The 60,948-nt window shown below is 37.9% G+C and overlaps 1 protein-coding gene and 1 non-coding gene across 2 annotated transcripts; both read right to left on the bottom strand.

Moving 5' to 3' along the window:
• Positions 1-8,143: 8,143 nt before the first annotated feature.
• Positions 8,144-59,054, bottom strand: IPT9 (isopentenyltransferase 9). The gene is made up of 12 exons (XM_089983690.1): positions 59,046-59,054; positions 57,592-57,930; positions 57,213-57,266; positions 55,061-55,103; positions 47,953-48,061; positions 39,573-39,771; positions 39,282-39,474; positions 37,549-37,643; positions 33,186-33,280; positions 26,855-26,930; positions 8,506-8,642; positions 8,144-8,433 (listed from the first exon to the last, which is right to left on the bottom strand). Exons 2-12 carry the CDS (start codon positions 57,922-57,924, stop codon positions 8,367-8,369), a joined length of 1,401 nt encoding a protein of 466 aa, XP_089839816.1. The 5' UTR covers positions 57,925-57,930; positions 59,046-59,054; the 3' UTR covers positions 8,144-8,366.
• Positions 13,917-14,001, bottom strand: LOC149820028 (small nucleolar RNA SNORD36). Its single transcript, XR_016426888.1, has one exon. It is a non-coding gene; the product is annotated as a small nucleolar RNA SNORD36 (small nucleolar RNA).
• Positions 59,055-60,948: the final 1,894 nt, after the last annotated feature.

Here is a 60,948-nt window from a genome sequence, read left to right on the forward strand (position 1 = left end):
AGTATATTGCACTACAAAAATCTGACTAATGCCCTTTATTTGTGAAAATTATACTAATTCACAAAAATCTTTGTTTTACAAAAATCTTATTGTTTTGCGTAACAGCTTTAACAACTAAAATCGCAAATATCCAACTCATTTGCATATAACTCAAAATTTTGCATAAACATATTTACGAAAATCCTACTAATTCGCAAAAACCAATTGTTTTGCATAACTGCTTTAACAACTAAAATAAAAAATATCCAACTCATTGGCATATAATTCATGAATTCGCATAAACATATTTATGAAAATCCAACTGATTCGCAAAATGACGACGGCTTTGCATAACCATTGAAACCACTAAAATCACATATATCATATTTTTTCACATATAAATCATAAATTTGCATAAAATATTTGCAAAAATCCTACTGATTCGCAAAAATTTGATTATTTCGCATATACGCTCCAAAATCGCATAAACATATTTTGTGAACCTCCATATCGCAACATTGCAAATATACTTATTTTTCTAAATCTAAACGCAATAGAGAAATTGTCCAAACCAAAAAACATCCTTAATTTTACAGCAACATTATCCGTATGACACTTCTCTAACCGATGTCTCTGGCTTTTCATTGTCCTTCGCACCTTTGGAAATCATGTCTTTCAAATCATTGTAGAACTTGATTATATGATTCTTTATATTTATGACATCTTGCTGAAAATATCTCTGTATTAGCAAACAATTAAATACAGTGAAGATCTCAAAGAAGTGAACAACTAACATATAAACACATACATGTGTGAAGTTTAAACCCCTATTTTTACCTAACGTGTGAAATTTAAACCCTCATTTCTACCTAAGTACTGCATATACTGTATGACAAATATACCACAGTCATACTTGTAAAACAAGAATATACGAAGTAAAAAATATGTACATATACGAGATTAGTTAACAAACAAATGTAAAGTAATTATTCGTTCTCTTGTTGAAGAATGTCTTCCATGGTCTACATCATCTAATATGTTTAACAGCCAAATATAAATTGCGCTAAAAAAATAAACCTGCAACACATATGCACGAAAAAGAGATAACAAATATACATAACAAAAATAAATATATATATTTTTATGAAAAACCGTAAACATAGTAAACTCTAAACAGTAAATCTGGGAAAGTCAAAGACAACACAAGAAAACATACAAAAAACATCCATAACAACAACCAAAGAGAAATACGAATAGGGATATTAAATGAGCGTGAGTTGAATCCATTTGCAACCCTTGTTGTAAGCTGCCATATTAAATAGAAATATGCATGGGGATACACATATATATTGTATGGAACTCACCTTTCAAACCTATGGATGAAAAGGTCAATCATAAGGATGATAACACAACCTTTTCAGAATACATAGCCAAATTACGAGAGAATTGCTGCAAAGGTTCTATAGAAAAGTTTTTTTTCAGACACAAATGAAAAGAAGAAACCCTCAAATAGAAAATGAGTATATACATGATTCGAGAGCTCTGCAAATATTAAAAAAAAGCATATATAATAATAAATTTATAAATATTTAAGTAGGACATTTGTGATTTTGTTGTTTTCCTTTAAGTGGAGTTTCACACACATATATATGTGAATTCGTGAAGTATATGAGAAAAAATGAGATATTTGCTATTAGAGTTTCACAAATATATTTATGCAAAAATGTAGGATACTTGTGATTTTTTTGCTTTAAGTTTCACTGAAAATTTTTAAATAAATTTATGCAAGTTCGTGAGTTTCGCATAAAAAAATGTATGATTCTAGATTTAAGTGTGTGTTTGCACTAACTGACGAGCGCTACAATTCTATTGCAATAAGGCATCAATTTGCAGTTGTGAAGGGTAAAAAGGTCCTAACGATATTGGATATTTGCAAGTTTGATTTTTAGGAAATCATGTCTAATTATCCATACAGTAAGGTCATTTTTTGTAGAATCAATGCTGACCCAAGTTCAACCTGAACAACTAAAATCATATTTGTTTTGGGGATAATGTTTGATATCCTCGTGGGTAAAGAACATCCTAGTGAACAACAGTAAGTTTTTTCATTATATTATATTTTTATACATTTGACTCTTCAGATTGGATATGGGATCTGCATATTTGGTTTATTAGAAACAGGCCCTTGAATAATGTTTTTAAAATGTGTTAGATTTTCCAAAAGTTGAAAAATCAACAAAGGCTTACAACATATGGAATTTTTGACACTAAAAAATATATTTTTTCATTAAAAATACAATTCAAAGATTGATTTCTGCTATTCTGATAATACTGAACACATCTGCAGGGTCAGATTTGGTCAAAACAACCTGCTCCATGAGTTCCAACTAGGGTTTCCTTACGAAAGTAACAATTGGAATGGATCTGGACCCCATAGGTAGACCCATGTGTTGTGACAGCCGATAACATAGTTGGCTTGGGATTCATGGGTCCAAGTAGGACCGGAAGTTGAGGAGGTTCGTCACCATCTGAATTGAATAGAACCTGTCTAAACAAGGTAATATTGGACAACCTGGGATAAGTGTCTCAAGGTATATTCCTGGTCTAGACCCGACGGAATTTGGCTAATTGACAATCATACCCTACGTCATTTAGGGCAGGTTCTCTACGAGAGAGAGAGAGACTGTTTCTTAGAAAACCAATTACAAAGAATTGCAGCCCATAAGGGGTCAGATCATCTTGTAGGGAGGAATTGTGAATGCCACTAAGTTGATGGGACATTGCAAGTTCAAAATCCACAGGTGGTGTCCCATTCCGCAAGGTCAAAGTTCTGATGGGCGGCCGGTGATGAGAAGTTCCCCCCCCCCCCCCCCTTGGACTATCCCAAAAATAAAAATTTACGAGTCGCTGAGATGTAGTAGCTGCAGAGCTCACAATATCTTTACTTTCATGTCAATCACATGAGGGGTAGACAAACATTTGCCTATCTATTATTAGTGAGATAATGACCTGGTGATATTATGTATGTATAAAGATTGTTTAATTGAAATTTCTGTAATTGTTTGTTGAGTGGTAGCTTCAGCTTAAATCGTTTTGGTGATTCTTGTTGCAATATCGACTCCTGATGTGAGGCCTTTCTTTCTTTTGATAGACAAGCTTGAATGGCTCTTTTGACTCATTAACTTAACGAGCCTTCCCAAACTAAGTTGAGAGGAGTCTCTTTTCAGAAATCTAGTTTTTTTGTTCTTTTATTGGCAAAATGGGGTTAGGCAGACTTCTACCATTTTTTTTTGGATAATCCACGGGAAAACCCCCATCACCGACAACACCTTGGCTGCCCTCCGGTTGGTAAAACCCTTAAGGTCTCCCCTGCCCGCTGGGGGGAGTACACCCAACCTCAACCTTGCGGCAAGGGATGCCACCCATGGGTTTTGAACTTGTGATGTCCCGTCAACTTGGTGACATTCACAAGCCGCCCCTACCAGATGAGTGGAGCCCTTGTGGGCATATCTCTACCAGTTATACATAGCATGAAACATTACAATTGTTTAGGATCAGAGAACTACTCTGGTGGTTTCTCCTTCCAGACTCTTGTCATGATCTGTAATACATAATCTCATTAGACTACAAGCTGTATATTTGTTATCTTTCTCCACCCAACAGCATTGGGATCTAGAAAATCTAAAAATAATTTCTAGAGAACTCCAACTCACATCACTCAGCATCAGACGACCTTCTATCAACCTATTCATCCAACCCACTGCATATTTTCTAGAAGATTCAACCACAACATGGTTATTAGAACACTACGGCATTTCAACTCAGGCCATCCATTCTCTTCATTTGAATTTTTTTTTGGAACAATCCGACCAATAAATAGGTTCTTTCACCTCTTTCAAAATACTATAAAAATTAACTTTTATCCAATTTGAACAAGGTGTCATCCATCTCCCAGCAAACACCCATCTGTAATGAATTTGATCCATATTCCCCTGACATATACGCAGTACATGGCTTCTAATATCATTCATCACTGCTGGGATGTCGATGTAGAATAACCAAGGTCAAAGCTCAGAAAGATTATTAAGCAAGCATAAGTGTGAACATGCATGTGTGTGTGCTCTTTTCATCCAAGGATCACAATCCCATTTCAAGAAAAGAACTGGATTCCAATGGGGTAGTGAAAAAATGGCATGTCCCATGATAATGTACCTGAAAAGCCAGTTGAAATGTTTTCTCTCGATGTTACAACAGTCAAACCTAGATAAGAGTCTCGAATTTTACAGACCTTAAGTAGTTCACCTGCAGGCGAGAATGTAAATGTGGTCTGTGAAATAAATTACATGTGAATTGAATTCATCTTTGAAGAAAAACCTATTGTAGAGTTCAGGCAGATATAGTTTAGATATCGAATAATGGAAGATTCAGCCCATAGGATATGAAGAAATTGAGAGAAAGCAGGATAAATGCAACGAACAGCTATGAACAAATGATTAAGAAAGATATAGCGAGTTTAAGATGTTCTTACCCAGTTTAATTTTAGAACGAGAGAGAGAGAGGCTTCTACATTTTAGAATTTAAATACCTTGACTTGCAATCAGAAGCAAATTGGTGTATTAAAAGGTTAACGAGTACAACAACAACAACAACAACAACAACAACTACGCCTTCATCCCAAAACAATTGGGGTCAGCGATATGAACCAAAAAAGAAATTCATTTTGGGTCTTCCACATGAATCCTTTTCCTCCAATCATTTCTATCCAACGCCATGTCCTCGGTGAGGTTCAAAGCATTCATATCCTTTCCTATCATCTCCATCCAAGTCTTCCTAGGCCTACCCCGACCTCTTTTAACTAATATATTTTCCCATTTCTCCAACCTTCTAACTGGAGCATCATTAGGCCTTCGCCGAATATGTCCAAACCACCGTAAACGATTCTCTCGCATCTTATTTTCAATGGGTGCAACACCTACCTTCTTACGTATCTCTTCGTTCCGAATCTTATCTTTTATTGTATTTCCACACATCCATCTAAGCATCCGCATCTCAGCTACACTCATTTTTTGAATATGATGTCTCTTGGCAGCCCAACATTCCGTACCATATAGTAAAGCGGGTCTAATAGTCGTCCTATAAAACTTTCCCTTCAACCGCAATGGCATTCTACGATCGCACAACACTCCAGTAGCACTTTTCCATTTCATCCACCCAACCTTTATAGTATGATTTACATCTCCATCAATTTCTCCATACTTTTGAATGATGGATCCCAAATATTTGAAATAATCATTCACCGGTATTTCTTGCTCACCAAGCTTCACTACACTCCCATCACTACTTCGTTGCTTACTAAACCGACATTCCATATATTCAGTCTTACTCTTACTCAACTTAAAACCTCTAGCTTCCAATGTCTGTCTCCATAATTCTAACTTAGCATTAACCCCAGCTCTAGACTCATTAATCAAAACAATATCATCAGCAAACAACATACACCACGGTACATTTTCTTGAATTGATCTCGTAAGTTCATCCATCACTATCGCAAATAGAAAAGGGCTTAAAGCAGATCCTTGATGTAACACAACCGTTATCGGAAAATTGGTTGTCACCCCTCCACAAGTGCGGACATTGGTTACTACTCCTTCATACATATCTTTAATTATACTAATGTACTTGAGAGAAACACATTTCTTCATCATTGTCCACCAGAGAACGTCCCTAGGTACTCTATCGTATGCCTTCTCTAAATCAATAAAAACAATATGCAAATCTATGTTCCTCTCTCTATATCTTTCAATAAGTTGTCTAAGAAGATGTATAGCTTCCATAGTTGATCTTCCACGCATAAAACCAAATTGATTCTCCGATATCATGACAACCTTCCTCAACCTAGACTCAATCACCCTCTCCCAAAGTTTCATAGTATGACTCATGAGTTTTATACCACGATAGTTTGTGCAATCTTGTATATCACCCTTATTCTTATATAAAGGCACCAAAGTACTCTTCCTCCACTCATTAGGCATCTTATTTGTTCGCCAAATCAAGTTAAAAAGAACTGTCAACCATTCTAAACCTTTCTCTCCCAAGCATTTCCAAGCCTCGATAGGTATATCATCTGGGCCAACTGCCCTTCTTGATTTCATTTTCTTCAAAGCCTCTGCAATTTCTTTCTTTTGAATCTTGCGCATGGAGTCACGATTTATCTCATGAAAAGGAATAGAGAAGTCTCCAAGATCTTGAGCATGACCATCATTAAAAAGCTTATCAAAATAATCTTTCCATCTCTCCTTAATCTCATCATCTTTGACTAAAACCCTTTGCGTTTCATCTTTGATACATCTAACCATACCCAAATCTCTCGATTTCCTATCTCTCATCTTTGCAAGCCTATAAATATCCTTCTCGCCTTCTTTGGTATCCAACTTGTCATAAACCTCCTTATATACCTTAGCCCTCGCGTTTCGAACTACTTTTTTAGCTTCCTTCTTTGCTATCATATACTTCTCCAAATTCTCATTATCACGACTCTTACTTAGATTTCTATAACACTCTCTTTTAACCTTAATAGCTAATTTGACATCCTCATTCCACCATGATGTATCCTTACCTAGTGGTGCACCGCCTTTAGACTCACCCAATACCTCCTTAGCCACTTTTCTCATGCCACCCGCTATCTTATTCCACATTGATTCTGAATCCTCCTCGAGACACCAATCAACTTCCTTAACTACCTGCTCTACAAACATTCCTTGTTTAGCTCCTTTCAGTGCCCACCACTTAATTCTAAGATCTATCCTATGTCTATCCCTTGTGCGGCATTGTCTAATTCTAAGAATTCTAAGATCTAAAATTAAGACTCTATGTTGTGTAGCTACACTTTCTCCCGGTATAACCTTACAATCGATGCAACAACCCCTATCTCTCTTTCTAAGTAGGAAAAAATCTATCTGACTTGTATTAACCCCACTTTTAAATGTTACTAGGTGAGACTCCCTCTTCCTAAACCAAGTGTTTGCTAAGATCATATCATAGGACAAACAAAAATCTAAAATCCTTTCTCCAATACCATAGCCTCCATGGATACTCTCAAATCCATCTCTACTAATGCCTACATGACCATTAAGGTCACCGCCGATGAAAAGCTTTTCTCCATAAGATATCCCTTGTACTACTCCATCTAAATCTTCCCAAAATTGATGCTTAATGGAATCATCTAAACCTACTTGAGGTGCATAAACACTAATAATATTAATAATATCCGTACCTAATACTAATTTAATAAGTAAAATTCTATCACCCTTCCTACGGACCTCAACTACATTATCTATAAACTGACGACTCATAACAATCCCTACTCCATTCTTATTCCTATTTATTCCTGTATACCAAATCTTATATCCCCAAGGTTCTATCACTTTTGCTTTCTCACCTACCCATTTGGTCTCTTGTAGACATAAAATATCAATCTTTCTCCTACACATAACATCTACTAACTCTACCAACTTACCAGTTAAAGACCCTATGTTCCAAGTGGCTATGGTCTTGGACTAACTTCTTTACCCCCACCCGTCCAACAAAGTGAGGGAACCCTTGCCTATTTGACACCACACCCGGGCGCCGGTGTGACGCGTCGCTTCTGGGCGACGACCTAGCAACCCTTGCCCATTTATCACTGCCTCCGGGCCTAGAGAGTACAGCGCGTCGCTCAGTAGGGAACGCCCCAACGAAATTCTAAAAGGTTAATGAGTGAAAAAATAAAAAAATGATTTGAAATATATTTTATATATATATATATTGCAAATCCTTTATTTTTAGCTCATTAACCTTTTAACAATCATTGGGACCTTGGGAAAAATAAAGTTACAGTTTTTTGCATAATCTGAACCTGTAGTGTTTATCATAGCTTACTTAGTAGATAACATGCATTGGATTAGGTATTTTTCATGCTCAAATATGTTTCCTAAAAAGAGAAAAAAATTAATGGTTCATATTGCACTAAAACTTGATAAAATATTTAAGTTTTTATTAAATTAATTCAAACCAAAGCATATTTTTTTCTTTTTGATAGGCAAGTTGGGTTTAGGAAGATCTCAATCAACCAAAGCATGTATTTTAGTAAATAAGCAATGATAAACACATCTACAGGTTCAGAGAATGCAAAGAGCACCTGCAATTATAATTTGTTGCAGGAGTTTAATGGGAGTTCTAACAAAAATGAACATTAAAGATCACATACTTGGCCAAAATTGCATTCTCTTGCACCAACATTACTATATTTTTCAAAATAGACCAAAAAAAAAGATATCATTAGGAAACATTGATATTTGGGGACCTGATTAAGAAACTTCATGACAACAATATAACACAACGCAGCCACGTTATTGTCTCTGTGTCCTCATTATCCAATCCAAAATACCAGAACAATCATCACGCCTGCTGAAATACCTACATGCAAGAATTTGTTGTGTTTAGCTGAGAGAGAGAGAGAGAGGAGAAAGAGAGAGAGATTCCCCATACCTTCTCCTTGTCCGATAAGACTTAAGTTCATAAACTTCTCTGGAATTACAGATATCTTTCCCCATTCTGAGTTGCTCTGGCACCATCCTTCCATTTTTATCGAAGTAAGCATCAACAATGAAGTCAAGCACTCTTTCCTGCATAGTTGGTTGTTCATTAAGACTTGAGCATGCTGGTATTGTAAGAATCAGTAAATCATACATATATATGAAAAGTTTATCACTAAGGACCTGGTAGAAGATAGGCAATCAAGAAAACCGATATACAGACTGTGGATATTAAGGAAAATCCATACAATTGAGATATTTAAGAGAATACATAATTGAACCAACTGAATTTCAATATGGTTACGATACAACAACAACAACGCCTTCATCTCAAACAATTGGGGTCGGCGATCTGTAAAAAAAATCAGTTTTGGTTACGATCTGTAAAAAAATTCAGTTCTTGCCTTGTGTAAACTGTATCAGGCATCTGCAATCACTACTATTCACATTGAACGTGTGAGTTCAAATTTGTATTCTCAGATGAAGAGCAAGTTTTGGTAACAAATCCAGATAAAGTATCAGATTCTAGAAGATTACTTTTTCCCAGAATGTTCTGTCACATATTGCTCATACTATCATCCGGTCTTTCAACTTAAAACTATTTTCAAGTGACACTTTTTGGCCATAAAGTACAAGTGTCGGACAGAGCTGGCTTGCCTTTTTGCAAGAGGTATCTCAGCCTTGATCATAGCTAGTTTGTGTTGGACACAATGTTGGGTTTGGCATAGTTAGTTTGTGTTGGATACGTTGTTGGATTTGAACACTTTCTTTCACATCCCAACATTCTGAACTCACCGAATGCTTCACAAGTGTGGCAATGCAGGGTTAGTATAGGCATGGTTTTCTTTTGTTTTTTCCTTTTTCCCCCATTTTCTGGCTTAAACAGTACTTACATATCCTATATCCAGCTGAAGGGTGCTCTCAATAGTCAACACCTCCTGTCAGATACAGATAAGATTTATGCTGGATCTTTAATGAAGCTTCTTCAAATTTGGCTCAATTCCTGCTGGAGCTTGAAACATGCTGCCACAAGCTTAGGCTCCATCCACGCGCTTGCTTTTTTCTTAATATTTTACTGTATAAAATAATGATGCTGACCAACCATGCTATACGGTACTAGTTGACATTTCTGCAGCGCATAGCACACAACCTATATATCTAAAGTGAAAGAACCTAGTTGAACCAGGTAATCCTTGTCTGGGTCTTGCCCAACATTATTGGCAACCTCAAAAGAAAAACAAACCAAGGCCAGATGGGTTCACACCCAACCTGGTCGTGACTGATGAGAAGCAAGTTTTCCTTTGGCCTAGTCAAAAAGAAAAAGAAAAACACAGCATCCTCAGCTTTTCAAGCCCATTTGACTCACTTGAATAAGCCTATAAACAAAATATTACTATTCTAAGTGAAGATGCCAAAACATTGGCATGTTTCGCTACGTATGACAAGACACAAAAGATGACACCAGGTACGACACAACACTCTTAGGATATGGTCAAAGTCATGTTTGATGTAGTCAACTGACAAAATCTGGCCTCAGGGAAACGTGCCCTGCAATAGTTTCAAGGAGAGCAGGGAAAACAATAGATGGGAGAAAATAATAGTGGATCGTGCCCTGCACTAGTTTAAAATCTATCAATGTACTTTCTAATCTTTTTCGCTGCCCGTTTTCCATTGTATGGAAAATGTTTATTCATTGAAAATTTTCAGTCATTATTATGTGCATTGAATATGCATTAACTGCATGTTGGATATCTATGTTACATAGGTTTAGCTGCGGGTGCACCGATGCGGCACTTTAAAAAAACTTGGGTGTAGGGCTGAGGGAGGGTATATATATATATATATATATATATATATATATATATATATATATATATATATAGTTAACAGTAACACTAACGAAATAAAAAGCAATTATCATATTATCAATTCATCATGCATGCAATAAATCAAATTAACAATCTACAATCAATAAAAAATAACACCACAATTAAATTAACCTAAATATATTATGACTACGCTAAGTGAATTAAAAAAACAGAAAACAATCAAACAAGTCAAGCATAAAAAAAGTAAATTATACTAATAAAACAAGCAAATAATACATAATTACATACCAAAAGTATATCCTACACAATGTATATAATGATGAGGTAATGATCCTAATAATTTTTTGCTTCATCATCAAATTCATCATAATTACACACAGGTGTTCAGCTCTGCAGAACCCAACACAACATTGTTGGGTTCAGAAGAACCAAACCCAGAAGGGTTGGGTTCGACAGAGTTGATGTAATATTGTGCTTTTTCATACTTAGCCAAATTATGATTTTTTCGAAAATTAGGCCAAGTCTGAGAGAAAAATCGATTGGACCTTGTTATTTAGACCGATGTTTTTTAGTGTGAGCCTGGCTCAGGTCTCATTTACAAGGTCGAGACGAGCCAATCGAAGCGTAAGAAAGAGTTTTAAATTTGACCTTTAAATTCAAGCAAAAATCAAGTTATTTTCAGGTAAAGTTCGGAATTCGATAGTAGTGTAATATGTCGTTGGATTCGTCTCGAAATGTCGAGCGCAACGGTATGTTACTTTGCTGAATTCGAGTTTCGGTTGACCCGAAAATCGCATTTTTACAAAAAGAAAGCAGTTTGTTAAACTGGATCTGGGTTTGACCTAAATTAATATGGATCTGGACTCTATCCAAGACCCATATTAATCTGTATTTGGTCCAATCCAAAATCTATTGGGATTTGTGGAGTTAGATTTGAATCTTGGATCCGAATCCAAATTCGAATCCATGCCCAATATTTTTACAGCTTTAAATTCAGTTAGGAGCTTTAAATTGGAGTTAATTAAGTACAAAAAGTCTTCCTAGTAAATTTGACTGTTTTTGGAAGCTTTTAAATAATTAATAAATACTTAATAATTAATTATTTATTTATTTAATTTTTATTATTTCCGAGTTGGTAATTAGGGATGATTAGGGTTTCCAAAATTGGGTCCTTATTCTTACCAAATAGAGATTTAGGAAAAATTTTAAAAATGTCAAACTTGGAAAAAAAAGTCAACAAGAGTTTTTAAAAATTTGGAAACAAGGGAGAGAGAGTTCCAAAATTTTGGAAACTCTCATTCTCCAACCCTTTCAGAAAGGGCTGGAGAAGGGGGCGCTTGGCTTACTTAAACAAAGAAAAGAAGAAATAAAGAAAGAGGGAAAAAGGAAGAGAGAAAAGGAAAGAAAGAGGGAGAGAGAGGGAGGAGGAAGAAGGAGGACCTTCTTCTCCAACCAGTCCCCTTTTCCACCATTGTTCTTCATCATTTTTTTCGATTTTTACAAAGGCATGGGTCTCCTCTTTTGGATTCAAGTAGAAAATCAAATGCCGGTTTGATTTCTATGTAATAACTTGGATAAAAAACCATGGGAAAACGTTTATGTGATGATTTTCTCAAAAAATTCAAGGATCTTTTCTCTCATGGCTGTATTTCTTATTGTTTTCATCCTTTTTATGAAATAGAATTTTGTACATGCATAACGGAATTTTATTGCTTGATAAAAGTAGCTTTTTGAACGGGTATTCCATGCTTGTTTGGATTTCCACGGTTTTTCCATCGCATAGGATGTTGGATGCATGTGTAGTGGTGTGAAAGAGAGAATAAATCTATGTAGGCATGTATAATTTCATAGAAACTTGCATGAGCATGTTTATAACCAGTGCATACTTGATTTTGGTCATGATATAAATGTCTATTCCATGGATTCGATATATATATATATATATATATATATATATATATATATATATATATATATATATATATATATATATATATATATATATATATATATATATTTCTGTGTATGCTTTTTATGCAAAAACAGAATTTCTTTTATGATAAAGAAATAGTTGTTATGGGTTTTTGGGTTGGGTTTCATGCCCTAAAGACTGGGTTATCAAGTGTGGGTGCTATTCATACGAATCATGGCTGGAATAAAATCAAGAACCTAACCCCGAATAGGTCTAGCAACATTTTTTTTTTCTATTGAGGAGCACTTTTGAAAAATATATATACACCAATAAATAAAAAGGGAATCAGTTTTATTTTAAGGGTGCTTTGGAGTTAGGCAAAGTTGTTTGTGAAAAGATAACATCAGTTCGGTCTTAGTGTCTTGAATCTGGACCGGATCCTTAAGATCCGGATCCAATCACTTGTATGTCTAATTTTCATACGTCACCTATAAGGTGGACATGTTGTAATTTTTTATTATTGTTCAAGGGTAACTTTGTACCCTAATAAGTCTTGTAAGCTCTATTTATATTCAATGAGAATGGACGCCCAGGGTGAAGGGTTCCCTCTCTATTTCGTGTAGCCTCTTATCCTCACTTTCATTATTCCCTCTTCTACAGATAAAAGATTGGAGATCTGCAAATCTAACATGGTATCAGAGCACGTTAGATCTGGGCGTGGACATGATTTCCAGAAGGCATGATTGAAGAGTCTCCCTGTTTTCCAAATCAAAGATTCTACTTTCACAGCCTGGTATGATCTACACGAACTTCCTTTCAAATCATGTAGCCATTCTTTTTCCCTCGTTCTTCTCCCCCTTTCAGATCGTCACCTAAATTCTTTTTCTTGCTGTAGTTTTTGAAATTTTTGTTTTCAGCCTGTCGCAGATTTCAGGCTACCGCAAATCTGAAACTGTAAATTCAGACCTGTCTGTTTCTGATCTACTTTCTGCTTTTGCGTCAAATCTTCAGATCTGAACTTGTCATTTCCCAAACTTGTTATTTTTGTTTTTCCCTTTTATTTCTTCTTGCTGAATATTGTCTCTCCTTTAATATGTTTTGTATTTCCGTTTTTGCTCAGCCGAGAATCAGAAATACAGATTGCTATCATATCTGCTTATCGTGCAATCCTGTTCTCCAAATCTAGAATCACAACTCGATATTGATGAAGTGCAACACCTTTCTCAATATTTTCCTTTTCATATTATCTTTATTTCTCATGGATTTCCCAACTGCGCAATCCAATCTTTCTGCGAGCTTTCTTAACCAACTTGTGTCTGAAAAACTGCATACTTCGAATTTTTTGATTTGGAAAAGACAAATAATCCCTTTTATAAGGAGTCAGGGTCTCCTCAGTCATCTCGATGGATCCATGCCAACCCTGCAGAATTTGTATCTCGTGAAGATACAGATGACAAAGGGGCAACATCTACCATTCTTATCAAAAATCCAGAATATCTCAATTGGGAAAAACGAGACCAACTGCTTGTGGCCTATATCACTTCGACTCTATCGCAGGAGGTTCTCCTTGCCATTCCTGATGATTGCACAGCCACACAGTTATGGGACAGATTGGTTCGCACATATTCTCAGATTTCAGAAGCTCGAGTTGTATTCCTCAAGCGTGAGTTTCAGATGAAGAGGAAGGAATCTTCGACCGTCATGGAATTTTTGAATAAAATGAAAAGCATTGTTGATCAGTTAGCTGTCATTGGACGCCCCGTTAGCGATAAGGACATGGTTCAGCAGATTTTGAGTGGATTGGGGGCTGATTATCATATTCTCACGACTTTATTGTTGTGTTTACCTGAATTACCAAAGTTTGAAGATTTGCGCGCTAAGTTGTTACAGTATGAGATGTCATTAAAAAGTTTCCTAGAGGAACCTCACAAGCAAGGACACACTCAGGATGTTCTTGCTACAGGAATCGGCTATGGACGAGGGAGAGGTGGATTCAGTTTTCGAGGACGCGGAGGACAGGGCAGAAATACATCAGGAGGACGTGGGCTTTTACCCACTCCTAATGTTCTTCCGAGTTCTCAAGGATAGAGAAACGTGCCCACATGCTACATATGTAACAAAAGGGGTCATGTTAAGGCTAACTGTTGGTTTAACCCACAGAATAAAGACAAAAACCATCAAGGAGAACATAAGGAATTGAATCAAGTAGAGAATTTAAAGAATTGCTTATGTGAGCCCTAGCAACATTGAATTTGAAACAGAATGAGGAGGGGACATGGTATGTTGATTCTGGTGCAGCAACCCATGTTACTGGAGATGCAGGTAAGCTTCTAAATCCTATTTCTTATTTTGGCAAAAACTGTAGTCACTGGAGATGGATCCCGCCACTCTATTTCTCATGTTGGAAATTCGGTTATCCCTATGTCCAAGTTCATTCTCAAACTTTCCAATGTTCTCCATGCCCCAAATATCAAAAATAATATTATTTCTGTTTCCAAACTAGTCGATGATAATCATGTTTCTGTTGAATTCACTCATTCTGTTCATGTGAAGGATCTCCACTCGAAGAAAACATTCGTTGAAGGGAAGCGACAGGGCAACATGTACGTCTTTCAAGAGGATCCTTCTACATGTCGTCAGCCAATCTGTAATACCTTGAAGCCTTCGTCTGTGTCTTCCTTTGCCCCCTCTGATTTTGTCTTCAGCATCTCAGATTGTAATAAGTCAGATCTATGGCATGGTCGGTTGGGTCACTGTGGTGATCATTTTATTAAAAAGCTTGTCACTAATAATCTTATTCCCAAGGAGAGTCTGAGTCTTGAAAAGAATAAACAAAAATGTTCTAGTTGCCAGCTATGTAAGAGCCATGTGCTCCCCTTTCATAGTGTTAATAAAAGAGCTTCAAGGCCTTTTGAAATTATTTGTTCGGATGTTTGGGGACCTGCTCCAGTCAATTCATGTTCTGGTACTCGATATTATCTTATTTTTGTTGATAGTCATTCTCGTTATACATGGATATTTTTCATGAAACATAAATCAGAAACTTTCCTTCTGTTTCAAAGATTCTATTCTTTTGTCAAGAACCACTTCTCAGAAAATATTCAGTATTTACAGTTCGATGGGGGAGGTGAATTTTCTTCTAGTGACTTTATTAGTTTTCTCCATAATAACGGAATAGGAAGGAAAGTGTCATGCCCACACACCCCTCAGCAAAATGGAATTGCTGAGAGAAAGCACCGACACATTGTGGAAACTGCAATGAGCATGATGCACGATAGCAATCTACCCATAAATTTATGGACGGAAGCATTCTATATTGCAGTCTACATTATAAATAAATTGCCGATGAATATTTTGGAAAACAAATCTCCATATTTTACTTTACATGGAGTTCACCCCAATTATCACTGCATGTGTTTGGATGTGTTTGTTATGTCCATGTTGACAGCTCATTAAGGCACAAATTTCAAGATAATGTTGTAAAGTGCAGATTTGTTGGGTATACAGATGATTACAAGGGTTACAGGTATTATAATCCAATCCAAGAACAAAGCGCATCAAAGTCTCCAGACACGTCATTTTTTATGAGATGAACTTTGACTCTCATCCAGAATTCACAGATTCCTCGTCGAATGTTGTTGAGTTCTATTATCCATGGCTGAGCTCACAATTATTTACTGAAGCCGATATCAGTTGTTCTGCAGAATTTAGACAGGTAACAGAGAGGTTTGAACAACATGACAATTTGAGTCACCAAGAAGATGCAGAAACTTCATCACAACCAGGCAGGTACAAGGACATTGTATATACTCGACGAGAGCAGCACAGACTAACGGCCAATATGCCTGGTCATGCACCCGCACAAAATCCCGATCTTAGAAGGTCTAATCGAATTTGACATCCTGTTGAAAGGTGGGTTAGTTATGAGAATTTCTCCATGGATTTTTAATTGTTTTTAACATCTTTGAACAAAGAGGATGAACCCATTACCTTTCACCAAGCAACACATTCTAGAAGGTGGGTTGAGGCCATGAACGATGAGATGGAGGCACTGCATGAATGTGGAACCTGGGAGATTGTTCCAAGACCATCAAACAAAAATGTTGTTGGATCAAAGTGGGTATATAAAATAAAATACAAGCCAGATGGCACTATTGAACGCTACAAGGCGAGGCTTGTGGCCAAAGGCTTCACCCAAGAACAAGGGCTAGATTATGATGAAACCTTTAGTCCTATTATAAAGATGGGAACAATTCGACTTATTCTCTCCTTAACCGTTGAACATGGATGGTTACTAAGTCAACTTGATGTTAAAAATGCCTTTCTTCACGGTGATCTTAAGGAGCAAGTTTACATGGAGCAACCCACAGGATATGCTGAAGGAGACTCTCAAAGGTATGTATGTAAGTTAAGAAGGGCAATTTATGGATTGAAATAGGCATCACGTTCTTGGTTTGACAGTTTCTCTGTGGAAATACAGAGGCACGGTTTCTCACGGTCACTCTTAGATCATTCTCTGTTTATTTTTAAACAGGGAGATCTGGTCACTTTGTTGCTCATATATGTTGATGATATTGTTATTACTAGGAACTCTAGAAATCATATTGAAAAGGTCAAACAACTTCTAAGTCAAAGATTTAAGATGAAATACTTAGGAAAGTTACGGTATTTTCTTGGAATTGAGGTTGACAGAAAATCAGATGTCCTAATGCTCACTCAACACAAATACACCATGGATATCTTAACTAAGGCAGGTATGAAGGTATGTAAACCTCTGAGCACTCCATGTGTGCTTCACCAGAAGTTAAGTTCAAAGGATGGAGATTTATATGAAGATCCTACACGATATCGAAGCCTGGTTGGCATGCTCCAGTATCTAACTTTTACTCGACCTGACATAGTTTACTCTGTCAATCAGGTCTCACAGTTCATGCACGAACCAAGGGTAGGGCATATGGAAGCTATTAAAAGGATTCTTCGATATTTAAAAGGGACGATTGGAGATGGTCTCCTGCATAAATCAATCTTGTCACGGACGACAGAACATGAGATTATTGTCTACAGTGATGCTGATTGGGGAGGAGATCCAGATGAACGAAGGTCAGTTTCAGGTTACTGTGTTTATATTGGGTTAAACTTAATATCCTGGAGCAGTAGAAAACAAAAGGTTGTTGCAAGATCAAGTACAGAAGCAGAATATAGATCAATGGTGGCGGCCACTGCTGAGGCCACTTGGATAAGGCATATGTTGACTGAAGTGTGACAACATATCTCTCGAACACTTTTATTGTGTGACAATCAGAGTGTGATTAATATGTCCTTCAATCTCATTCATCACAGTCAGGCTAAACATATTGAGATAGACCAGCATTTTGTGAGGCAAAAAGTTGAAGACAAGGAGATTGAACCTCAATTTGTGAGAAATGAAGATCAAGTAGCAGACTTATTCACCAAAGGGTTAACGAAGGACAAATTTTGGATACAAAAAGGCAAGTTGTCCATGGTACAAGGCCATGTACAACTTGAGGGAGGGTGAAAAGATAACATCAGTTGTCTTAGTGTCTTGAATCTGGACTGGATCCTTAAGATCCGGATCCAATCACTTGTATGTCTAATTTCCATACGTCACCTATAAGGTGGACATGTAATTTTTTATTATTGTTCAAGGGTAACTTTGTACCCTAATAAGTCTTGTAAGCTCTATTTATATTCAATGAGAATGGACGCCCACGGTGAAGGGTTCCCTCTCTATTTCGTGTAGCCTCTTATCCTCACTTTCATTATTCCCTCTTCTACATATAAAAGATTGGAGATCTGCAAATCTAACAGTTTGGGTGTGTATATATATATATATATATATATATATATATATATATATATATATATATATATATATATATATATATATATATATATATATATATATATATATATACTTTCAAAGGGATCAAAGCCATATCTTGTGCATAAACGTATATGATGTATATCTACTTGCCACAATAGAATATTAGACCAATCTTATGAGCTTATGATTTTTTTTAGAAAGGCACTTTGTTTCTGTTTACATTATTATTATTAATTAATGATCAACGTTGCATTTTCTTTTGATTGATAGTAACTGCACTGCTATTATTGTATCACTATTACTTTATCGGTATGTCCCACTCTTGTGCATGGTCTGCCAGACCCAGCCGAGCGTCTCGGCTGGGCTGACCTGGCCAGCCTAGGCCTGACATCTCTCGGCTAGGCTTGGCAGTGTGCACAGGCCCAGTCTGGGCCTGTGTATTGGCTGCCAGGCTCAGCCGACTGAGCTCAGCTGGGCTGGAGCCAAACCCAGTCGACCGAATCGGTTGGTACGTCTTTCAAAAAAAAACTGTACCTTTATGTGGTCTGACCTGTTAAATAATGTAACATAATTTAATATGTAATCTCATAGTTTTAGTTTACTTTTAAGTTTAGTTAGGATTAGGTTAGTTTATTTAACTAGGTTAGGTTTCTTTTTCTTTTTTGTTTATTTTTGGACTTATTTGGCTTTATGCTTTTTTGACCAAAGTCAAAAAGCATAAAGTAGAGAGAGTTGTTGGACTCCCAACAACTTTATTTAGAGCCGTTGGGAGCCCAACACTCCCTCATTCCCTCTCTCCCTTGTATTATAAATATGGGGTGTTACCCCCTTGTAACTTACACTTTTGTAAAGCCCCCTTTTGGGACCCAAGATATTGAAGTTGATATTTTTTATGTTTACGCATTTGTATCCATGCCCTTGTGCACTTGTGAGAGCTCTCTTTTTATGCCTTTGTGCACACTTTGTGTTTCTAGTATTGTGTTTATAACTTTATACACAAAATCTCTTTTTATACAGATTTTCAGATGGCCATACTGGGCCAGACCTGGACAGCCTTCATACTGGGTTGACAGGCCCGACTGCCTGGCCTGTCAAGCCATATAAGCCACTCGGCTGGGCAAGTGGGTGTTACAAAAAAAAAAGATTTTTGTTAATAGGTTTGCAAACCCACTGTTAGTCGGCTAGGCATGCGTATTTCGGTTGGCTGGCAGCCCAGCCGAACCCAGTTTCGGCTGGCCTGCCAGGTCCCCGTGTCCTTGCATAGGCCCAGCCCTTTGTCGGTCGGGCAGGGTGTTCGAAAAAAAAAATTATGTATGAATACCAAATTATTTTCTGTTAAGTATACGTCATCATTCAATTTCTTTTTCATGTTTACCATGATTACATTTTGAAGGTGGAGATGCACGTGTGCGTCATTTGCTAATGGCTTAAGGGTTGAATGTATAATATGCCCTGTCGTGGGTGTGATATAGGTTCTGAATGCATGTAATTGCAAGTTAATCATGCATAGTACCTCTAACTCTATAACTTGAACAGAATTAAGTTTGATTTGTGAATTCCTAGATTAGTAATCGAGTTCAAGTAGGCTTATTGCATGCAAAGGAATGGGATATTGTGTGATTGCATCTAGTCGGTCATACTTAGTTCGAATGTGATGTATGGTTGTATTCATGAACATATACATACTTGGAAGGATATGTTTTGCATATACATAATTGTATGCATGTTCACAGGTTTAATGAAATTGAATCATGAATGAGAGAAAGCATGTGATATGAATATGAGTATGGGATGGAAGCATACACTTACCATGAATGTATAAAATCATGCACATGCATATGAATATTGTTGGCTCATACACATGGTTAAATTGATATATATATGGATGTGCATCGGAATGCATATGACTATTATTGTTGCATGCACATTGTTATGTTGGCATACATGAATGTGCATTGAAAGCATGTTGACATTATGTTATACGTGGCATAGTGTTATGGTTTTTGCATATGATGCATCAATGATTGAAATGAATCATCGTGGGTCTGTCGAGCTTGGGTTTGCTCCTTATTTTTAAATGCATCACAAAAATCACATTAAGTTTGTTGCACTGTATTTCACTCTTCTATGCTTTTCCGCGGGCGGTGGTCCCGTGATGGTTCTCGCAGAAGAATGTGTGAGTTTGTGCCTTTGTATACTGAATAGCAAATTTAAGAATGGTTTAATAATAAGCAAATAAAGATAAAATAACAGTGTAATATATGTTTTGAGATATCTCATCGTTAGAATGAGACTCTTAGAGTTTTGGTTTTGGGCGACCACGAGGATGCAAAAACTTTGTATACACTATTGTTACCCCTGAATCCGATATTGAGGTTCTTTCTCCCGGCTACAATTTTAGGGAGAGTCCGCCACTTTGCATGGGGGTGGTGTGTAGACACGGTTGTTGTTTTGATATACCAAGAAAAGTGAGACTTATGGATGGGTGGTCTCTGGTGTCCCCAACATTAAATGGGTGATGTAATGTTTCGAAGGCCGTTTCGGTCGAGGGCTAAGTTTGGAAGCAAGTAATAAAATACAAATTGTGTGCTAAGTTACCTTAGGAACTTAACTTCACCTCAAGGATTTTACCCGTTTGGTGTATCCACGGGCAACGGTAATTAAAAAGAGAAACTTAAATTATATACATTTAATAGGGACATGCATATGAAAAGAAAATTCTAATAAGAGGTAATAATTTACTCATGCATTACACTGAAGTCATGCATATTCCTGTTATGCATTAAATCATGCATGTTTACCTATTCCCTTTAACTGCAAAATGTTGGTGAATGCATAATGTCGTTCCGTAATATATGTTAAATGATTGTATTGCTTAAATTGTGATCTTTGTGATTTATTAAATGTTCTTTCATGCTTAATAATTGTTCTCTATTGTATGAATGCTTAATTAAATTATGTATTTGTCATAATTGCATACCTTTAAGTTATTGCATGAATTCATATTTATATTTCTTATACTCATTTGTTTCATTAGAGGTACTTGTACTCAGGATTTCAGTTCTGACACCCCTACTTCTGTGGTTTTTCGCAGCCGCAGGGGATTAGTGAAGTGACTCGCTCCTGGAAGAGCTACGAGTGCTACACGATTGCTAAACAACTTCACAGATGGACAGTGTGGCTCTACTTTTCTTTTGATTCATTTACGTTTACTTGTTATTGCACTCTGATTCTTTTTGTATAATTGTCTCGAGACTATTATTTCTTACAACAACAACAACAACTACGCCTTCATCCCAAAACAATTGGGGTCAGCGATATGAACCAAAAAAGAAATTCATTTTGGGTCTTCCACATGAATCCTTTTCCTCCAATCATTTCTATCCAACGCCATGTCCTCGGTGAGGTTCAAAGCATTCATATCCTTTCCTATCATCTCCATCCAAGTCTTCCTAGGCCTACCCCGACCTCTTTTAACTAATATATTTTCCCATTTCTCCAACCTTCTAACTGGAGCATCATTAGGCCTTCGCCGAATATGTCCAAACCACCGTAAACGATTCTCTCGCATCTTATTTTCAATGGGTGCAACACCTACCTTCTTACGTATCTCTTCGTTCCGAATCTTATCTTTTATTGTATTTCCACACATCCATCTAAGCATCCGCATCTCAGCTACACTCATTTTTTGAATATGATGTCTCTTGGCAGCCCAACATTCCGTACCATATAGTAAAGCGGGTCTAATAGTCGTCCTATAAAACTTTCCCTTCAACCGCAATGGCATTCTACGATCGCACAACACTCCAGTAGCACTTTTCCATTTCATCCACCCAACCTTTATCCTATGATTTACATCTCCATCAATTTCTCCATACTTTTGAATGATGGATCCCAAATATTTGAAATAATCATTCACCGGTATATCTTGCTCACCAAGCTTCACTACACTCCCATCACTACTTCGTTGCTTACTAAACCGACATTCCATATATTCAGTCTTACTCTTACTCAACTTAAAACCTCTAGCTTCCAATGTCTGTCTCCATAATTCTAACTTAGCATTAACCCCAGCTCTAGACTCATCAATCAAAACAATATCATCAGCAAACAACATACACCACGGTACATTTTCTTGAATTGATCTCGTAAGCTCATCCATCACTATCGCAAATAGAAAAGGGCTTAAAGCAGATCCTTGATGTAACACAACCGTTATCGGAAAATTGGTTGTCACCCCTCCACAAGTGCGGACATTGGTTACTACTCCTTCATACATATCTTTAATTATACTAATGTACTTGAGAGAAACACCTTTCTTCATCATTGTCCACCAGAGAACATCCCAAGGTACTCTATCGTATGCCTTCTCTAAATCAATAAAAACCATATGCAAATCTTTGTTCCTCTCTCTATATCTTTCAATAAGTTGTCTAAGAAGATGTATAGCTTCCATAGTTGATCTTCCACGCATAAAACCAAATTGATTCTCCGATATCATGACAACCTTCCTCAACCTAGACTCAATCACCCTCTCCCAAAGTTTCATAGTATGACTCATGAGTTTTATACCACGATAGTTTGTGCAATCTTGTATATCACCCTTATTCTTATATAAAGGCACCAAAGTACTCTTCCTCCACTCATTAGGCATCTTATTTGTTCGCTAAATCAAGTTAAAAATTTTATTAATTAAGACTATTATTTCTTAATTAATAAAATTTTGGTTTGCTATGGTGTGGATGATAAATGTAAGATCTCTTGTGGTTGGTTGGCTATCCAATGGAAAGTGGAACCGTAAAGGCCCCGGGTTTCTGGGAATGTTTTCGCAATGGTTTAAAAAAAATGCATTTTCAAGCGTTATGAGTTGGGGTCGTTACAGTTGAACCCCTCGATTCAACAGAGGTGAAACCATGGGTTTCAGCATAGCTGAACCTAAACCAGCCCAGCCTTGCCCAGAAGGGTTGAGTTCGACAAAACCAGGCTATGTCACATAGGTGCGAGTGCGGGTATGGGTGCAGCACTTTAAAAAAACTTGGGTGCGAGGTGCGGGAAGTATATATATATATATATATATATATATATTAACAATTTTAAATTAACACTGTGTATTTGTGAGCATTTATGTATTTATATATATAATATGGATAAAAATGGACTTGATTAGGGTTAACTGAATCTACTTTTGGATAGAAATGGACCTCAGTGTCGTTGACTTCACCTAACATAAAGGAAGTTATGTCCAAGTGTCGCACCCGCCTGGGTGCGGATGCAACACGGGTGTGGTGCCCTCTTAGAAAAGTTCGTGTGGCATAGGAGTCAGAGCTAAGAGTCGAACCCAGCCCATGGGTTTGATAGGGCTGAACACAACCCAGCAGGGCTGGAAGCCGAACACAACCCATGGGTTCGACACTTGCGGCAATGAGGGGAGGAGGAGGAAGGAGGAAAAAGAAGAAGAAGAAGAAGAAAGAGAAGAGGAGGAAGAAGAGGAGAGAGAGAAGAAGAAGAAGAAAGAGAAGAGGAGGAAGAAGAGAGAGAAAAATATTCAGTCGTCGGAGCTCTCGATTGGAGGGGTCGGGGAGGGTTGCCCCGTCTCTCGAAAGAGAGGAGGCGTCGGAGAGTGTCGCTGTGGAAGAGGAGCAGGAGAGGAAAAGGGGGAGGCATCGGAGTCGAGGGAGGAGGGGGATGTTCCCTAGTCCCCCCCCCCCCGCTCTCCCCCCACCCACTTTCTTAGTTTTTTTTTTGGTCCAAAATGGATTCGGTCAAAGTTGACCGAGTCCATTTTGGATAGATATGACCCTAGGTGTAGTTGACTGCACCCAGGGTCATTTTGACCACATCGGGTGCCACACCCGCATCGCATCGATACAGCTGCGACATCCTATTGGGTGAATCCCTGTGACATATAGTTGGATATATATGTTGAGGACGATATTTAGATTTATTTCATGTTGGTTATCTTGCATTTTTGTATGAATTTAATTAGTTCTTCTTTGTTGTGAGCTTCTTTGAGTTATTACATTTAATATACATAATTAATGAGTTGTAGCTTTATTTGAAATGTTTACCTTAGCCTTTGAGACTTTATTACAAAATTGTTTATAGCTTCGACATATTTTGTCTAATATATGCTTGTCTTTTGGACTTTAGTGGTTAAAATTCTGTTAAAATTCTACTATGTTGAGTGTTTATTTTTCTTGAAAAATATATTATTTTTGTGGGTTATGATTATCTAAACGAGAAATTCTTGAAAATTGCTTTCGAAGTATATTCCTTGTGTCTATTTTAATGGCTATTGTACCTTTTGCTTGAATTATTGCTAATGTTTCTAAAATTTTAAAATTATCGCTTAAAGTGCTTATCTTACTCGCTTTTAAAATTGTTTTGTTTATAGTCCATATAAATATTTAATATACTATAATATTATGTCCATCTACTTTAATTTGAGTTATTCAAAATATATTTGTTTTGAAACGATATACATATAATCTATAACCATTTTTTAACTATTATGTTAAAACATTTTCTCTTAAAACTATTTAGTTAGAGTATCTTCCTTTGTGTAGTTGGAACCTTTGTTTTTGTTCTCTCTACTAATTCTTAAAGATAATTTGGGTTGAGAAAGAAATTTTGTTTTTATGAATCATATCATGAAGATGGAGATAGCCGATGAAGGCATTTGGTGAAGATTATCAATGAAGACTTGGATCCTCACTGGTTTTACTTCTTACTTGACAAACTTTCAATGATCCAACTGCAAGTTTGAGGGGGTGCGTTAAGTTGTAACATATATATATATATATATATATTGTGCCCATTAGGGGCACAATAGTCTTTTGTATTTTTTTCTTTTATTTTTGTAACTTAGTAATTAAGTTTAGAGTTGAGGGCGTTTAAGTAAAAGACACAGAGTCGTTGGGACCAACCCAACGGCTCTATTTCTAGCCATTGGGGAGGTCCCAATGGCTCTATGTTGCTTGTGTTGTGTATAAATAGGGGTGTTCTTGTAAATTTAATGCTTTTCTAAGCATTCAAACTCAATAAGAGCCATTATTTTTTATGTTCTTTGTGTTCTTTTGTATATGCCCATTGGTGGCACTTATGATCTTATGTATTCGCCATTGATTGGTTTATGTATTGCCCCTTTGTGGACAGCACTCTCTTTTGATCATTATATGCCCTTGGTGGCTCTTTTGTATTCTTCTTGTTTTTATTACTGGCTTTTGTATTGTCCATTAGTGGACTGGACTGGTGCTTGTGCACATTGTTTTTGTATTTTTGCTTGTCTCAGTACAGTGCCCAACTACCTATCCATGTCATGAGAGAACGACACCTACCTTGGCACATCTCCTACCAAATAAACGTTAATAAATGCTTAAAGGTATCTACTTGGCACATCTCATAAAAAAATAGATATTAATAAATGCTTAAAGTGGTCACATTGACATGCTAGGGTATGGCCCATGTAATGTGGTTTGGCTTAGGCCTAAATTTGAATGCCTTTTGATTTAGGTCATGCTCTTTTTAGTAAAACTCATAATAAATATTTACATTTAGAATATTTGGTTTTATTTTTGTTAACAAGTATATACTTGGTTTGCAAAAATTATAATCACACATACATACATATATACGTCTATGTACACACACACACACACACACACACATATATATATATATATATATATGTATGTATGTGTCCTCACTTCTTTTCAAAAAATACTTAAATGTGTCTCTTCTTTGAGACACGTACATGTACATGTACATGTCCTTGTCTTTGTGACATGATTCTCTATGTAGAAGACAATTATTTGCACTTAAAAACCAAGTAGGCCAATGTACAATATGGCCATTACATTAGACAATATTAGAATAATGCCATTAATGAGGTTTTATAACTTAATTTACGTAAAAACCATGTGCACATGTCTAACACAGATTTCTACATATAGAGGATGATTAAGTGAGATTTTTTGCACAAATTTTCTTTTATAGCATATTTTTTTCTACTTTCTGCATTTAAAGAAGATGTCTTACAACTTAAACGTGTAGTTTTCAGCATAGAATATTTAAAGTTTACCTGCATGACATTTATTTTCTTTTTCGTACACATTCCAGTTTTATTCTAATAACAACATAGATTGTAAACTAAGTTTTAATGTTCATTTTTGTATCAGAAATTGAATTCTTTATTCGTTGGCATAGTTCCACATGTAGAAACATTGTACAGTTTATATTGACATTTGATGTGCATTTTCATGGAAATTACAATGCCTCTTATATCTAGAGCAGTCTTCTGGAAATGCATATCTGTCATGGTAGTGTACGGACCAAAAAGATGCACACTAGAGACCTATTACGATAAAACCTAGAGCTAGTTTTCCAGTCACAAATGAATAACCTGCATCCATGCATATACAGTCACACCTGTTCTTTCATCCTCTATTTTTCTATCCCTTTTTATTAAATGATCTGTTTTATTTTCTCTATTTTTCTATTTAATATTTGAATAAGGAGTCCTGACTTGAATCTCGTGTTCAAGCCACAGAGAATCAATCACGCATGCACTTGTTTTCTTGTTCTTCATTTCACTACATTGTATACAAGCAGGCACAAATTACCCTTGCCTAGATAATATATGATCGGTACAATCTTCTTCACTGTAAAATCACAAAACATTGATAAAAACTGTAGTTTACAAGAATAAATACCATACCAAGGATTGAGAAGCATCCAGCCATTGATAGATGTGCTCATTACGGAACCATGTCATTTGCCTTTTAGCAAAGTTTCTGAAAATAAGGCCACAGAGGATTAGATACAATTCAAAGGTGCTGAGGACAAATTTGCACAATCCCTTAAAAATGCAATAGAATATATGATCTAATGTGGAAATAAAATAAAGAAAATAAAAAGATGGTGTATCCTATATATTGGACATTGATAGTGTATTACAAGTGATTATAGGTACAAAACTCCTATGCACTTAAAAACACACACACATCGCACATGCATATACACACACATAAAGAAGAAACTAAAAGATAAATGCATGCAATTGGTGATTGGTTGCTCCTACTGACTTGTATTGTTGGATACAACATGGAAATGTGTCACCAAGTGACAAGATTATCCAACTTAAGGCAAAAAGCTATCACTATTGCTAGGCGTGACATGCATAATCTATACACACACACACATGCACGTGTGTGTATTGGTCATGCATCTGACAGGACACCTTTTCTGTCCACTGATGCATCTTAAAAATCAAATTAATAGCCAACCTTTATAAGCCATAATTTTGCAGATAAAAGGGGGTTCCTACAACAGTTCTTGATTCAGTCTTTAAAGTATGGTGTTCAAGATAAAGGTGCACTAAGCTACATGAATGTCTTGTTCATGTACTAATTGAACATAAATGGCACCAATCAGCTGAAGTGTTGTTAAGAGTGTAAACAGCCAAAAAGGATAAAAGAATAGAACAGAGAGAAGAAACGAGAGAGAGAGAGAGAAAGAAGGACGTGTTTCTTATTATTAGGTCTAATCTCTCTTTTGTTTAAATAGAGATTAGTTAGGAATAAAAATTACAGCAGGGTCCTTCATTATTAATAAAATACCATATGCAGTCTTAAGAATAAAATAATTCTAAAGCAACCGACTCCTCTTAACACTCCCCCTCAAGCTGGAGCATAAATATCGATCATGCTCAGCTTGCAGCAACATCTATAAAAACTTGAACCCATAAGAGGCTTCGTAAAAATATCTGCAACTTGTTCCTCCGAGGACACATGCTCGGTAGAGATATGTCCAGCTTGAACCATATCTCGTATATAGTGGCAATCAACTTCAATGTGTTTTGTCCTTTCATGAAAGACAGGATTATTGGCTATATATGTGGTTGCTTTGTTATGATACATCATTAGCATAGGAGATGAAACTTTTACTTGAAGATCGGTCAGCACCGTTCGAACCCACATTAATTCAGTTGTTGTTTGGGCCATAACCCTATACTCTGATTCAGCACTAGACCTTGCAACAACAATCTACTTTTTACTCCTCCAGGTAATTAAATTGCCTCCCACAAATACACAGAATCTTGTAGTAGACTTCCTATCTTCTACAGATCCTGCATAATCAACATCAGAATAGGCAACTATATCCAGGGAAGCCCCTCGCTTGAACAACAATCCTTTCCCAGGAGAAGCTTTCAAGTATCTAAGTATCATCATTGCAGCATTCCAGTATGCCTCTGTTAGTTTGTCCATGAACTGACTAACCTTGCCTACAACCAAGGCAACATCAGGCCTGGTTACAGTCACATATGGCAACTTTCCTACCAACGAGCGATAACTTTTGCTATCAAGAGGCTCTGACTTCTCATCCATTAGATGAACTTTAGGATCCATTGAGATGCTTGTTGGTTTAGCTCCCAACATTCCTGTCTCTTTTAGTAAATCAAGGACATACTTCCGTCGAGACAAGACCAAGCCTTCACGGCTCCTAGCCACTTCTATGCCCAAAAAGTATCGAAGAGGACCAAGGTCTTTCGTAACAAAGTGTTTTTGAAGATGACCCTTCATATCTGCAATATCCTTCATACTACTTCCTGTGAGTATGATATCATCCACATATACCACCATAACCACTATGCCTAAATTAGTTTTCTTAATAAATAATGAGTGGTCTGACGCTGACCTGCTGAAGCCAAACTCTGACATGACTTCAAACAATTTTTGAAACCACGCATGAGGACTCTGCTTGAGACCATATATAGCCTTTCTTAACCTGCATACCTTCTGACACTCCCCCTCGACCTCAAACCCTAGAGGTTGTTGCATGTAGACAGTCTCAGATAGATCTCCATATAGGAAGGCATTTTTCACGTCTAGCTGACTCAGGTTCCATTCATAATGGACGGCCACAGAGATAACAAGGCGAATGGTCCCCATCCGTGTTACTGGAGAGAATGTCTCAAAGAAGTCAACTTCATATGTCTGAGTATACCCTTTTGCTACTAATTTAGCTTTGTACCGCTCAACTGAGTCATCTGAATTATACTTAATGGTATATACTCATTTGTTGCCAACAATATCAACATCAGATGGAGTGTCGACTAGGTCTCAAGTCTGTCGAGAAAGAAGTGCATCCATTTCATCTTACATAGTTTGCTTCCATCTGTTATCGAGAAGTGTTTTCTGAGGACTAAGAGGAATAGTTGTCGCGGATAAAGCTAAAATAAACTTTTTCATCTGATCACCAATTCTGACATATGAGACAAAATTAGAAATAGAGTGCAAAGTACATTGTCTTTTCCCTTTTCGCATAGCAATTGGTCTGTCATCATCAACAGGAGTTTCAATGTTGTCAGAAGCACTTACCTCAGGAGAAGATGAAGATGGAGGCATCAAGTCAAGTGGAGCTCTACGCACATACACCAAAGGAGGATTATGAAACCGAGCCATAGTTGGAGTTTGAGTCAATAGTGGAGGCACAGATTCCAACGAAAAATGAGGAACAGGAAGAGGAAAGGTATCAGCTTGATCAACTTGCATACTAGAACCGGAACTGGAGTAATATGGAACAGACTCAAAGAAGGTGGCATCCGCACTGACATACTCCCGACGAGATATGGGATCATAACATCGATACCCCTTTTTATTCTTGGGGTATCCTATAAAAATACACTTAGTGGCTTGAGCTGCTAATTTTTCACGGTCAGGTCCAAGTTTGTGAACAAAACAGACACATCCAAACAGTTGGGGTAAAATTGGAAAGAGAGGTTCATTTGGATACAAGATTTGCAAAGGAACTTGGTCTTCCAAGGATGAAGAAGGCATGCGGTTAATTAAATAACAGGTTGTAACAACTGCATCACCCCAAAATGAGGCAGGAACATTAGATTGTATCATAAGGGTGTGAGCTACATCCAGAAGATGTCGATGTTTTCGCTCAGCCACCCTATTTTGTTGGAAAGTATGAGCACAGGTGGTTTGAGGTTGAATTTCACGATCTCGATAGAATTGTAGTAATGTATTAGATTTAAATTGAAGAGCATTATCAGTGCGGATAATCTTGACAAGAGAATCAAATTGAGTTTTTATTTCAATAACCAAAGATTTTAGAATACTAGGAACTTCAGATCTGTCTTTTATTAAGAACACCCAAGACAACTTAGAAAAATCATCAACGATAACAAGATAATAACGACACTAGATCCTGGTAGGAATCCTACTAGGACCTCATACATCAACATGAAGAGGCTCAAAGATTCTATGACTCGACTGACTTTGACTGGACGAAAACGAACTCCTGTGATGCTTGCCCAACTGACATGCTTCACACTGAATTGACGCAGTAGAAGGAATTTGAGGAATGACTCTGCGAAGCTTTGACAATGAAGGATGTCTGAGACGATGATGCCACTGTACTGGATTAGAGGAGGACTCGACTGCAAAATGAACCGATGTAGGTAGTAGACTCCACCTTCCTCGTAGCCTCCACCAATCTTCTTCCCCGTCAGCAAGTCCTAAAAATAACAACACATAGGATCAAATATAACCCTACAATTTAGCTCCTTAGTAATGCAACTAACTGACAGTAAATTCTGAGGAAAAGAGGGAGCATGAAGGACATTGTTTAATTGCAATGTAGAAGATATAGAAATATTTCCCTAACCAACAACAGGGGATGAACTCCCATCAGCTAATGAGACACTTTGATGTGCATTAGTCTTTAATTCTGAAAAATTATGAAAATTTCCACATAGATGTCTAGATGCGCCAGAATCAATAATCCACTCACTACCTTGATGAGACAAGTTGTCACCTGCTGAGTAAGCCAAACCAGCCACAGGCGAGGAGGAACTCAGAGGACGATGTGTAACCAACTCATCAAATTCTGCACGACTTAGAGTGATAGAGTCACTAGGGGAATCAGACGGCTTTTCTGCCTCTGATTTTGTAACATTTGCTTTGGGAACATTTGACTTAAATGGAGGAATAGCAGGTCGTCCATGTTTATCCTAGCACCGATCTTCAAGATGTCCATTTCCACAATAGGTACACTGGAGTTTTGTTCTACCTCCCATACCTCTTTCACGACATCTTCCTCTAACATTCAACATATTACCGCGTCCATAACCAGATGGAACAGCTAAAGCAGATGACTGAAATTCAGGTTGAGGTTGTGGAAGCGAAATGGCAAGCCTACTCAACCGATTGTATGCATCAGCAAGGGTAAGAACAACAGACCCAGTCAACATTTGAACTTTAGCAACTGAAAACTCCAACGATAGACCTGTGAGGAATCGAGCAACCATAGTCTGTTCTTGATGATCGTTTTGTTTTGAGCAACATAGAAGCCTATGAGCATTAAGTCTCTCAAAGGCAACCTTAACTGAGGCATAATATTGGGCCAAAGTTTGATCCCCTTACTGCAGAGTATATATCTCTTGTTCAACTTGGAGAATACGACTCACATTAGTCTCTTGAGAGTACGTATCTCGAAGATTGTCCCATATTTGTTTAGCAGTGTTATAATAAATCAATCCATCTACAATATGAGGTTCAACACTATTCATGATCCATGACATAACAATATCATTATCTTCTTCCCAGGTAGTGTATTTTCATGTTTTCTCTTTTGGTTCAGATTCCAACAAAATGTGTTTTCTACGATGTCCAGACACCGACATCATAAAAGTTTGGGACCACCTTGCATAATTTGTTTCGTTTAATTTCACGAATGACCCATATGAGAAGGGATTGGCGAAGGCCTTATATTCCCCAACCGGTTCAGCCTTGTGATCAGATTTTGGAACGTCACCCATGATGAACAAAAAAAAAATTATTCACAACCAATATTGATGCTACAACATCTGAAAAATAGGCTTCCACGTGCAAAAAAAAAAACTATCACAGTTTGTAAGACCGGTCGACTACCAGCAATAGCATTGGTCAAATCTACTCCCACGATCCACTAAATAATCGGATCTGAACTCAGTCAGATCTGATTCTTCCTCTTTTTTTTGGCACCCACAAACGACACAGGAACTTACGATCAGACCTGATTTTCTGTTTGGGTCTGCACCATAATATGCAGATCAACGACCGTATTTGATCTTCACCACGACACACAGATCAGCGACTGCCAGATCTGATCTTCACCCATTGCACGACCTCATCGCAACACACAGACCTGCAACCACCAGATCTGGTCGACAAGCACATAGGACATTATCACGACATTTAGATTTGAGTCATGACTATTGTCAGACTACAGATCTGTTATCAGATCTGTCCCAAAAAAAACACAAACCTCTGATCTGATGCCCTTCACGTGATCTCTAATTTGATGCCCTTCACGTGAGCTCTGGCGTAACACACCGAAATCAGATTCCCAAGTTCGAAGGCTCTGATACCATGTGAACAGCCAAAAAGGATAAAAGAATAGAACAGAGAGAAGAAACGAGAGAGATAGGGAGAGAGAGAGAGAGAGAAAGAGGAGAAGGAAGGACGTGTTTCTTATTATTAGGTCTAATCTCTCTTTTGTTTAAATAGAGATTAGTTAGGAATAAAAATTACAGCAGGGTCCTTTATTATTAATAAAATACCATATGTAGTCTTAAGAATAAAATAATTCTAAAGCAACCGACTCCTCTTAACAAAGAGGTTGAATGCCACAACTGGAGGCAGTAAAATAAACACCATATTTAGGGTTTACATAATGTATGGCATACATATGTCGCAACAAAGTTCTTATAAAACAATAACAAAAATGGGATTAAATAGAAAACATAATGGTTGGCTAAAACAATCAGCAAAAATGAACTCATGCTAAGTCACAGAACCTTTGTCAAGGGATCCTGGATCAAAGCCCATGCTTGTTCTGCAACATTTTGATTCACATGAAACCAAACTCAGGCAGAAACAAGCAAATGGTCTGATTTGCTTCAACCTTTATAGTGGAAAATGCACAAACGTAGATAGAAGAAAGAAAAAAATATATATTCTATTTGCATAGTTCCAATAAGAAGGCCAGTCTCTGACCTTGATGCCTTCTGAAACTCTGTTAAAAATGCATAAAAATCTCCAGCAGAACTCAAACCTGAGTCCTGTCTACAATTTAATAAGTACTCCATAGCCTGTGAAAGTTCAAACAAAGACAGAATTAGAACAGTCATAAGGCCAAGAATTGTCATAGGTTTCTTACCAACAATTTAGAGTCCAAACAAGTTGAAAGAAATTGTTGATTAATTGGCCCTTATCAACAAATAAGAAAGAGGATCATGTACATCAAGAATCATGTTTGGAGATGGTTATTAGATGTTGGTGGTGTCCCTTGAGCATCAGCAAAAGCTAGGGCAGGGCCTAGTCAAGCCTGACCCAAAAGTTTTGTGCCATGGGCTGCCTGCAGGCATGCCCTTTTATAAGAGAAAAACATGGTCCAGGCCCTAGCCATAACTACCCAGTTTAGATTTTTCGGCCAATTCTTTCTCACTGTCAATGCTAAGAAGAAACTGCTCATGGTGCACTAAAATACATCATTTTCAAGTGATTGTGGAAGAGAAAATGTTCAACAATGCCCATGGAGGCATGGTAGGGGCAGCATGATGGACGTCCATGGTTTATTGCCATCTATGCTATCTACACTTTAGGAGGCCTAGCATATCAAGGTCGGATATAGGTGAATGATGACACCAATGCTGACATCCCTGGGAATGGCTGGAACACAAATTTTTTGAACATGGAAGCATCAAATACTGCACAATGCAATAGACATGTGCATAAACTTTTTTAGGTCGAAGTGCTCAATGATTTGTTGGTTGATGCACCTAAATGTGTGCATGCAGAAAAAGTGACATTGGATGGGCCTGACTTGGAAACTTTAATCCCTAAGGATACTTTCAAAGAGTTATGTTGATTGAATTCTAGAACCTTTAGCCTTCTTTTTTGGATTTTGACTTGATGGGATTAAAAGTTGGACTAGACATCTCGAGTATTTGATATTTTGTTGCTTATTGTCGTGAATCATGCAGTATCTGAATCATGATGATTTGTTCTTATACTTGCATGATCATATTTCGTACGAATCGCCAATGATATAATGAAGAAAATACTTGACACTTGATGACTCGTTGTACATTTCACAACAAAATTAAGAGTCTCTCTCTCTCTCTCTCTTTCTCTCTCTCTCACACACACACACACATATAAAGAGAGAGAGAGAAAGAGAGTACGTGGTAGCTGCCTACCACTTTTCTAGCCTACTGGGCTTTGGAAGGGTTTTTCTGTTTTTTCTAAAATCTAACCATACAAATGTGATCTACATGCTTGATTTTATAAGAATCGACATTTGGATCGTCCGATTCCGACACACAAGTAGGTTTTTATAAGATTTAAAAATCGACGATCTTCAATTTTCAAAAATATTTACTGCTTAAAAAATCATGTTTTTATTGAAAAAACATGATCCAAGTGTCATTTCCTAGCAAATCGACAATGCCTAACACATTTGCAGGGTCCGATTTGCGAAAAACAACCTGAAAACCTATGTCACAAGGATTCGTCTAGCAGAGTGCCGCACCCGCGTCAACGCGACTCGACGCGGGCGGCACCGGGTGCGGTCAACCCAACCCTAGGTGTGTTGACCGCACCCAGGGTCATTTTTGTCCTTTTTTTTAGATTTTTTTTTTGCCCTATGAAATGGGCTGCGGAATTTAAAAAAAAATCTTTGAGGGGGGGGGGGAGGGGTGATGCCCCCCTATAACCCCCCGCAAGGGGCGGACCCCCCTGGACCCCCGCCCGTTGACCGCGCAACGAGACCCGCGACAGGGGGAGCCCCCGGACCCCCCTTCCTGCAAGGGCAAAAACAATGAATCAGGCTCCACAACTCATCACTTTCATCTTTGGGGACAACCATATAAGATAAAAAAATGGTAAAAAGCAAGTTGGGCACACATTCAAATATACATCTAAAAAAAATCAATGCCTCTGCAAACATAAAACAAAAGGCTTCTCATGAAGAGGGATCAGTCTAGGAAGTTAATAAGTGTGTTGACTTCCATAGCCATCTGCAAGTGTTAACACATGACCATAAAATACACCCTTGAAGTTTAAAAATGACTTGGCGGTTCCATGCATTAATGGACACCAGTAGCTATTTTTGCAATTTTGTGTAAAAATAAGTTACACACTTATTAGCGGTGCATTCAAAATGCACAATTATTAATATGTTTTCCTAATAAAAATTACTAAAATGTCCATAATTGTGACAATTAATACACCTAATCACCATATCAATTTTTAAATTTGTTAGGGGCATAAAATTGTGGTGAACGTGCTAACATGCATAAATGTCATAGACCTTAACAGCTACCATACATTCATACATATACACTATACATGATAGATAGATATATATATTTTACATTTTTGCCCATGCCGCACCCCCGCACCCGGGTTTTTTGGAAGTGCCGAATCCCCGCACCCGCACCCATGTGACATAGCTGAAAACACTTATTCACTGGTGGTAGGCTCAAAAAGTGACAGGAAGCGACGTCAACGGGGTATGGGTGCGGGTGCGGGTGTAGATATGGGTACGGAGGGTACGACATGGCAATTTCAAAAAATGTGGGTACGGGGAGACAGCTATATATATATATATATATATATATATATATATATATATATATATATATATATATATATATATATATATATATATATATATATATATATATATATTAAATATCACATAAATACAAAACAAATTCAAAATAAACTGAATATAATCTAAATATATATATGCTATATCTAAAATATATATTATATACTGAAAATATAAAGTTATAAACTGAAAATATAATTATAAATTATAAATTATAAATTAAATAAAACCTGTATGTACGGAGGGTAAAATGGTGTGTCCGGGTGTTAACGTGTGTCGACATGGGTACGAAGGGCAAAATGAAGTGTCCGGGTACCATAGGCAGGAAGCTATCACTTTTCCTATATATATTCATATATCTAGTTTTCAAAGGCTTGACCTATGTCACACGGACTCGGCTAGGGAGGCGCCGCACCCGAGTCGACACGCCCTGACACGTGTGCGGACACGGGTGCGGCTTCGGACACGGCCCGGACCCGGTCAACGCCGAGTCGGACTCGGTCAACGAGTCGAGGCTGAGTCCATCCTTGTTTTGGACTCGGTCAACATTGACTAAGTCCAAAAATGTCCATTTTTAGGGCAAAAAACAAAAAAAATGAACTTTTTATATATTTTTTTAAAAAATATAGCATGAGTCTCAAACATAAGCCCCAGGGAAAAAAATCCGGGGGGCGTTGCCCCCCCCCCCCCGGACCCCCGCCCGCTGATCGCGCAGCGGAACCTGCGCCAGGGGGAGCCCCCGGACCCCCCTTTCTGCAAAGGCAAAAGTACAATTTGCAAAGTTTGTAAAAACACTCATGCTGGTGCCAAACTTTAGAGGACAATATCCACATATATGCACACACTGGATATATTATTATATATAGTTTTTAAAAAATATCTATATATATATAGTCGAGTCCCCGTGTCCAAAATTTTTAAAATTGCGCCGCACCCGTGTCGCACCCGCACCCATGTGACATAGGGCTTGATATGTGTGGCACCTTCTACTTGCATCCAACACCAACACTCGTATCAGCATCTAAGTAACATAGATTGCTCTAAAATATCTTGCAATAACACAATAATTTTACAAAAAAAAATAGTGGTCACATGCTAGACATATAATAAACAAGAACATGCAGAAATATGTTAGAATCTACCAATATACATGGGTGCATATATGGAAAAGATGCTTAATAATGTTGGAAATTGTAGCATGAATTTTATTTCCAATATTCAAGTTCTTGAGAAACTAAACGTTTAGTTGCAGGCTTAAAAAATATGAAGCTCAGTGGTTTTAAACTCAAGGGCGAGAAACCACGCAGCTGATGATATAAGATCTCTAACTTCCAATCCTGTGATGGTCATGGTAGGATAACCCAGTAATTACAATTCACCTCATCAATCATTGAAAATGTTCGCATTGCTAGTGACCTTCAATTGTCATCATTAACCAATGCCTTCTATACTCCAAGCGTGAAAAAAAATCCAATCTCTGTGTACCAACTAGTTAATCAAACCAATGTTTGTTATTCACATCACTACTTTTTTGTGTAAGGAATCTTCTTACAGCAAAAAATGTTCATTAAAGGAGTCAAAGAGATGAGTCAAAGCCAGTCAGTTCGAGTTAAATTTTACACTGGTTGCTAAGGGATATACTTCATTCTTTAGTAGCAAAAAATGACAGACAAGAATGACTTGGTAATAAATTTTTAGCTACAGAAAAAAAACTTTATCACTGATAAGTTTGTGAAGACAAACTTGTCGATAGCCAATTGCGCGAGTAGCTGAATTTGTATTTGGAAGAAGACCAAGATCAAGAAGCCATGAGGCTTCAGTAAGAATTCCAGGATTACCTGCCAGATAACATTTTGAGACCAACATTACTCCCATCTTGAATTTAGAAAGAAACTCACACTTATATTGCTTTTGGCAATCAATCATAATACCAATACCAGCACGAAGTAATAAATAGTTTTAGTCCAAAGTAGATAAACCCCTTTTTGATACAAATACAACAATAGCGAATAGTTCAAAATCAACATAATATTGTCAAAAAAAAATCTAACGCCTGTTTGTTTAACTATGTTATGACCACACTTGAAAGGCACATAAAGAAGGTACCACAGCAGCATTGCATAGTCTCACCCTATATTCTTTAAAGTCATTTTCTGGATATACATTTGAGATTTCATTAATTTAGCCCTTATTAAATTTTGAATTATTGTTCTTTCGTACTAATTGTAGAAACTATATAGACCTTGGCTGTGCAACATGATAGCAAGGAGTTGAAACCAAAGCTTCTGATATGAGAAAAAAACTATCTTAGTTTTATCTATCTAATCCTTGGGACTTGAACTTGAGTAACATTCAACGCATAGTGATAGAGACCCTAATCGGATGGGAACTCGGTGTATGTGTGTGAAAGAGCATAGCAGAACAGCTGCAACCAAAGGAAGCACACCAGCATTGACATGCTCTTAAGTCTTAACCATGTGACAGTCATGTTCCACTCACTTGCCTTCATTTCTGGCCGTTTTACCCACCTCATCCTGCCATTTTTTGGCCACTATATGCTAAGGTATATATATACATACATGGATATATGTATATAAGTATATACATATTGATCATGCACATATATATGTATGTATGTATATGGAAATAGACTGTATTTTAGGATTATTTGTAATTTATAGGATCTTTTTCATGTTTATCTCAAAACTGACCATAAAGATGTGTTTTATTTGCTTTATTTTATAGAAATGGACTCTTGGATCGTCCGGTTCCGACACATAGGTAAGTTTTTATAAGGTTTGAAAATTGACAGTCTAAAATTTTCATAAATGTTCAAGCTTAAAAATTCACATTGTTTTTATCAAAAGACACAATCCAAGTGTCATTTTCTGGCATTGACTCTGCTGAACACATCTACGGCATCAGATTTCTGAAAAACACCCCGAAAACCCCTGTTTGCTCATGTAGGCACCTACTCCCCACTCATATATATATATATATATATATATATATATATATATATATATATATATATATATATATATATATGTGTGTGTGTGTGTGTGTGTGTGTGTGTGTCCAATTGCATCCAGTTACCAGTGGGAATGGTGTGTAATTCTTCATATTTTTATAACATGTTCTTAACATAAATTGATGGCTCCAGATTTCTCCAGCACAGTTTCCTCAGTAATAGTTTCTTGTTCGAGAGAACAAAGTAGTAGTTGTTTCTAAACTTTCCAGTGAACTAATTCAAGTGGGGCAGGGATAAGGGCTAATTTGCGTAACTTACTTTAAGATAGACTATGCTTAGAACCTGGTAGTTGTGTTTGGGAGTTAGGGCCAAACTCCTCCCACAATCACTTTTTGGAAGAAAGGAGTTGACAAGGCATTTAGGGAGTTGAGAAGGTAGCTTCAGATTTATTGGTTACTTTAGACAGCCTAAAATAGAGTTGGGAATGAATACCTCAATTGAATACCTTTTAGCATCTCTTCACAGCGCAAATCAATCATCCGGTACAGTTCCGTTCTTTGACTTGAAAGGAAAAAACATAGGAAGTCATAGTCCAATTCCTCAGACAGTCCATTTGAAGAACTGGATACACTAGATTCCAACTGCTCCCTAAATAAATCGTATGGTACATGAAAAGCAGATGGCGGCAAACCAGTAGACTGCGTAACAAATAAGACACATCAACGGCAGATAATGTCAAAGGTGTTGCACAAGAGAAACAGAACCTACACCCTCTACATCTAAAGGTCCATGTTACCTTTATAATTTCAAGACTACGCCTAACTCTGTACCAATCATTTGAAGGCAAAAGATGAGCTTTAGGGTCCCCAGCTTTCTCAAGCAATTGTACAGCTGCATCCCAATCCCCTTGTCTTTGTAGAGGAAGAAGCTCTGAATCAACTTCAGCAGCAATTTTCAGAGACGCTTTTGGAACTTGTGGCTTACCATATATGTACCTGGCAAACAAAAAGGTAGAATGGAATGAAAATGTATCCTTTTCAAGAATATAATGCAATAATAAAATAGCATGATGAAAGTGAAATTGCCATAATGGGAAAAGGAAAAGAAACAGAGACCATGTCAATCACGATGAATACTGAATATAGAATAACATGTAGCCATCCTCTTCAGAGATCAAAACATCTGACCTTGATAAAGTTTCTTACACATCTTAGATGAGCATAAGACTGTTGGAAAGCCTATCTGTCTCAGAAGTTTCCTACCACCCAACAGCATCATGAAAGAAGAAATTTTCAATGGAATACACACTGATGGCAAGACAGAGCATTAAAAAACAGCAAACAAGACGAAGTATCAGATGCATGATCAAGCTTTCTTAGGAGCCATTACATAGACAAAGAAATGTCTAAAAATACACACAATAATAGAACAAAAGAACCTGGTCCCAGAAATACATAACCACACAAAATAACTCAATTAGATCGCAAATATTAGCCAGATAGATTAAAAGGAAGGTTTTGGAGTCATCTATGCAGCGGATGGCTTTACCAAGCTTGGTGGTGGATCTACAAAGAGAGGAAGGCATGAACATTAGAAAGAACTCAGTGCAAACAAGAAATCATCATGCAGCACCTTCAGCAGTACCTTGATTTCGATGTAGATGGGAGGATACGGATCTATACTGTGTTGGACCAAATCGGATTGGGGCATTTGATAATACGTGCCCACTAGGTCAGCCTAAGCCCACCTTGAGCTTGGCCAAGTCGGCTTTGAGCTCGGTTAGGTTTTCCCACTTTAGTTGTCCTAGCTTGAAGAAAAATAGAAACTTCTGCAACTTCCACTAATAATAGCATTTATCCCCAATAAAAAGATGCTTGGAAATGCAATGACATCACACTAGGATGGTTGTACTAGCTCAACTGCTCAAACAAATCCAATTCTTACTTCATCAGTAGTTGTTGCTTTATCTTCTTTGACTCTTCCACTGGTACTACTCTGGCAGGTATCTTGAACCTCCCTTTGGTTGGTTGATAGATTAAGGTGCTTCATTTTAATCAAATTTGAATAAGGCTGGACAATGTGTGGGCTTCAGCGGGCCGTTAATGGGGCAGGTCTGGTCAAGATCGATCTATTGACCAACTGGGCTGGGCCCAGGTCTGATACAAAACCCACGGCCAGCCCGTTAGGCCCATAGGCCTAATTCAGACTAGTTTGGACCGAGTTGCAAGTCGTCATATATTTCACAACATTTCTCATCCGTTCCCTTGAATTCATAGGTTCTTTTAACGAAAATTTAAAAATTGGAAAATAGATGGGATTCAATATGGATCCATTTTTCGAATCACATACTTTACCCAATTTCTATATATATTGAGTAATGCGCTGGTTTTGCCCACTTTCTCGTTTTGTCCCTGAAAAATCATAGTTTTTTTGTATTTTTTTCTCACATCTAACACCATGGATGTGATCGATAGGCTTTTTTTAGTTGGAACCGGCTTTTGGATTACAGGAATCTGACATGTATACGGGTTTTTCCGGTGATCCAAAATCAATGGCTATGAAGGGATCAATTTTTCCCAGCTCATAAAAATATATTTTTTCGTCAAAAAAATATGATCCAAGAGTCCATTTCCACTAAATCGAGCAAGCTAAGCACATTTAGCGGTTCAGATCTATCATAAAACACTTCACAGGGTGCCACGTTCGATCATGTCAGATCGAGACCCTCGTTTCACGTCTCGATTTTGGTGTCAGTTACATAAGGCCCTTAGTACCACGTTGAAGTTCAGCACGACTTTCCACCCACAGACCGACAGGCAGACAGAGCGCACCATACAGACATACTTAGAGCGTGTGTGTTACACTGGGCAGGAGACTGGGATAGGCATGTGAAGCTTGCAGAGTTCTCGTACAACAACAGTTACCATGCCAGTATAGGTATGGCTCCGTACAAAGCTCTCTATGGCAGACCATACAGATCCCAGTGTGCTGAAACGAGGTTAGAATGAGAGCAGTGGAGTCTCTAGAGGCCATCCAGCACTACTCGGACCAGGTGCAATTAATCCGACAGAGGTTGATCACAGCGCAGCGCAAGCAGAAGAGTTATGCCGATCAACAGCATAGGGAGCTCAATTTTGATGGGGGTGATCACGTGTTCGTACGAATCTCGCATACAAAGAGTGTTTTTTTGTTCGAAAAAAAGAGAAAGTTGAGTCCTCGATATGTCGGACCCTTCGAGATCCTTTAGCGTGTTGGGAATACCGCGTACCGGGTGGCACTTCCACCTCAGTTTTGGCAGATTCACAACATCTTTCACGTTTCGATGTTGATCAAGTATGTGCCTAACCCCTCGCATGTAATCCATTACGAAGCAGTTAATGTATTGCCTTACTTAACGACAGAGAACAAGCCGATAGAGATTGTGGATCGCCAGGAGAGAACGATGCGTAGTAGGACGATTCAGTTTGTGAAGGTGCATTTGCAGCATCATAAACTGAACGAGTGCACTTGGGAGCCCGAGGCTGACATGCGTGAACACTACCCACATTTATTTGGTACATTTTAATTTCGTGGACGAAATTCTTTTAAGGGGGTAGAGATGTAATATTATATGTTTTTAACTGTGTTAGAATTAGAAATTTCTAAAAATTTGGCTAAGTATTGTAGAAACATCGGTAAAACACTTGATGTTAGGTTATGATATATGAGTCCTATCAACGAGACCGAAATGAGCCAATTAAAAGGTGATAAGAAACTTTTATTTTCAACCTTTAAAATCAAGCGAAATTTGGGTTAAATTTAGGCGATATTCAGAGGCAAAAATCGAATTATATATTGTTAGAAGCGCCTCGAAATTCTGAGTTCAACGATACTTGATTTTTCTGAATTCGGGTTACGGTTGGCCCAAAAATTGCTTTTTTTCAAAAAAGACCCACCTCGATGGGGTCGGGTCGAGTCTGGATTGGATCGAAACGGATCCGATCCATATGATCTAAGTTAATATGGATTTGGATCCAATCCAAGACCCATATTAATAAGGATCTGATCCAGCTTAGTATCCATATGGATTTTGGATATAGATTTAGATTTTGGATCTAGATCCGAATCCAACAAAAATTAAAATTTTAAATTCAATATATAGGTCTAAATTAAAAAAATTTAAGTTAGGAAGATTCCCAGAGGGATAAGACACCCTCTAAAAGTTTTTGAATATTTTTTATTTAATAAATAATTATTTAAATATTAAATAATAATTAATTCAAAAATCTATTTTGATATGGCAGTTACATTAAAAATGGGAGTCTAAAAGAGCCCAAAAAGGGTGAGTAAACCAAAAAGTAAAAGTAGTTAGAAAAAGAAAGAAGTTTGAAAAAAAGTCAACAAAAAGAATCTCATGGGATATGGAAAGGAGTTAGAGATAGACTCCCATTGTAACGACTCCAACTCATACTCGTAGAAAAGTGAAAAAAAAATTAAAAACACTTGCGAAAATAAATCCAGAGACCCGGGCCTTACATTCATAACACATCAACAACCACAAGGGATCTTTCACGACCATCATCCAAACTAAAATAACTTTATTTATCAATCAATAATAGTCTGAGTACACTAAGCAAAGGAATATCAAATAACCAAAATATAGTCACTCTATCCTAAGGTAAGTGGTCAAGCAGTCTTGCGGTCCCTGTAACTCTCAATAGCAGTCCATCTCATCATTGGGCATCAGAGGTTGTAAGAAACATAAAATATACGGCGTCAGAATCATAGATTCTGCGTACGAATTCTTTTAATGAATCAAATAGGCAAAAATAAAATAAATCAAATTTATACAACATTTTAAAGGAAATACAATAACAACAATTCTAGAATTCAAATAATCATTCATGCATTAGCGAACATTTAACATGCAACAACAATATATCACAAGTAAATATACATGATCTAATGCAAAACTGGAATATGCATGATATCAATACACATGCATCAGAAACTTATTATCTTTTATCAGAGTTTTCTTTTGTATGCATGTCCCTATTAAATGCACACAATTTTAATTTCACTTTTTTTATTAAAACCACGGATACTCAAAAACAGGCACAACAATTCTCGAGGTCAAGTTAGGTCATCAGTTGTAGCTTAACATACAATTTGCATGTTATTACTGCGTTTCATACTTGGCCCTCGACCGATATCAGGAACATCATCATCCATCGGAACATTAGAATTCAGCATCTAATGTTGGGATACTAAAGAAATCAATATTCATTAATGTCACTTTTTTGGTATACCAATAACAATAATTGTGTCTACACACCACCCCCAAGCAAAGTGGCGAAATCTCCCTAAAACGGTGGCCGAGAGGTGAACCACCTAGTTGAGTTCAGGAGCACAATTGCACACGGAGTTTTAGTATCTTCACAGTTCTCTAAAACCAAAGTTCAAGATTCTCATACTATAGAACGGATATCCAAAAAGAATCATTAATTACACTGTTTTCTCTTTTTATCTTTTTATTAAAAGAAAGATTTATTTCTCAACATTTGTTTTGCAATTCAGCGTGCAAAACACAACACCAAATTCGTTTTACAAATCAGCATGCAAAACACAAATGTGAGACCTCAGCCCATTACAATATAAACAGTGCAATTAATTTAAATAATATCAAATTGATTTTTGCGATGCATATAACAAAATATAGAGCACCCCCCGCTCGTGGCCCACACGGCCTACAGTGGTTCACTTTCGACCACCGATGCACTTAAAAACCACAATAAGTATGCACACATGAAGTCATTCAGCATGCTCACAAATGCACATTCATACAACCATAATGAAAATGTACATGTATAACAATTTCACATATGCATAATATCACATGCTTAGAAATACATCACTCTTTTCATGATTCATCCCATGCACCATATGCAAACATGCATGTGATCATGCGAGTGCAACAACAATATAAATTTCATGATTCATGTTTTCATTACATGCATATGTCTATACATGCACATGCATAAAAGCTAAATTTTTAACATATATAAAATCTAGAAATAACATGAGCAATTTACATATGAGAATCTGGACATAACCATGTGCAATTTCCATATTAAATCTGTGTCTGATCATAAGCACTCATCACATCAAATTCTGATCATATCGGAAAGTCTAAACATATGTACTAGTTTGAACACAATTAAAGATGTAAATTTGCGCATCACACATGTATTAAATCTAGCTTTTGAACATATATAAAGTCTACACTTGTAGTATATGCAAGTTGAACATAACATAAACATTTGACATATTAAATTCAAAGCATACCTTACATGTAAATCTGGATATGCATTATATGTGAAAGTCTGCATACAGGGCAACACGTATATTCACTATGTTTATGTTTTTTTTATTCTATTTCTAATTCTGCTCGTATATATATATATATATATATATATATATATATATAAAGGTTCTAGGGGGTGACGCTGCCCCCCCCTTGCTTTTTTTCTAGACCTTTCTAATTGAGGCTGGAGATAGGACTTCTCATATCGAAGTCCATCTCCAACACCCCTTTCCTAATTCTATAAGAATTCCAATTTTGACTTTCTTTCACACCTTTCCTTTTTCTTTTATTCCCTTTATTCTCTTACCATTTTTTTTCTCTTAACCATTATGGACTCTTCTAGAGTCTCCCACCATTTGGTAACTTCTAAAATTCGAAATTAAATAATATTTAATATTAATTTAATTAATTATTATTTATTTATTAATAAATAAATATCTAGAAACTCTCATAGGGTGCCTTATCCTTCTTGGAGTCGTTTTAGCTTTAAAATTCTTTAATTTAAACCTATATATTGAACTTAAAGTTTTATTTTCATTGGATTTGGATTTTGGATCTGGATTCGGATCCAATGTCAAAATCCATTTGGATCCTAATTAATATAGGCCTTGAACTGAGTCTAGATCCATCTTAATTTGGATCGTATGGATCAGATTCGGTCTGATCCAATCCAGATCCAGTCTGATCGAGACCCTTTTTTGAAAAACTGCGATTTTTGAACCAACTGTAGCCCAAATTCGGAAAAGTAAAATACCGTTGAATTCAAAATTTCGAGGCGCATCTAACGATATATAAATCAAATTTCACCTCCAAAATTGCCTGAATTTAACCCAAATTTTGCTTGAATTTCGCTTGATTTTAAAGGTTGAAAATAAAACTTTTTGTCATGTCTTGTTTGGCACATTTAGGTCTTGTCAATTAGACTTGGTCCAAGCCCAAACTCAAATATCATGTGTTTTTATACTTAGCTAAATTTAGAGAATTTTGAAATTTGGCTGTGTGGTAAAAATATAAGTAGAACCCTCGATAGTAGGGTATGATATCCATGTGTCCTAAGTGATAGATCCCCAACTACTACAGTAATTCAGGATGTATCTTAATTTATGTTCTACCTCAGCGGTGATTCTCCCAATCACAGACCGCACACTTTAGGTCCGCTACAGTCAGTTACCCGAGATTAAAACATCTGAGAATAATACACCCCCGGAATGCCTCGGTTGTCTGCCAATGGGCACTTAATCCTGGTAGTAGTTGACCAATTCACCAAGTACGGTCATTTCATTGCTCTAGCTCACCCATACACGACCCAGACAGTAGTTGAAGCATTTGTTCAGAATGTGAGCAAACTCCATGGGATGCTTCGAGTCAAGGTGAGTGATCGAGACTCGATAATCTTGAGTTCCTTTTAGACAAAATTTTTCAAACTCCAAGGAACCAAATTAGCTATAAGCACTTCCTACCACTCTCAGACAGATAGCCAAACAAAAGTGCTAAATAGATGTTTGGAGACCTACATGTGAGCCTTCGTAAGGGATAGAACCCGACAGTGGGTCAAATTACTTCCTTGGGCAGAATGGTCATACAACACAAGCCTACATTTTGCCATCTGAATGACTCCTTTTGAAGCCTTGTACAAACATCAGCCACCGTCCATAGTCAGGTATGCTGACGGATCATCCTGCACTGAATCTGTCAACTCCCTTTTCCAAGAAAGAGACCAACTCTTGAGGAGACTTCGACTACATCTCCAAGGGGGCCACCATCGTATGAGTCAGCAGTATAACAAACGTTGACTGGACAAGGAGTTTCAGGTAGGAGATTGGGTTATGCTCAAACCCCCTCCTCACAAGCAGCTCACGACACGCTTAGAAAGGCCTGAGATCACAAACTCGCCCCTTGATTTTTCAGACCATATCCAATCCTAGAACGGATTGGGAAGGTAGCATACCAGCTCTAGCTTCCTCCCGAGACATGTGCATCCTGTTTTTCACATCTCCCGGCTCAAGCAGTATGTAGGTACACCGCCAAATAAGCCAGCTGATTCCCTTCTGTGTACTACAATTAACAGAAGGGTTACTACCAAAATCCTGGTCCAATGGAGCGAGTTACGACCAACAAAGGCTAATTGGGAGATCGAGGACCAGCTTCTCGAGCGCTTCCTGGAATTTCAGCCTTAAGGACAAGGCTCTGAAGAGGGCAGGATTGATAGCAGCCTGCCTATCGTCTGTACCATATTCTTGTTTTATAGATCTGGATTTACCCTCATAGAATCTGGATCTACTGATCCAATTGGGTGTATGTGGGATATGGGGTTTAGAAAGAGGGTAATTCAGTCAATAGGACCTGGGAAGGGTACCAAGTTCATAGTCATTTAAATATTTCCGAAAATAAATTTAATCTTTGTTGGGCAAATAACTTGCAATAACTGTGATATTATGTTATCTCTTAATCATTGTTATGTGCAAGATCGATAGTTAGGAAGGATGTTTGGTGTTGGGCATAGACAAGGATATTTTTTTCACCCTTCACTCATTGGACCTAGTACATCAGCTATTTTCAACAAAATAAAAGAGCAACCAGTTGAAGAATGTTCTACATAACTGAGCACAGCAAAATACAGACCATAGTCTATCCATAATACAATCCAACCTTGCTTTTTGAGGATATGTAGAAAATGCAAACCTTGCTTTTATAATATAATTGATACAGATATATTTGAAACATCTAATTAGATATGTAAAAATTCAAATTATTAAAATGAATCTATATCTATCTAATACTAAACACAGTACAAAATTAGGACAAACTAGAGAGAAAAGCAATGATAACTTACCAACGTAAATATAATCCTGTTCCACCAACAACAATTGGCACATGGCCAGTTCTAATAATATCTTCAGTTGCCTGTCTGGCATCATCAAAGAATTTCCCAACGGAATAATCTAATGCATGAAAAAGTTGAGCATATTAAGTGTCCATATTTTACACATACCATCCAAGTTGAGAACAAACACATATTTCCACTAAACACATTGTTTTTTCCTTCATAAAACTAAAGAATCACATGAACAAGGCTTGGGAACACATCACTACCACAAAATAGATACTAGATAAGATTTTTATCATTATTCAAAAACATGAAGGCAGGTTTTCCATAAAGCTTCTGAAACTGAGGGCAAAAAAGAATATGTACATATCCTCATGAATGTGAGCACACAAACACCCACGCACACAGACACACATACAGCTGCAAAGGTAAACCAAATTTTCCTTAACAAAGTTATGGTTGTACTAGCTTACTATGTCATGCTGGTAAACAATTAGTGCTGCAAGCTGCTTGGTCTCAGCTACTAAAAAGCGCTTATCAAAATCAGAAAACAAGCTCAATGGCCAAGTGCTTCACATACAAAGAAGTGACAACTTGACAATCATGAAGAAACCCCGCTAAGCTCAATTAGGTTCGACTCAACTTGTGAGTTATATACATATAAGAAGACAATGTGAATGTGCACATTTAAACAACATGCAGGAATATAAATAAACCAAAGGAAAATTAAGGCAACTAGAGACATTTTTTCCAATGCATGTCTTTAAGTGCAGGGAGTTAAATTATGTATAAGAAGACAATGTGAATGTGCATATTTAAACAACATGCAGGAATATAAATAAACCAAAGGAAAATTAAGGCAACTAGAGACATTTTTTCCAACGCATGTCTTTAAGTGCAGGGTGTTAAATTACGTATATATGTACATATGTATATGTTAGCATATATACATCTATATATATATAAGTATATGTATATATATTTGTAAATATTTTTTTTGTATCCTATGTTTTTATTTTTTATTTTTTTTAGAGCTATGATTACTAGCCGTTAGGACTAGTCTTACGGCTAGATTTCTAGCCATTAGACTAGTCTGACAGCTAGTTTGGGCTCTCTTTGGTGTATATAAAGGGGATCTCCCGCATGTATTTGTTATGCATTATTTGTGCATTTCAGCCATTAATAAAATAATACTTTTTATCTTGTGTGTGCCTATTGTGCCCTTAGTGGCCCTTGTGAGTTTGCCCTTAGTGGCTCTTCTGTCCATGCTCATTGTGGCTGTTTTGGTAGACTGTTATGCTCATCGGATTAGTGGTGTTGATGTGCTTGGATCTTCCTTGTGGGTGATTACTTCATTACATGGTATAGAGTCATTGGCTCTTGATTTTTGAAGTTCAAGATCTAAAGTAGCTCAAGTGAAAAGGTCATGGTTTGTGCTCTCTCTCTCTCTCTCTCTCTCTCTCTCTCTCTCTCTCTCTCTCTCTCTCTCTCTCTCTCTCTCTCTCTCCATTATGAATGACAAAGGGACCGTCTTGAATCATAAAGCACCACAGATGGGGAAACGGACTATGGGGCTTGGTAGAAGGTACCAATGTGAAGCAAAAGCTTATACTTACCATGATGGACAATGAAAAGAACATTGAGCTTCTAAGGGATGAAAAAACCAAGGCGATAGCTGAGTATGATAGAAAATAGAAAAAATGAGAAATCGGGCATTCGAAAATAATGTCATGGCTTATTAATAGTGTTGACGTTAATAAATGCTGGAGTTTGGCTAAGTTTGAAAATGTCCATGACACTTGAAACTACCTTAAGCACATGTATTCTCTTAAAGACATTGCACATGTTGCAATCTTCAAGACAAGATAAGAACCATGACATAAGGAGAGATAAGCATTAGAGGGTACTCTAATGCTCTAACCACATTGTGAAATGAGCTTGTTGTTTTGGAACCAAGGTGGCAATGCCCTTTGTATATAGAGTTTCGCCCAAAACAAATAGAGGCGGAGCATTTTTACCAATATGTCAACGGGTTGAGACCCGAATTTGAAACAACAAAATCGGCCCTCCTTCATAAGGGAAAAATATCCTCCATTGTTGACACAATTGAAGACCTAAGTATGCAAGAAAATAGGTTTAAGAGGCAAGGAGCAAAAGGTGAGGAAGAATCGGTTCCAGCCATATCTAGACCAAGAACCAACACATGTGCATATAGGCCACTTCACTTCACAAGACAAGAAGGTGACTATGGGAATAGATGAAAAATAATTTGTCACCATTATAATGAACTGGAACACATTAAACCCTTATAGCCTAAGTTAAAGAGAAAGGAAGACAAGAAGGTGGCATCCATTGGGACATCTCAAGAGGCCAAGAATGTAGAGAGCAATGGAGAAACTTTCATTTGGAACATGTCATTATCTCAACTAGTGAAAGCTCTCCAACCTCTTCTAAAAGAGTGTCATCATCAACTGGAGCCACAGTCTCTTCTTTTTCGAATCCTGGTATGTCTCCTTGGCTATTAGATTTTGGTACATGTTTTCATATGACCCCAAATTGTGATATCTTATCTAAATGTCAACCTAACTCAAATGACTTTAAAGTTTTTACCGCAGATGGTACTTCTCTTGAAATTAAAGGAATAGGTATTTTTGAAAAAAATAATTAAAATTCAAAAAACAAAAATTATTCCAAAAGTTAGATTTTAAAAATGAATTTAAATCTTTTATCCGTTATTCAAATTTTCAACCATGGGTGTGATACTCCTTCTCATCAAATGGTTGTTGGGTGCAGGAACGTCAATCAAGGAAGCTGATTGGAGAAGGCTATAGGGAAGGAGGTTTATACCACATGGACTTTTTGAAATTTTCAAAGGATACTTTGTGTTGTAATATTCAAAAAAATGATGTAAATTTATGCCATAAAAGATTAGGACATTCTAGTATTTCAATGTTGTCCCATTTTCCAATGCTAAAAAAAATTGTAACATTAAAAACTTTGATGGTAGTGATTGTAACATTTGGATGTAAGTGTTTTGTTTTATCCAAAAAAGGTGACAAACTCTCTCCTTGTGCCATACCTTATGTTTTTTTTAGTATAGTGATAACCAAAAGGGATATAGATGCCTTGATCCTCAAAATGACAACAAATATATTCCCTGAAATATGTCTTTTCTTGAGAATAAGAATTCCTTTAGTTTGATAAGCCTAAGGAGGTAACTGAATATTCTTTCTTGCTTGATTTTCTTTCGAAAAATTATATTGATAAATGTGATTAGGGGTGGGCAACGGGCCGGGCCGGCCTTCTAAAGGACCAGGCCGACCAGATTGGCCCGGTCAAAGCACGGCCCGTCAAATGACGGGCCAGGCCGAAGGCCCAGTTCAGATTGGCCCATTGGGAAACCCCCGGCCCACAACCCGCCCATTAGGCCCGTGGGCCTAAACGGGTCGGGCCAGGCCAAATATATATGCATTATATATAATGCATATATATATGCATTATATATATATATATATAAAATGCATACATATAGTTGTGAAAAGCGTTGAGGCATAGCAAGGCACTCCACCAAAAACTGAGGCGAGGCGTAAAGCATAAGCCTCAAAAAAAAATTTGAAAACTTAAAAAAAATTATAAAAAATATCTAAAAATACGAATAAATAAAGAAATGCTTTATTGATGAAGTAACAACCAATAAGAAATAGAAAATCTCAAATCAGTACTAAAACCTTCTTCTTCTTCTTCTTCTTCTTTTTTTTGCGCCTCATGTCTCAGGTTGGCACCTTGAGGTGTAGAGGGCCTCGCATCAAGGTGAGACGTGCCTTTTGCGCCTCAAGGCGCATTTTTTATAACACTGATTAATATATATTCGGGCTAGGCCGGGCTGCGGGCTGCCCGACCTAGTGCCAACCTCTAAATGTGATTGTCAGTTGCATGATCGCAATGATGATGATATTGATAAAGTTAAGCAATATAATGATGAGGTTGATAACCAACATGGTGAGGTCCAACCTAGTAGTGATAAGACTTATATACAATATTTTAGAAAAAGGATGAGAAACCTCCATGTGCACTTGAAAAATATTTATACAAAGATACAATAAGCAACAAATATACTAGACAATCATATAGGGTGTCCAAGCCACTAGAAAATTTTGTATCATTTGAATCCTTCTCACCTAAGTACAAGGTTTTCTTTGCTCTTATTCACTCATATTTAGAACCCACATCATATATGCAAGCTAAAGATCATTCAGAGTGGGTAGAGGTCATGAGGGTAGAAAAAGCTAAAACTTGAAAAAATCAAGATTTGTAGGAATGAAACCTACAAGTTGTAGATGAGTGTATAACGTCAAAACCAAGAGTGATGAAATTCTTGAGCGATATAAAGCTAGACTATTGGCCAAGGGATACTCGCAAGATTATGAGATAGACTATGATGAAACTTTCGCACCTGTTATTAGAATGACCACAGTTAGGACTCTTATTGCTTTTGCTTCAATTAGGAATTAGCCTATATATCAGATGGATGTAAAGGATGCTTTTATTAATGGAAAACTTATTAAAGTGTATATGGAGGCACCTCCTGGTAAGAGTATTTTTTAGGGGAAAACTCTTCGCATGTGTAAGGTTGTTTATGGCCTAAAGCAGGCACCTAAGGCTTCGTATGACAAATTTAGCTATGTTATTATTGATATTAGATTTAAATCATGTTTGACTTACAACCTTGTTTGTTAAGGAATCTGATATAGGTATTGTTATCTTGTTTCTATATGTCGACGATATGATCATCACGGGCAGGACAAGTAGGGAGCTGAACATATCAAAATGCTCCTTAAAAATAATTTCAAAATGACTAATTTGGATTTTCTAAGACATTTGTTAGGAATAGAAGTTGTTTATTCCCCTAAAGGTTATTTGTTTTCTCAATCAAAGTTTGCCCTCTAATATTGTCTTCAAGTCTGGGATTGCAGATGATAAGAGAGTGGATACTCCCAAGGTTACTAATGTCAAGATAAGGATTGATTATGGAGAACTTCTTAAAGACTCGTCGCCTTATCGACAGCTGAATGGAGCTCTCTCTTACCTATCGATCACTAGGCCAGACATAGCTCATGTTGTTCATACAAGTAAATTTCAACATGCTCCTACATCGGTTCATATGATAGTTATTTTTATGCATTATTAGATATATTAAATATTTTATTTCTAGAGACCTTGTTGTGTTTTCTTCTTCTATGTTAGATTTAATTACTTATACTAATGCTGATTGGGGAGGTGATCCCAACAATGGGCACTCAACCACGAGTTTATGTGTTTTTTTAGATGAATCATTTATCTCATGGAGGTACAAAAAACAACAAAATGTCTCGCTCTCATCAACTGAAATTGAATACAAAGCTATGGCTACCACCACGAAGGAGATTATCTGACTAAGAAGAGAGTTCATGAAACAGGAGCTACAAAAATGTGTTATGACAACAAGAGTGTCATTTACATCGCCAACAACCATAGGTTTCACGAGAGGATAAAGCGCATTGAAATGTATTGTCACTACGTTCGAAAAGAGTACCTTCAAGACAACATTGATTTGCCCTATGTTGCATCAGAGTACTAGTTGGCAGATTTCTTCACCAAACCTCTCTCGACTCCCAAATTTTACTTCCTTCTTGGCAAACTTCTAGTTATCATACAGTAAGTTTGAGGGAAAATGTTAAATTATGTATATATGTACATATGTACATGTTAGTGTATATACATATATATATATATAGATATATAGATATATGTTGGTGTGGGTGGGTGGGTAGGGGTGTGTGTGTGTGTGTATATATATTTGTACATATTTTTTTATTCTATTTCTTTTATTTTTTATTTTTAGTTTTTAGAGCTATGATTACTAGCCGTTAAGACTAGTCTAACGGCTAGTTTGGGCTCTCTTTGGTGTATATAAACAGGATCTCCCCCATGTATTTGTTATGCATTATTTGTGCATTTCAGCCATTAATAAAATAATATTTTTTATCTTGAGTATGCTCCTTTGTGTATGCTTATTATGCCCTTAGTGGCCCTTGTGAGTTTTTCCTTAGTGGCTCTTGCATTCGTGCTCATTGTGGCTGTTTTGGTAGACTGTTATGCTCATCAGATTAGTTGTGTTAATGCGCTTGGATCTTCCTTGTGGTTGCTTACTTCATTACATAGGCAACAATCCGAGCTTCTCACAATAAGCTCACATCCAGCTCCTTAAAAGCTTAGATCAAGACCGAGTTTAATTGAGGTGTCATTACAAGCCAAGCTCAGGCTCATCAAGAGCATGATTAGCTTGTTTTAAATTTCATTGAAATATATATCATAAAAACTGGTGACCGTGTAGTCATTGCAAGTAAAGGCACCAGCTCCAAGTTCCACCTTGTCCATCCTTAACACAATAATTCTTTTCAGTAAATGCTTGGCTCAAGCCAAGCTCAAGTTCAGCCAAGCCATGCTGGACTAAAGAAGTTCAAGGTAATGTCGAGACTTGTACATGAGGTACAAAGCAAAGCTCAAACAAACCATACTCAGGCTCTCCTTGGCTCATGTGCAGCCCTGCACATCTTCACTATAGCAAAATGTCAAGGCCCAAATGACAAGTGCCCAACTGAACAAAATGACTGGTCAAACTTTTCAAAAATTTTAAAGTTTTAGAATAATTTTGTATTTTAACTTACCAAATTGCAGCTTTGGAGAAAATTTTGCAAAGCGTCAAAATGTTCTCAGCATTGATCATAGCACTCAAGTTGGTAAGGATATCAGCAACCAGCATTTCACACTCATGATCCACATCTGCTACTACAATCCTTCGCCTCAATAGAGGATCTGGGATATAGGATGTGCTAGCAACTTTATAATACTATCTGCATTATAGCTTGACAGTAAAGCTTCCTAGAATGCAAATACGTGAAATAAAATTCTGCACAACAATTAGTCAATAATTTATCAAACTGTTTAACATCACAAATCCATGATAGGTTTTTATCTAATATCATTATACTTAAATTCCACTTCAGTTCTACTAATGGAAGAGTATTCAGATAATCTTAAATTCAATGCTAGAAGATAAATGAAATCAAATTACCTTCAGATGGGTGTAAGATGTCAATCAAATGGTGGGGCACCTCCTGCATATAACAAGAAGAAGAAATTTTCACTCTATATATGATACACTAACTAAAATATGGACACTATCCATATAGTAGCGAGAAAACACACTATCCATATACTAGTGAAAACACATGAACACACAGCATGCACATATTCGTGCACACATAAGTGCACACACACAAAACTAGATATGCTTTAACTTTTATATTATAAAACAAATTTGTGCTTACTGATATAAGAACACATCTGATGTTGCAATGACATGTACTTTAGATTAAAATTGATAATTTAAAATCAATACGAAAAAAGTAAACACAATGACCACAAAATCACTCAGTGGTTGCCAAAAGTATCATGTGATCCATCAAGCATGTTGATATGATAAATTTATGTCCTACTAAAGACGGCCTACACCTTTTCGTATAGTTCAATGTTGCTGCTTTCTTATTAGGTTGCCTGGGCATAACCTTGGTTCATTAAGGTTATTTGGACATCTAGAGTTTCATTGTTCTTTTATTCTTTTGTTCTTTTGTTCTTTTGTTCTTTCTCTTTTTTTCGTGTATTTATATCAACATGTATATGTTTATATATAACATAATAATATCTTCCCTCTTGAGAATTTAAGGGTGTGTTTGGATATGAGAGAAATTGTGTGAAATGGAATTCTAATTGCCTTCTCCTCCTTGCCGCGTCAAATTCGCTTGTTTGGATATGTTTGCGGGTTTGGTAATTAGAATTCCAAATCCCTGAAATTCTCTAATTCGAGTTCCCACCTCCTCAGGTGTGAACTCTAATTCTCAGACCAGTCGAGATATCAAGGCATTGCTCATATGAAGGCACTTTCTCTATCTCCTTCCCTCCATTCTCCTCCTCCTTGTACTAAGCCATGCAGATGCAAGGTGTCCCTTAAAGATTGTGTGAGGCTCCACACCTTCATCATAAAAATTGCTTCTCATCCACCCTGTATAAGTTCAGCCAGATTATAGAATCACGCTCACAACTTCTTCATAGGTGAGGCTTGCCAACTGATTGATCAAATGGCTGAGAGGAATGCTTTTCCTAGAACACCATGATCAATGGTTACATAAGAAACAATAATCTCCTCGAATCCCAGTGTTTCTTCAAATTGGCGCCAAACATACACAGTCAGCTGTAACTCTATCATCTCTGGCTACACAAGGAGTGGCTATTGCTTTTTCAGAGAAATACAAGAAAATGGCACCCGAACGCATGAGTTCACCATCACCACCAAGCTAAATTTTGCTGAAAATTTGTTGCATCTGTCTTATGGTAAACAGATTCACTAGTTTTTGGTTAAAAACGCAAATTTTAATGGTTTTTTGGGCAGTGTAATTGTTGAAGTAGGCTAAGTGTGGAAATCTGGATCGTGCAGTTATAATGTTCGGTGAAATGAGTGACAGAGACGTGGTGTCATCTATGGCAATGGTGGCAGCATACTTGATAATGTGGACATGGGGAACTGCATCATGGTATCAAGGTTTTCCAGGAAATGGACATTCACGGCACAGTCCCATGGAACATGTGCTTTCAGGTTATGTTCAAAGTGATAATGCTGAAAGAGCTCTTGAAATTTTCATTCAAATGGCTGAAAATGGGATACCACACAAAATGAGCACTATTACGCAAGCACTTCGAGTAGCTCTGTAAGTCTGAGGAGCTTAGACTCGCAAATTCAGTTCACGCATGTGTTTTAAGAAACTGTTTCATCTCTAATTCTGATAAAAACAAAGAATAACATTGAGAATTCTTGAAGAAATTCTTTGGGAATGTGAGAGTTATCCAAACAAGAGAATTCCAAAGATTGAGAATCTTCTTTCTTAATACTTCTATGGAATGAGAATTCACTCTCCATGAGAATACTCCTCCAAAGTATCCAAACGCACCCTAAGTGACCAAGAAGCACCTTACTTGAAGTCAAAAGTCATTAGGTTTCTCAATCAGCATCAATTCTTGAATACAACATAAACGATGATGCACTCAGTGGATATGTCAGTACGGAAAAAGGAAAGTAATGATAGGAATAAGAGGGAGGAAAAGCATATTCTTGTAATTTTCTTAGTAGAGAAAATTTTTCAAAAAGCAGCACAAGATAGAAGCATAAAAACCTCTCTTTCAGAAGTCAAAGGTTTCGCCGATCCAATGTCGAGTCCACGATACACCTGAAACATGTGCATTGATCAAATAAATCGGGCATGAACACGGTTAGTTCTGGTAATCGATAAACGACACAAAAATAAAGTCGTGTGCTTGCATTTTTAGATGGTTAAGCAAGAATTAAAAACGTTTTCACAAAGAAAAACTACGATGGCAGAGGGAATTCATGGAAACAAAATGGCCGCGACTCGAACCTACAACTAAATGAGCGAACTCCGCTAATGCTCAAGTCGACGGAGAGCCCAAACGATGGAATTAAACAAAAAAGAAAAAAGGACAAGAAGAAGCACGAATTCGTTCGGTAGAGAAAGAGGTGTGAGGTCGGAGCACCTGAACGGAATCGGCGCTGATGATTTGACCGTTGAGTCGCTTGGCGAGATCGAGAGCGAGCCGTGTCTTTCCAGCCCCAGTGGGTCCGGAGATGACGATCACCTTCTCCTTCTCCTTCTCCTTCTCCTTCTCCTTCTCCTTCTCCTTCTGCTGCTTCTCCTGATTGTCATCGTCGCCCCTCTTCTTGGCCTCCACGCTCAGAGTCGTCGTAGTTCTTCTGAGTCTCCATCGGCGAGGAGTACGGAAAAGAGTGGAGGAAATTTCAGCGGGGAAGGAAGGAAGCAGGGTTTGGAGGCGAAGGCCACAACTCCAGACGCCCAATCCTCTGGTCATGTCGTTCTGTCCCGTTCCCGCCAGAGACAAAGGATATGGGTGTCAGTGGCTCGGAGTGTTTTTTGAACGATCTCAATTACTACATTAACCGTGATCTTGATCCAAAATACAAACTGCCATGCTGGCATAGTCAGGCAAATCTCCTGTAGGCATAGTGCATTTCCTTCGGAGAAAAAAAAAACGAACAGAAAGGACTCGATCGAAATTCCGACATCGAACTGGAGCAAACCGAAAAAGAAAATCGCGAAAATTACTTGTAAGCCTTGATAGAAATCTCTAGAAAAAATTACAAAAACTCATCTAAGGTTTGACATAATTACAAAGCTACCTCTACCTTTTTCAAAATTATAAAAAATTACACCTTAGGTCGGATAATGTTTCTCATGCACCCGTCTATACACGGCAGTGGACCGGGGGAAACGAAGCCCTTCCACGCCTCGCCCCGTTTGGACCAGGGATGGAAGACATAAAACGGGGATCGAGGTTAAAATCAAAACAGGTGCAGAGATGGAGACCAGGATGTACTTAGGCTTTCCTAGGGATGGCAGTGGACCGGGGGAAAGCGTCGCGCCGCCTCGCCCCGTTTGGACCAGAGATGGAGGCAGGAATGAAGGTTAAAATTCATCCCCGTGCGGGGATGGACTGACACTTCCCCCGCCCCACCCCATCCCCGCCCCCGCTCTTCCCTCTCCTGAATCCCGATAGCACACCTGTTAACCCAAATAAACCCTAACGCAAACCCCCTTTCTCCATTTCTGTTCACCTTCCCTCTCACGCAGCCCGATTTTTCCCCCTTCTACCTCCCTGCCTCCGATCGGAGGGGCGGTTCGAGAGAAGAACCGCGGTGCCACCCACGCGAAACAGGCAATTGGGGATGAGCATAGACTTCTTGCTGTCAAAGTACCAATTATTAGTGATGTTCTCCATGCTCACCACCACTGCATAAGTGTTACGGTTCTGCAGGAGATCTTTGGCAAGGTCGATTGCGATCACACCGGCACTACAACCCATCCCGTTGAGATTAAAGGTCTTGATGTTTTTCCTGAGCTTGTACTTGTTGACAATCATGGAGAAGAGTGAAGGAGTCGGATTGAAGAGGCATGAACGCTCGAGGATCTTACCCTAGAAGTCGAAGGCTGGGTCTCGATGTTACCAGAGAGGCGGGAGTGCTCCAATAATAGGGAGAAGGAGACCTTGAGGTCGGGGGGTGTAAGAGGAGTAGTCAACAAGGTAAACGGGGCGGGTCATGATGTAGAGGGTGGAGCCGAAGATAAGGAAGGCGCAGCAGGCGATCACTCTAACCAGATTGAACTCGAGGTGTTGCCACAGTTGTCGGGCATCTTCAGGGTTCATCTGGGCGACCTCCAAGACGATGACCACCATGAGCGGGATGGAGCAGGGATGTGGTGGCGGCGGTGACGAGTAGGGGGGCGAGGCGGGGGTGGGGACGAGAATTGGGATTAATATTTTGAGACGGGGTGGGGGTGGGGGTGGAGGTCCAAAGTCTCCCCCGCCACGGGGATGGACCGGGGATGAAGGTTAATTTTTTGAGATGGGGCGGGGTGGAGACCTTGTCCCCCGCCCCTCCCCGGTCCACTGCCATCCTTAAGCTTTCCCCCACCCCTCCCCTCCCCTCCCCCACCTCATCCCTCGATCCTTCTTTAAAGATGAAGGGGAAATGGTGCCCCACCACGTCTTGCCCTGTTTGAACCCGGGATAGAGGACATGAAACGGGAATGAAGGTCAAAATCAAAACCCGTGCACTACAAAAAAATAGTTGATTAGCGACGGAATTTAGCGACGGAGTTATATCGTCGCTACTTAGCGACAGATTAACGAGAGAAATGAATCCATCGCTATATTTGTAGAATTTTACGAAACTAGCGACAGATTATATTCCCTCGCAAAATCCGTTGCTACTTAGCGACGGATTGTGCGAGAGAATATTTTGTCGCAATAAATACGACAGTTAGCGACGGAATTGCGACGGCTAAAATTCCGTCGCAACATAGCGACGGCCTAGGCGACGAAATATTTTCTGTCGCCTTTTTTGTTTTTTGAATTACGATGGCTTAGCGACGGAATTAATCTGTCGCTAAGCCGTCGCTAAATGTCGCATTACCCCTAATCCCAACCCTCTTTTTCCTTTCTCCTTTCGCTGCTCTCGCCCGCCGCCCTCTCCCTCCTGCCGCCCTCTTCCTTCGGCCGCCCTATACATCCCGTCGACCTCTCTGCCGGCCCCCACCGTTCGCCGGAAGTCGATCTCCGTCAACCTTCCGCTGCCGCCGTCGCTGCCCGGAGCAACCGCAGGTACGTATTTCACCTTAAATGGATTGGAGGTCGACCCCCTGCGTTTTCCGGCAGGGGGTCGACTCTGCCAGGCAGTCGACCCCGGTAGGTGGTATGACCCTCTGCCGTGTCCGGCCGGGGGTCAACCCTGGTAGGGGGTCGACCCCCTGCCGTGTCCGGCCGGGGGGGGGTCGACCCCCCGCCATGTCCGGCCGGGGGTCGACCCCCCGCCGGCCGGACACGGCAGGGGGTCAACCCCTTTTGATGTCCGGCAGGGGGTCAACCCCCTGCCTTGTCCGGCCAGGGTCGACCCCCTGCCGTGTCCGGCCAGGCGTCAACCCCCTGCCTTGTCCGGCCAGGGTCGACCCCCTGCCGTGTCCGGCCAGGCGTCAACCCCCTGCCTTGTCCGGCAGGGGGTCAACCCCTTTTGATGTCCGGCCGGGGGTCGACCCCCTGCCGTGTCCGGCCGGGGGTCGACCCCCTGGTTTCTTGCTCTTTTTTTTCTTTTTTCAGAAATTAGGGTTTTTATTTTATTTTTATTGTTTACTTTTCTTTGATTTTCATTGATTAGGATTTTTATTTTGATTTTCATTTATTAAGCAATTGAATCAAATTTCTTAAATTAAGGCTATTTGTAGTTAATTTAATTAGGGTTTTTTATTTGATTTTGTTTTATTAGGGCTTTGAATCAAAATTTAAAAATTAGGGCATTTTATAGTTAATTTGATTAGGGTT

The sequence above is a fragment of the Nuphar pumila genome, chromosome 12, assembly GCF_984573655.1.
Source record: "Nuphar pumila chromosome 12, dmNupPumi1.hap1.1, whole genome shotgun sequence".
In the NCBI taxonomy this organism is placed as follows: domain Eukaryota; kingdom Viridiplantae; phylum Streptophyta; class Magnoliopsida; order Nymphaeales; family Nymphaeaceae; genus Nuphar; species Nuphar pumila.

Excerpts from the sequence above, each read along its gene's own strand:
- IPT9 (XM_089983690.1), bottom strand. The coding sequence starts at position 57,924 with ATGACCAGAGGATTGGGCGTCTGGAGTTGTGGCCTTCGCCTCCAAACC. Across the intron at positions 55,104-57,212 it reads CTTTGACTTCTGAAAGAGAG|GAGGTGCCCCACCATTTGAT; the intron begins GTTTTTATGCTT and ends TGTTATATGCAG. Across the intron at positions 37,644-39,281 it reads CTGTGAAGAGATGCTAAAAG|GTAATCCTGGAATTCTTACT; the intron begins GTATTCAATTGA and ends GTTATCTGGCAG.